Below are 60,948 nucleotides of genomic sequence, written 5' to 3' on the forward strand. Positions count from 1 at the left end.
AGTATGTTTGGTGTATTTCATGACTGCAAGTGACAATTAGCAAAACGGTGAAGATCTGATGCTTGTGAAACATTTGGAAAATCCCTACAAGCTCTTTGGCGGGTAAACATACACGCGCACAAACTCACACATACATATTCACACATGAGTATTATACTGACGTACATGTTTGTCCATGTTAACATGAAGCAAATGCTGCCATTGCAAGTTTACTTTGTGGGAAATTCCATTTTTCTTTCTTAGAGGGAGTGCCGGTGATGCTGCAGGCCCAGACATGTACCAGTCACTGGATGATCACCGAGATGGAAGGACGGAAGAAAGGCTCCATCCTTATTAACTTGTTCTTTGAACCAATGCCTTCTAATCAATGCCTGTAAGTGCTGCACGTATTGCATTTTTCCTGCTTTTACAAGGGAGTCCTTTGGTTCAAAGCCATCCTGGAGGGCTTTCTCTGCCACCAATGTTCATCCTTAAAATCACTGAGGCAGCTCAGACGTGCACTCCACTTTTTGAGGAACATGGACACAATGAAAAGATACATACTTAAAGGGAAGTACAGGCTACCACATGATGCTTGTTATGTGTGGTCAGTATCACTGTATCATGGTGCTGCTGTGATAACTAAACCTGTTAATTGTGCTGAAGAGGCAGAGAGCTGACTACATATTAATCTGAAGTTAATTAGCAGGGGTGCTCAGCACAGGCAGAGCTCATGAACATGGTTAATAAAATGTCTGTTTAATCACACACTCTCCTGCTTTGTTCAGTACAACAGGGAAAATAAAGTGCTGGTAGTTTGCTGATCAAATACAAATAATACATCTTCATGCTGCAGGCACAAAGAATTTATAATACTGCAGGCAGAGCTTATAGCATTAGGGGAACAGTTTGAGTATGAATGTAGAGACACACACATATAATCTGAGGAGCTAATGTCCTCATTATCATGCACATATTTATTAAAATTAATGTAGGGGTGCAGCAGTGATTTAGTATAGAACTGTAAGGATTAAAATTGGAGTCTAAAAGCACGCTGATGGCTGTGCATTGACAGCTCTGTGAGCTATTATTGAAAAAACTAAAGTTAGCATAAATAATGCAGTGGAGTAACGGTGCATTATTTACATCTTAAATCCTTTAAAACTCCACCAAAGCACTTGAATAAATGTAACCTCTAGTTACTATCCTGCACTGCTAAATGCAGAGGAAATAATGGGATGAGGTCTGTAGTTTTGTTTTTTTCTTTTTTTTTGCAGTTTTGGCCACAGCGGCTTTTTAAAAAAATTTTTTATCGACAGTGGAAAGAGACAGGACACGGGGGGAAAGATACAGGGGAAGACACGCGGGCAAATTGGCGCCAGGCCGGCGCGCGAACCCGGGGACCCGCGGGGTCTGTGGGGATTGATGTGGGGTTTTGTTATTTTTTGAGTGCGTTCAGTTTGTTTTGCCATGTTCTTGAATTCTGATTTTTCTCTTAATTTGAGTTTTTAGGCTTAGCATTGATTCCTCTTAGTTTCCGTGTTTATTTCAGGATATTTCCCTTTGAATGTATTGTAATGAGACTTTCTTGTTGCTGTGTTTTGTGGTTGCCACCTGTTGGTTATGTCCTGTTTTATTCTGAGAGAGTCTCTCAGGTATTGCTTTCATTGTTATTCCTTCTTTGCAACTATTCTAATTAGTTTCAGCTGTGTCTTTTTCCCCTCCTGTTTCCACGTCCCTGATTACCTCATATGTGTATATATAGTCCAGCCCTTCCCCTTAGTCTTTGCCTTAGTGACTGTTTACCTACTCTTGTGGACTTCCTGGTTCTTCTTTGTATATTTTTGCATGTTGGCCTTTGCATCAACTTAAAAGGTTTCTGCCTGCTTTTGGAGTCCTGCAGTTGAGATCTTAACCTGTAAACCCACCTTTTATATTTTAATTAGTGGAAAACCTCTAAAGCAAGTTAGGTCTGATTAGATTTGTGACACACAGGCTATAACAATGAGCAATATTTCCTAAACTAAAGCTCAAGTTTACATATGAAATATCCATGACAACAGGCTGAAAATAAAAGTTTAAACATGTTCAAGGATACCAAAATGTCACATCTGTTCCCATTTACATAACAGACCTTTTCAAATTAAGCACACAAACCACGCACAGCTCACGGTGCTGTGCGTGGTTTGTGTGTGCTTGTGTAATGTTTAGATTTAATTAGGAAGGGTCCGGTGAGTTCAAGAGTGTGGGGGTCACACTGGATTTGCAGCTTCAAATATTTGACATGAAATGAGTGAGGAGGAGAGCAAAAGATATTTAGACAAGAGTAACATTACAAACTCACATTTTAGAGTAAGAGCTCAACTGTTTGGGGTTTAGAGAAGTCACCATGTGCTTGCTTAAATGATTGAATTTACACTGTTGAGCTTGTTCAAAAATCTCTGCACACCTGAACTATCAGTGATGCTTTCTAAAAGTTTTTTTTAAATTGGTATATTATTTGCACTAGCTGGTAATATTTTTGTGTTTATTCTTGAGCAGTTTATATAGTTGCTTGTTGTTGTTTTTGACCTGTGCTGATGTTTTTGGAGAGGAAAGTTTGTATGGATGTACTTGTGACTACCTTTGTCAAAACGGATTTTTTTTTTTTTTTTTTTTTTTAAATGTGCTTAAAATTTCCGTCAGTAGCCCTGGGATTTATTGACATCATACTCATGTTTCCCATCATTATGATGCTACAATAGATGCATCATAAATGCTCAACTTAGCAAAATAAATGGGCCTGCTTAATGAGGGTCTCTCCAACAAGACCAAAGTCTGTCTACCAGTACCTCTTAAACTTATTTTGCTAAGAACAGGTCATGTCATGAGCGCGGTTGGCCAAAGTGATGCAGTCTGAGCCAGAGGTCTGAATCATCATCGTCATCATGTTTACGGGTTTTTAAATGAAAAATGCATCACTCAATGAAAGCAGTTTCAGCTGAGGAGCCGTGCTGACACGTCTCTTTTTTATATCTGTCGACAGCCTGAATGTGGAAATCTGAGTGATGAAGTTGCCATTGTTTTTCTTGAGATTCCTTCAGCTGTTGATCATCTGTTTTTGTGATCGGACCATTTATCAGATATGAATGTTTTCAGGATGTGACTCTCTACACTAAATGAAAGATGACATTTTTTAGGTATTTTATACATAACTTGGATATATTTTTGCTGATCTAGCCAAGTTTAGATCAAAGTGTGTTGTATGTGGCCAGTGTATTAACAGAAGTTTAGCAGCCCTGGCTTAATGTGTACACAAGTCCCTGTGGAAGCTTGTTTCTGCCACTGAAAAAAATGCTTTTTACCATCCATAACTCAACATTTCAAGTTATCTCAAAATTTTGACTTAATAACTCAGACTTCTGAACAAATAACTTAAAACTGAGAAAATAACTTGAAATTTTGAGTTATTAACTTAAAAGTTTAAGACAATAACACAATTTTTTTTTTTTTGAATTCATGGATAGCATTTTTTTCCCCAGCTTCCACAGCGTCCTCATGTTTAGCTTTGAACTGACTGCAGATATCAGAGTTGTGTTACTCTTTTCATTAAACTCTGCTTGTAAACTGGAGAGTCTGATTTTCCAAAAATGCCAGATGCAAACCACTGACCGTATTCCCAGCATCATTAGGAAACTAACAGATGTTTATCACTGAACTTCTAAGAGGTCAGGATTCTCTTAGCAGCAGTCTGAAATGCTTTTGGACCTTCAGTGCCTACTAGTTATATACAGATAGCAGCTTGGTACCCCCCACCAAAAAAATAAATAAATAAAAAATTACAGTATTACCTTCTGGTGATGTCTGTGTGCCTGTCCTGGTTGATGGTGGTGGGGGCTTGGATGTTGCTGCCTTCGGTCCTGGGGTGTGGGCGGGGTGCTTGGGGGGGTGGTGCCGGCCCTCGGTCGGTTGGCTGGTCTTCCCTGTGTGGCTTGGGGGCTGGGGTCTGGGGCCCCGGCACTGGGGCCGCGCCGGCTCCCGGTGGGCCCCCCCTGGCGCGGGGGGGGCCTCTGCTGTCCCGGCCGCGCCGCCGGGTGGGGTGGGTTGGCCTGACGTCGGGATGTCCGGTCTACGCTTTTGGGGCCCTGGGGTGCCTGCATTGCAGGGGGGTGGGGTGGGGGATGGGGCCGCGGTGGGGTGGTTGGGGGGGACTGGGCACTGCATTTCCATGCCCAGGCCAGTATGTCCTGTCGCCTGTTTGTGTCTATTGTTGAGTGAATGGGCATCTAGGAGGAGCGGGCCGCCCTCTGCAGTGGGGGCGAGGGCGCCAACCTCGGGTGCTGCAGTGCTCCGGGATGCTGTCACCGCGGCCCCGGGCTCACCTCCCCCTGCCCTGTGCTGGGGTGTGGGAGGTCGGGGTGCCTATTGAGCCAGCGGACAGCTGGCTCTCTTCTTCCAGGATTCTTCCTGGTCATATGCCCCCGCCCCCGCCCCCCCTCCCCCTCCCCATACACAAACACACACACACACAGAATACACATCACTCACAGATGTAGGATGGAGAGGCCACGTGGAGAGCTGCACCACCACTTGCCTCTCCGTTTTAATTGCACTTTAGTCATTATAACTCACAACACATACACACTTACAACCTGATACACATAGGACCTTTGGGGCAGGCATGTTACTCAGAGGTTGATGAGATGGGCCGCTGAGGTGGCCCCACTCGGATCCTCGTCACTGTCTGTCTCCAAATTTTATTTGCACTTTAGACATGGAGGGTTTTGGGGGGGCAGTGTGGGCAAGCGCTGACGACCAACAGTTGGCGCTTGTGGCATAACTGTCCCCTCAATTTTAACTGCACCCTATACACCTCATTCACTCACAAACATTAACACATAGACCTACAAGTTGGGGAGGAGGAGGGGTGGATGGGTCATCTTACACCCCGATTTCTTGCGTCTCGCCCGGGGTAGGGGTCGGGTGGTTCCTTGGGGACCGGGCTGGTGGCGTCCTAGGGTCGCTGTTGGCCCTGGGGAGGTTTCCACTTGCCCCGCCTTCAGAGGGTGGGTAGCTATGGATGAATGTGTGTCTTTGTGTATTTGTCACCATCTCCGTGAGTATGGGTGGGTGAGTGAATGTGTATGTATGGCATATCTGTGTGTGGGTAAGTATGTATGGGCATGTATGAGTATCTGTGTATAAATGTGTACACGGGTGTCTGGGTGTGTTTGTATGTATGGCTGGACCTGGGTCTGGGCCTTGTGCCTTGCCTCCTGGCCGCTCCTTGCTGGTTGCCTCCTCCCCCCTACCCCCCTGGGATGGGGGTGCCTCGGGGTTCCTGGGTGGGGCTGGGTGTTCTGGCGTGGGTGCTGGCCTGCCCCCCTTGGGGGTGCGGTGCGGGGCTGCGTTGGCTTCTTCGGCGTGGGGGGGGGCTCTGTGGAGGGTCGGGCGGTCCTTGGGTGCCGTGGGCCCGGGAGCCCTGCCGCCGGCCAGTGCAGGGGGCTGGCCGCTGGGGGGGGGCTGGCTTCTCATCGCCTTGGGTTCCCTGGAGCCCTCGCTCCTCGACTGGGGGGGCTCCGTCTGAGACCACCCTCTCCCGTCTGCTGGGGTAGGTGTGCGGTTGTCTTTGGACTGAGTGGCCGGGGGTCTTCCTGGCTCTTGGTGGGCTGCTGGTGGCCTGGGGTTCCGGGGGCTTTCCATACCTGCCTCTGGCTTCTGATGGGTGGAGCTGCAGCGTTTTGCCCTCATTGGTAAGTACGTTCCATGACACAGACACAAACGCCCACTCAATCACAACTCAACAAAATTGTTGGTGTGCGTAACATGCTTTGTTAGTTTTGTTTTTCACACACAAATTTATTTTTGCAAGTATTGATAGTATTTTTTTATATGTTAAAGTGATGAAGTATCTGATTAATAGACTTGTGCTCTTTCCCCTTTTTTTTTTTGCTCCCTTTCTCTCTCCCTTTTTCTTCTCTTTATTTTCCTCTTCTTCAGCCTGTCAGCTCTGGCTGTTACATAGTATGTGGAAAAATAACTCAGATAAATAAAATAAAGGGTTAAAACATCAACAAGAAGAGCCTATTGAGAACCTATAGAGCTCATCTTGAAATAGCAAATATGTTTGGCACAACAACGCATTCAGATCACAGTTCTGCTTGCAAGATCTACCAGACATGACAGGCTTTAAAAAAAAAAAAAAAAAAAAAAAAAATTACAGTATGTATCAAAAACAGAATCAAAATGTGTCCTCTTTAAAACACGATCTTTCTATCTTTGCCATTCCACTGTGTCTGAGGCATGAAATTAAAAAAAACATTGTCATGTTTGGGCAGTGTCTCAACAGGCCACATTCAGTCAGTGCTCTCCATTTATTAAATCACTGATCCTTGCCCACATACACACACACACAGAGGAAACTCAGCTGTGATGAACACGTGCATTCGCCTGCAGTTGAGTTATCTTTCTGGTTGTTGTCTAGTAGCTTTAATTTGTACTACAATCCTGCCCCGGTCTTTGTGTCTCTCAAAGTGGAGTTCAGTTTTATGGTCAGCTAAAGGAGCTCAAAAAAGGAAAGTGGAAATGAAATCCTTCACCTGTTAATGTGCAGAGAAAACAGATCATTTTTGCAGCCAGAGTGGACATAAGGCATTTCTGGGCTCCTATAGGGTGCTGCTTCGTTCTATTGAGCATCTGTTTATACAGGAGAATATATGATGACCTCTGGACTTGGTTATAAAAGCTTATGAAAGACCAATGTCCAGTGAAATAAAAGCGACAATGACCATATTTCCTGGCTCTCCAGCTGGAGGGGGAGCAGTTGAAAGTGAGCTGTGTGCACTCATGAATCCATTTCAGAGATGTGAAGTCACATTACCTGTTCCTGAGGCAGGAGTGCGCATGACGCAGGTGTTCGCTGAAGAGAAGGTATCAGCGGGGGTAAAACTCAGCCGTGAGAGCTGCGTGCCTCCGCAGACTGAAGGAGCGCGGTATCCGCTGTAGCAAGATCCGGAGCCGGCTGTTTCACCTGTCTGCGCTGTTTCTAAACATATTCATGACTTTTAAGGTGGGTCGGGAAGGATGAAGGGCTTTTTCCTTCGCTACGTTTTCCTCTGGGCGACGTTGCAGCTAATTGCTGTACCTGCCACAGGTGAGTCGATGACCTAGGACATAATAGCGATATGAAAAAACGACGGGTAGGTGTGACACCGAATGAAACATAAACAGCAGCACACAGGTATATTCTTCAAGCTAAAAGTTTGCTGCGTTATTCTAGATCCAGGTTAGAAAATCCGGTCTTAAAAGTAAACCAGGGGCGACAAGCGCGTTTTTAAACTGCCTTACCAAGGGTCAAATGTTTTATTATTAATGTGTGATGAGTGTGATCGCTGATTTAAGATCCCTGACATTTAATAGGTAATTTCCACACGCAGTCTGGTTTGAACAAGCTGTTGCAAGGACCGTGTTGTCCCGGGGAGCTTAGTGGTTTATTGCATAACAATGTTTTATTACTTTTAATTCAGAAGCCTGTGAAGAAAAACAATCCAAACAGTATAATTATCTGCTGTATTCCTAATGGCTTTAAAAGTATGTCTTCAATGTCACTGTGAAGAAAGGAGTTTTATTTCCTTTTAGGGAACATTGACTCAAATAAAACTTTTAAATACTAGTACTTGAGAAATTCAGTGTAGTGCTTACACGCTATCATATTGCGTGTCTCATCTTATCTTATTTGTGCAGCTATGGATGAGTTATAAGGCTTTCAGATAAAAATATGATCTTTATCATATTCTGATAGGCTTTTTTTTTTTTTTTTTTTTTTTTTTTTTTTTTGCATGATACCTTCTGTGTTGAGTTTTCAAATGCAGGACATGTTGTGGAGTGCTTGTGTCCTGTGTTTGTTTGTGTGGATCTGAATACTTCCATCACCACTGCAGCTGATCTCAGGGGTTTTAATATGTTTAATTTGGGGGAAAAATAATAAAAAATCTGGCCCAGGTGGCTTTAACTGGACTGAAGCTCTTTTTGTGCCTTCCTGTGGAACAAATTATTACATGAGTATATTAAATTCAACAAGCTATGGAAATGTATGACACCAGCCAAACTGGATGTCAGCCAGGGTGGAGAAACGAGCCGTGCTGAGCTGCACCGGAGTGCCTCAGACCAGCTGAAACATCTTTACTGCCCCTCTATGGATCCTTGGTGTTTTAAAATTTGATACATTTTGGAGCCTTTCCTTTCTGCTGCGTGGTGTTCATGCTGCTGGAAAGAGTTTGACTCCTTACCTGCAGCCAGTGAATCTTAACTTTTAGAGTAGACAAAGTTTTAAAATAATGTAGCTGGTAGAAGTTGTTTATATATTTAAAAATGGGTCATTTTTAGCTGGTTGCTAGATGGTTGCTAGGCATATATGATTAAAGTTTTGTGGATTAAACAAGAGATTTTAATAGCTGTGAAGTCAAATGAGTATGTTTTCCTAAGGTGTTGCAGGAGCATGAAGAGTAAAAACAGGTCATTTTAACCCATTGTTAGGTGGTTGCTAGGCAACATGAGAGCGTTGTAATATATTGTGCTTAATTTGACTTTTGTGGATATAAATCACATGTTGGGATGCTTTTGTGAGGTGTGATAGGTACATAGATATTAAGAATGGGTCATTGTAGCATGTTGCTAGGTGGTATGATAACATAACATCTGATATGGATAAAAAATCTTTGGAGGCCTAAAATTTACTTTTTGTGCCAAGTTTGGCTGCTCCACTCCTGATGGTTGAAGAGTTTACTGACAAAGAAACCAGAAACAAGCCCCTCCCATTTAAAGTAACTTCCTCCTGATTGGCTGCCCATTGCAAACAGATGTGGGTGGAGCTTCTGTGCTCAGTGGCGCTTGAGATGACGGAATATCTGGAGTCTCTGACATCACACGGAGCCAAAGGAAGAATTTGGGGTGGGGGGGGACTCTGAAAGCGAGCAGTTCGTTTGTTTCATGTGCTGCACTACTTCCTGGCCTGGCCTGGCCCAGATACCAGAGAAACACTAGAAATTCCAGGAGGTTTCTGCTCCCACTTGCTCACAATAAAAACCACAAAATCATCAACCACAAATCATCTACTTTTTGAAAACACTAGATAAAACATATTAGAACAGGGCTTTAGAGGACAGAGCCAGACTTGTCAGTGTTTGCTCTCTGCTTCAAGTGATTATAGGGGGCTAAACAAACTACAGGCTCTTATTGCAAGTTTATCCTTTAAAAGAGAACTTGTGTTGAATGTTCAGCATTACCTCAATAATGCAACTAAACTAAGAAAAATGAGGAGAAAATGTGTTTTCCTGGACTGGTTGGCAGTAGTTCCTCCAGGTTGCTGTGGCTCTTACTGTGTAAAATCAGATACACAGAAGGTGCTGCACCAAAATCCTCTTAATGATTGCTTTGATTGCAAGCAGATTGCCATGGTTGCCTGTAGTTTTACACTACTAGACCAGCAGTATTACAACTTGGGAAAAGTATGATGCTGTCCAAGTAGTAACCAGGCCTGACCCTACTTAGCTTCAGATGAGATCGGGTGTGCTCAGGGTGGTATGGCTGTAAGCCAGGTAGTTGGTGTTTGACTGAGCTCACAGCCATACCACCCTGAGCACAGTTTCACTTCAGCTTGAAGAGTAACTAATGTTTCCCTCACAACCAGTGGTTGTCAGATGGTTGCAGACTGGTCTATGGGCCTGTCTGACTGGCATCTTAAGGCCCTTTAGGAAATGATATGTGCTGCGCTACACCCTCTTCTTTTGTATTGCATTTGCTGCATAAAAAGGTTTCCCGCTGCTTTGAGCAAAGCGCAATGTAGTGCAAGCTCACCTGCCAGGACGCATTAGTGTGTGCCCACGGTGTGACACATGTTCATGTGACCAATAGAAATGCCGAAGGACAGCAGCCGCATTTAGTATACAAACAAATACAATGCACAGTCAGAGCGCAGTGGCCAGCTCACCACAAATTTTGGGATGTTCGCTCAACCTAGCAGTTAGCACAGCGTGTGCTGCTTCCTATCTAAAAGAGCCTTTGTTCATTTGATCCTACATTGTTGCCATCCAAAATGACAAGTTGGCATTAGTGCTCACTTGCCTGCTAAACTTCAAAAGCTTCATCTCAGTGTTGACACTGACATAGTCAAAGCTGTGGTCCAGGTGGCTACGGTTAATTAAAAGTAAATATTTGACCTAATTAACTGTCTTAGAGAGCCTTAAAATCCATATGGAATGAGAGGAATTTTTAATTAAATTGAGGTTCCTCATTTTCTCCAAGAAAAGCAGCAGCGCAATGAATGGCATGTGTAAAATGTTTCAGATTATCAAGAGTTTAAAAAGTAGCCTTTGTTGGTTCTTCTCTGACATGGACTGGTTACTCTGCCATCTGTTTGATTCACAGGGAGCATTAACATATCTTTCATGGATTTGTGCAGCACTGCAGTGTGGCATATGGCCCCAGCACAGCTCAAAGCCAATTAGATGACAGATAATTCGCTCAAATCTCTCACACACATTCACATACATTTCTCCTCTGAGGAATGCAAAGAGAGAGTGACTCCTGTACATCTCCACAAACAACTCGAATCTCCTCTCATCTTTCTGTCTCATATTTGGGTCGGTCACCCCCATCTCATCTTTCTGATTTCTCCCTTCTGCCACAAGTACACTTTCCACAGTTGTTTCACTTTGAAGTTTCTGTCCTGTGATCTAAAAGTTATCAGTGTTTCATTAAGATGCTACAGATATGGGGGATAATTAGGGTTAACTACACTGTTCAAATAAATTAAAAGGACACTTTGAAAACACATCAGATCTCAGTTGAAGGGAAAAAAATCATGCTTGATATCTATAGTGATATGGACTAGGTAATATGTTGGGTATGAAAGGAAGCCACATTGTTTGATGGGAATGAAAAGTATGAAACTACTGAGGGCTGAATTCAAAGACAACCTGAAAATCAAAGTGGAAAAAATGATGCAGCAGGTTAGTCCATTTTGCCTAGATTTAATTGCAGCAACACAAAGTGCTACTCAGTAGTTTTTACGGCCACGTGCGTATACAATATATGTGTGCCTAACAATGTCGGGGCATGCTCTTAATGAGACGATGGATTGTGTCCTGGGGGATCTCCTCCCATATCTGGACCAGGCCATCACTGAGCTCCTGGACAGTATGAGGTGCAACCTGGTGGCGTCAGCCGGACCGAAACATAATGTCCCAGAGGTGTTCTATTGGATTTAAGTCAGGCAAGCATGAGGGGCCAGTCAAAGGTATCAATTCCTTCATCCTCCAAGAACTGCCTGCATACTCTTGCCACATGAGGCACCAGAAGGAACCCAGGACCTACTGCACCAGCATAAAGTCTGACAATGAGTCCAAGGATTTCATCCTGATATCTAACGGCAGTCAGAGTGCTGCTGCCTATCCTGTGCATCCCTCCATGGATATGCCTTCCCAGACCATCGCTGACCCACCACCACACCGGTCGTGTTAAATGATGTTACAGGCAGAATTCTCCACAGTTTCTCCAGACCCTTTCACGTCTGTCACATGTGCTCAAGGTGAACCTGCTGTCGTGTGAAAAGCATAGATTGCCAGTGGTGGACTTGCAGTTCTGGTATTCTATGGCAAATACCACTCCGGCTCCACAGTGCCAGGCAGTGAGCACAGGACCCACTAGAGGCCATCAGGCCATCAGGCCACTCTCATGAAGTCTGTTTCCGATTGTTTGGTCAGAGAGAGTCACACCAGTGGCTGCTGGAGGCCACTCTGTAGGGCTCTGGCAGTGCTCATCCTGTTCTTCCTTGCATAAAGGAGCAGATAATGGTCCTGCTGAACGATTAAGGACCTTCTGCGGCCCTTGATTTATCCTGGAGGAGTTGCACTACCCATACAACCTCTGTAGGATCCATGTATCGCCTCATGCTACTAGTAGTGACACTGATCCTAGCCAAATACAAAACTAGTGAAAAAACAGACAAGATGTGGACGAAAAAAATGTCGGTGGCCTTGACCTGAAAAGTTATTCCTGTTTTGTTTGTTTTGGTTTTTTTTTGTTGCCCCTCCAGTGCACCTTTTTTTGTTTGTTTGTTTTGTTTTGTTTTTTGTTTTTTTTGAGCAGTATATATTTGTGTGGAATCCCTTCTGTTAATTTGATCTTCTATCCAAACTAATGGCAGCATTTGCAATAGGTGACACATAAAATGTTAGGAACTAAAGGCATGAATATATGAAAAGTCACATGCAGTCATTTTTCAGAGCAGGTTAGTGGCTCAGCAATTTACTGGACACAGATGGGATGGCACTTAGCCCCTCCCCCCCATGAAAATCTTCCCAGTAAGACAACTTTTTGATGACAAAATTGACCACAATTGCTTGACATGGATGAAACCAGTGTGTGTTCATTCAAGTGGAGAGATCCTAAAGAAATTGGATGCATGCTCCCTTTTCCCACTATACCCTCCCCCCCCTTTCTTCCTGATTTATCTGCACTCTAAACCATCTCCACTTTCATATAATCAATCACCTTCTGTTATCAATTCTCCTGGTTCCTTGCAATCATAAATCCTCTGTGATAGCTGCACCTGAAATGTTCTGTGTGAGATAATTTCTCACATGTGTTGATACGGCAGGAGCCGCAGACAAAATTGTTCTGTTATGCATAAAATAAGAGCCCTCATATGCCCGTGACTCCATGTTATTCTTTATATTAATGCCTCACTGTGGACACTAACTGCACCAGTGACAATAATAAGATCTGCTTTGCCTGGGTTACATTAAAGCAGTGTCGCCTTTTTTATGCGACATTAATATAGTCACGATGGGATTGTTCATCACTACCAATATTTTTAACCCTTCTCTGAGGAGGAAGAGTAGACTTTTTTTTTTTTTTTTTTTTTAACATTTCATATTAAAACTAATTAAAAACCTGTATGCCCATATTGTCATCCAACCTGTAAAAATTAAGATAATATAGCTTATTTTTTTTAATATAGGGTCGCTCCATGTTATTTCATCAAATGTATCTCATCTGAACATCTCTGGAAGAAAAATTTCCAGGGGAAAGACTCTCTTCTTAATAGGAATTATGCAAAATTTCAGGTCCCTTCTGTCATTGGTTTCCACAAAAAAAAAAAAATTTCAAGGGATGAAAGTAGGTTTGTTTGTGAGGGGCCATTTTAATATTCCATTATCTAGAAAACTACTTGAGCTACAGTATTGTGTAAATGTCTTGAGCTGCCCCTTTATTTCTTTATATTTTGATTCCAAGGAGCTTGACTTTGTTGTAATTTTTTAAAATAGTCTTGAGTTATACTTCTCCAGGCTTTCTGAATGTCTTTCAAAGTTTTTCTTTGGACATTGTTACCTTTTCACTCATTTTTCATCCAGACCAGAGAGATGCATTTGGCCCTTCAGTTGATCCGTACTGTTCACTGAAACCTCATCGGAAATGGTCTCAGTGGAAGGGTGGCTATCAAAAAGCCATTTTGAAGGAAGGGAAACAGGGAGAGCCAGTGGTGTTGGAGATCTTGTCAAAATTGATGGAATTATGAACACAGAAAAGTACCATCAGATTTTGATCCACCACGTAATACTATCTGGAAAGTGTCTGATTGGCAATGATCTCAAACACACTGCCAATGCAGTAAAAGCATACCTGGAAAGAAAAACACAACGGAACACTATCAGTCATTGATTGGCCTCTTTAGAGGCCGGACCTTAACATTGCTGAAGCAGTGTGGGATCATCATGACAAACAATGGAACAAAAGGCAGCCAACATCCAAAGAAGGAGTTTTGAATGTCTTTCAAGAAGCCAGAAGAACTATTCCTGAAGACTACTTAAAGAAATTACATGAAAGCTGCCTAATGGTTCAGACTGTGTTGAAGAGTAAAGGTGGTCATATCAAATATTGCCTTTCAAGCTCATTAGAATTGTACAAACTCTGGTTTTGCCTTATGTACTGTGTTTCCAGTTTGTTTGTACATGATTCAATAAATCACTGGACTCATTTCTCATTTTTCTAACAAAATATAAAAAAATTAGGTGACTCAAGACTTTTGCACTGTACTGTAGGTCATTCAAACAGTCCAAATCGGGTGACTGGGTTTAAGATATTAAATAGAAGATAAGAAGCGTATAGGTGGAAAATTTAGTGTTTTTTATCTGTGATGGGATGACAGTAATAAAAGAATCTACAAAGTGTTCTGACAGGATTTTGAATCTATTAAAGCTGTTCTGGTCAGTGTTTTAAACCACATTAGTGGACCACTGTAATCTAAAGTACCTTAACAACTACTGGAAGCATATACATAAAATATGGCAAATAATTTAATATCCCCTATCCTTGGATGTTTGGGTTGGTAATGCAGTGGTTTGCATGTATTAAAAAAAATAAATAAATAAAAAATCCCATTTTTGAGAGCAGGAGGGGAGACAAGCCCAGGATCAGTTCCATCAACAAGGGTATAAAATCTGTGCCTAATCAGCATGCCATCCCATCTGCTGTGGCAACCTTTAGGGAAATAAGAGAGCAGTGGAAAGTTTTCTTCTTTTTCTTCTTGTGTACGATGAATTCTAGGCAAAGTCTGGTCATCATCTGACTTTTTGACTAGGACCACCAAAAAATCAAATGGATACTTGGTCTGCTATTTTGGTTTTTGATCAAATTCCCCTGTCTCAGCTGCACTTAATGTTTTGAGCTAACAGTGAATTGTTGAAGTCAGCGTGCCGACATTAATAATGGGTTTAATGAAATTTGAGGTGTTGCATTTATTATCCATGTCTCAGATTGTGCTGTCTTTTTTTTTTTTTTTTTTTTTAATACAGCTCTTTACTGATTTGATTCACTCTCACTGCTGTCCTCTCTTGGGATTTACTCATGCAGCAGACACACAGTTAGCAACCAGCTGATGAACATATTGCATTCAGCAGAACCAAATACTTGGCTGGCAAAGATGAAAACTAGAGCTAAAGGATAGTGGAAATTCCACTCGCATTCACCAGATGGGCAAAAACGGAACTGTAATAGAAATGTTACACATTACTGTGGGATGTTTAATTAAGCAGTCTCCTATATTTAATGTTATCTGTAGATGTTTTCTATTGAGCTTGTTCCTATGGCATTGCTGAGTGCATTCAGAAGAGGATGCAAATGTAGACACAGGCAATTTAGTCCAAAACTTAAAAACAAGCTTTAACTATTCTACAAACAACAGTACAACCCCCCCCCCCCCCCCCCCCCCCCCCCCAAAAAAGGTCCAAACCAGGGATGCAGACGATGGCTCGAGGGACAAAGGTACTTATCTAACAAAGACTGAGTAGTGTGCACAAAAAGAATGCCCAATGAAGCAGCGAAACAAAATCAAACTGGTAAGAGTCTAAATAATTATTAAAGGAAGGGCATCAGGTTTAGTTTATGAACTGAATAACTCAATATGATAAACCTATACTGTTGCTACAGGTTTGAATGATCAGTGATTGAGGATCATTGGTACAAATTAAAACTAACCGTCCTGTTTTTCCTCCTGTTGTGTACAGTGTTGAACTGCTGTGAAGGGGACATTCTCCTTTTGCTGGACTCCTCGGGAAGTATAGCAAACTATGAATTCTCCCATCTGTTGGACTTTGCTGCCAGCCTGCTCCACCCCTTTTCATTGGGGCGTGGACATGTGAGAGTGGGGATGCTGCTGGTAGGTTCCAACCCTCATCTAGAGTTCGGCCTAGACGTCCACGACAATCAGGAGAGTCTGCAGACTGCCATGCAGAGAGTCAGACAGCTGAAGGGGGACACCAACACTGAGGCGGCACTCAGTGTAGCCCAGCAGCTCCTGACGGAGACGCAGGTGAAAGTGCCAAAGATTCTCCTGTGGCTGACTGATGGGGTGCAGCCTGGAGATGTGGACAAGCCCATGTTGGAGCTGAAGGCTCGAGGAGTGTATGTATTAGTTGTGTCTACTGTACATGGGAACTACCAGGTGTTACAACGTGTGGTGACACCTCCGATGGAGTCTCACCTGTACTCTGTGGACATAGATGACATTGCTATCATCACAGAAGAACTGAGGAAGGCCATCATAGGTGTGTGTGAGTGTGTGGTTTATATTAGAATCAGTATCTTCACAGGTGTTAATGATTTTTCAGTTCCAGAATTATTCACCCCAGTTTTATATTTAATCTCTGCCTCCCCTCTTTTGTCTTATCTGTAGAAATCATTCGTGTAGAACGGCTGCGTGTGGTTAATTTGACTTCCCACAGTGCTGTGCTGCAGTGGCGCCCTGTTCTGAGTGCAGATGGTGGTTATTATGAACTCTGGTATAAACCCAAGAGTAGAACCGGCCCTGAGATCAGACGTACCTTAACAGGAGACTCCAGCATGGCGGAGCTGAAAAATCTGCAGCCTGAAACGACCTACACAGCTTTCCTCCGCCCAGAGTTCAACCAGGAGCTGTTAAATACACTCACTGTAACATTCACCACTTTTCCTGGTAAGAACATACATGGGTTTTATAATACTGTGGAGCCTCCCTAAAACAGAAAAATAAAACTTTGGTTGAAGTAGATAGCATTTCATTCACCAATACATTACTTAAGGAGCTTTGGCTCATTTCTCACCATCCTACTTAGACAAAGTTCTCATAGTCATTGTGGAGTGGTAAATATTAAGATTTGAGGTTTCGGTAATGTTTTTTATTCAGGTTTTCATGCACTTCTAGAGCTGTTTACTGCTGGAGCGGCGCATTTCTTGCAACATTTTTGAAGTTTGCAGCTTTGAAGATGAATTTTTCTAACAAAAATAATAAATTAGATTTATATAGTGCCATTCAAGAAACTCAAGATTACTTTATACACAAGTCAAATCCAAAGACCTCAGTAGATAGGTGGCATTTGAACTGGGGGTTTTATTTTAGATGCCCAGAGACAGAGCATTGCAGATCTCAGAGGGGAGATCTCAGTTCCAGAGAGTGGGACAGCAGCACTGAAGGCTCTGTCCTCGAAAGACCGCAGTCTGGTGTGAGGAAACACAGGATTTCTGTGAAACGCAGAATCCTGGATGGGGTGTGGGGCAGGAGAAGATCAGATACATAATGGAAAACGAGCATGTAGGGATTTGTAGGTAAGGAGAAGGATTTTACAGGAGATGCAGAACTTGACTGGAAGCCAGTGGAGGCACATAAGGGTGGGTGTGATGTATTGCCAGGACATAGTGCAGGTAACAACTCTGGCAGCTGAGTTCTGAACATACTGCAGTATGTCCAGGGCTTTTATAGGCAGACCAAATACTGCAGCGTTACAGTCGCCCAGGCAGGAGGTGATGGAGGCATGAACGAGGGTTTCAGCTGCAGAATCTGCACTGGTCAAAGTCTGGATAGGTTCTTTATATGGTAGATGACAGTTTTAGGGAAAGATTATATAAGTGATGAGAATAAGAGCATGTGTCATCCAGGATGACATCCAGGTGGCAGAGCTGCGGAGATGGTGAGAGAGAGTATCCAACCACAGTAAGAGTTGCAGTGTTTTCCTTGTGTGCTTCTTGTCAATGAATAAGTTATTGCCAGTAAAATGACAAATTCCCTTCACAGGGTCTGGTTAGAATGACAGTGGACTGCAGAAGTATATTCCCATAGATGCTGATTTTTAAGACAAGGTTTATATTAGCAAAGGGAAAAGAGCCCTTGCATTTGCATATAAAAAAAGTTCACAACATGTACGCTATCAATACCACAAAGCATACAATCAACATCTTGCTACTCCACTGCCGCCCATCCATACTCCTTTTTCTCTCCCATGGTCAGGGTTGTTGTCCCCTTAAAATCTGTTGATCCATGTTCACAAATTGTTGTAACTCTGAGCTCAAGTGTGATAAATATGTTTCAAAATGCTCTTGATTTACACTTAATGATTCCATCATACTTTGGAGAGTAACACTATTCAGTCGAGGAGAAATCTAATCTAGTCTGATCACAGAGCTTGTGGGTGCAAACTGTCGACAGCTGTGCTGAGTCGTTTGTCTAAATGTGTTAATACATTTGCAACGGCTAAATAACAATCCGAAATGTTCTTTTTGTAACAGTCTTGTAATCTTGTAGATGATTTTGCATACAGTGACAATCATTAGAATAGCATGTTGTATTTATCTAGTTCCACTGTAAAGTTTACTAGGGTTTCTACAGGAAGTTCAAACTGGTAACTTTTGGTGTTTTGGCACCAAAAATCAAAATGTATCCTGCTGTGTCACTTCGTCTCGTGCCCTCCTCCAGATGTTATAAGCCCAGCAGTGGTCTCCCTGTCAGATGCTGGCCCACATCAGATCCGTGTGAGCTGGGGTCCTCTCCAGCCGGCTCAGGTTCGAAGGTACACAGTGGAGTATGGAGCTATTCCTAGCGGACGTGTCCGCACTGTTATGTTACCCAGGCAGAAAAATTCGACCTTACTGACCGGCCTGGAGCCGAACACTCAGTACCTGGTCACGGTCAGTGCTCTGCATGCAGATGGAAAAGAGAGAGCCATGTCTGTGAGGACCTGCACACTGCAAGGTACTGATTACAGTCTGTCTTATTTTCCTGTTATTCCTTCTAGATAATCCAGTTCAGTCGCATCTCTGTACTGAAAGGTGACATTTAGAAGTTGCCACTCCAGCGTTCTTTTGGTTAAATAATTGCTACTTTTGGATTCTGAATCATTTATTACCAGGCAGTTTAAATCTTTGCCTCCTTTCCCTCTTGCAGCAGCTCTGCCTGCTCTGATTGACCTTAAGCTGGAACCAGTAGAACGACAGGACTTGGAGGTGGAGGAGTGCCAATTAAAATGGCAAGCCTATCAAGAAGGGTTAAGAGGCTACTGGATCAAATGGGAAACAAGGAAATCCCACAGCTCCATCTACTTACCGCCTAGCTCTCGTTCAACGCGGTTCACCCAACTTGCACCAAACAGCCGAGTGTGTGTGTCCCCCATCTACAGCTCAGGCCGAGGAGATGGGCTATGCTGCACTGCCACGACTCAAAGAGGTTAGCTGAGCTAATTATTACCACTTATGTTTTTCCCTCATCTCTGCAATTATGTTCATGCAGAAAGTCAAAGGAAGTGCAAATTTGTTTCTGTTTCTACTCTGATAGATTCCAGCCAGTTGGGTTAACAACCAATCAAGGAGCCAAAGCAAAACACCCAAGTACTAGATAACTTGTGTGTAACTGATTCATCTTGAAATGGATTCTAGTGTCAGGAAAGTCTTTTCACATAACTCCACCGCTGGCAGAGGATGAACCGATACACATTAATTAAATCTTTTTCTCTCCTGCAGTTGTAAATATTACTGGCAGTGTGGGAAAGCAATATGCCACACATGTTCATACAGATCAGTCTCTCATATATGTACACATGCACACACCCACAAAAATTTGTGGTCTGAAGTTTACATAAACTCGTCATTTGCATAAATGTTGTGCTAATTTGGGTCTTTTGATGATTTATTTAAACTTTTCTTTTTCCAGGTTGGAATGATTGCACAGCATACATCTTTAATGACATTAAAAAAAACAAGGATTGGGTGCACAAGTTGAAATGTATTTTGGATTTTCTCTAATCCAAACAGAGTCGAGAGGATGCATACAGGTTCAAAATTATACGTATACCCCCACATATATTTGGTTAAATGTCCCTTAGCAAGTTGAACCTTGGCCAGATGCTTTTGGTAGTTTTTAGGTCTCCTCTTGTCGTTGTGGCCAAATAGCTCAATCTATGTCTTGTCTGACCATTAAACTTTTCTCCATCTGGGCAGCTGCAAATTTCAGTCGAGTTTCCAGGGTTATTTCTGAACATCCTAACCAATTTCCCCTCTGAGGGTGACTGTTTGAGTCTTCTTCCAGATCTTGGCAAAGTGGTGACACTTCCAAATAACTTGTGCTTATGTACAGTTGTGTGAACTGATGATCTTGGAATCTGCATTTGTTTAGAAATGGCTCCAAGAGCACTTCTCAGCTTGTGTAAACCTACAGTTCTCCTCCGTAGATTTTCACAGAGTTCCTTGTTCTGAGTATTGGTCAATCCAGTGAGTGCTGTTAAACACATTCTTTTTATGCCAGTAAAGAGAAACTACCAGTTGTAGTCAATCATGATCACTAATGAGAAGTTAACAGGCTTTGGCCATGTCAAGTTGAGACATTTTAGAGCCTTCAGCATACACTCACTAAAAAGATTTTAGTGAGTGTATGTATGTATTTGAGCCTGCATGTATACTTCTGACTCTGTGTGGAGAGAAATCCAAAATAAATTCAAACTTGTGCAGGTAGTTTTTGTTTTCTAAAGACATTAAAGATGTACGCTGTACAGTCATTCCACCCTGGAAAAAGAACAGTTCAAAGAAATCCATTAAAAGCCCAAAATTACGCTGACATTCATGCAAATGATGAGTGTATATAAACTTCTAACTACAGCTGTAGTGTAGACAGCTAGCATGATGGTTGCTATTTAAATCAGTGCAGATTTATTGGGAATATGATCTCATCTTCCTTAAAAATGTTCAAAGTTTCTGGGTTATTTTTAAGTAGAATTTGAATGGATCTGTGGTTATGATCAGCTGGAGAAGTCTCAGATGAAACCATACTCTCAGTGAAATGAAGAACTTAAATGGGAAGCTGAACTACAGTACCCTGATAGTCAGGCTGAGATGCATTTTGTTTTCTCTTCCTTTCTCAAAATGCGGGCATCAATTTAGAGGTCGGGAACAAGGCTGGAGTGTCTGTGAAATACAAAGTTCTCACACAGTTCCGCTAAAGCCTGAAAACTAATGTTTAATGATGGCTACTTTCACAAATCCGCTTGCTGGTTTTCACATAAATATTGTTAAATAATTCTAATAAAACTGAAGAAGCTTTGAATGAAAGTTGAAGGATTGCGGATCTTGGTGAAATGTTCTAATCTGTGAACAGGTTCTCTGGCAGATACAGTAATCAAACTCATCCCCTGAAACCTATAAAAAATGTCTAGTTTCATTACTGTAACGGGGTTGTCGCAGTATTTGTGTGAAATCACCAGTTCCTTTTTAGGATTTCACAAAGAAAACACATTAGGAGAGCCAGTGACAGACTAGTATGGTTTTTATCATCTTTCCTTATTTAGATGGTTCATTATATCAAAGCAGTTCAACATGTTCTGATTATGAATGAGTCAGAGAAAGTGTTACCTACCTGAACAGACAAGATTCATTCAATGTTTGATTTTTTTTTTTCTCTCTCTCACTGATAAACACACTATTCTCATATTCAGATGTCTGTGCATTATTCTTATGTGTATAATTTTTTTGGTATGTAAATTTGATGCTTGTAAATAATAAAGATGACTGTATTTTGTTATTGGTTCACATCTGTCTCAAAAGATATTGGTAATGCCGATCAAAAATATGTACTGAACATTCTTTTAAATGTACTGACTTTGTATGTAAAGCTAATGTATTTTACAGTTTTGCCTGTTAAATAATGCTGTACAGAGTTAATGGCATTTACTTACAATAAATAAGTGAAAACTACCCTGTACTGTGCTGTTTGGTTTAAGGGGCCATCTAGTGGCTGTTTGGTGTAATCAGCTATTTCAAACTGAAAAAACTTTCTGCTACTCCCTCATTCATTCATATATATATATATATATATATATATATATATATATATATATATATATATATATATATATATATATATATATATATAATAAATAAATTTCTCCCATCCTTTAATGAAACAGTTTTGCAGTCACAAAAGGGACAAAGATGTAAACTGGAGCACTGAAATGATAATTTAGAACCACCAATTAACCTGAAAAATATGTCTTTGGACTATAAGAGGAAGCTGGAGTACCCAGAAAAAGCCCAACATGCAAAGACCACACAGAAAAGCCTTGGTTTGGCTTTGAACCTGCACCTTTGCTATTACAGTGTGTTATTTTTATAATCTAAGTGGAAGAGCTCTCTGAGCATTTTTTGCCTATGGCCCCAACAGACATCTAGAATCACCACTGGTGATCAGTATCTGTCAGTATCGGTTAGTAGCCTTCACTTCCCCTTAGGATGATGGTAATAAAGTTGCAAGGGAAGCACCTTCATGCAAGGAAGCAGATTAATCTCCTGTGTTTCATTAACATACACCTCATGCTCCCTGAGGCTTCAAACTTCGTGGTGCTTTGTGATGTTCTGTGGCCTTAACAGTGGCTGCCTTACAGGAACATGGCACAGACCCCTCTGTTATTCTTTTTTTGGTCTGATGACAGAGGGATGATCGTTTTCTTCTACTGAGCCCATGGAAGAGTCACTTAAATGATTTTACCTACAAACACACAGAGGAACAAAATTATAAACCAAAAGCTCCAGTTGTCTGGATCCAACATGATACCAGCTTGTTGGAGGATAATTTATATTTATAGTTATTTATATTCGCTTGATATTCATCCAAAATGATGATGGAAATTTCTTCAGGACTTTTCATCAGCTGTTAAAACTTCTTTACGGATTGATATCTTTATTTGTGGAATAATGAGCAACCTCTCGGACCACAAGGAAGAGACAGCTCCTGTGAGGATGGGATTTCATGTCTCTGTGTCCCCTGCACAAATGGCTTTTTACATTATCCTGGTGATAATGGGAATTCTGGGTAATGCCACCGTGATTTGGGTCATTGGTAAGAGCATATTCTTGGAGCGTAATTGGGGACGTATCTCAGACATCATCATTCTTAACATGGCACTGTCTAACCTGCTGATATCGCTGTTGAGGAACATGCTCCTCGTCATCTCAGACATTGGACTGGAGGTATTGTTTTTAGCTTTTTAAGTTTTCAAGATTGCCCATAATTCACTCTTTTTTTCCATTACTGCGAATAGCATATTGGTTATGCTTTACCTAAGGAGTGTTTTCCACAGCAATAAAAGATTAAGTAGATATCTAAAGCAAATTATATCAAGATTTATCTTATGAGCTCTGTGTGTATACATCTTGAAACCTATCTTGTGTTTTTACAGCTAAACACAATCAAAGGGTTTTGTCAGCTGCTCATGGGTGTCTGGATGTGGCTGCGGTCAGTCAACGTGTGGTCAACACTCTTCCTCAGTGCTTTCCATCTCCAGATGTTGAAACGTGTGGCTCCTACTACTGCAAATGGGCCCCGGGGTGTTCCTAAAACCTTCCTGGTGAGCCTGGGTCTCATCTGGATTGTTAACCTTATTTACTCCATTCCTGCTTATATTTTTTCCACTAATGGAGGCAGAAATACTACAGAGGTGAGCGCAACACAGGGCAGCATTAAGCTTAAGTTTAAGGCCCTTATCAGTTGTTATGTAGAATTCACTTTGTGATCTGTGATAGTCATTTGCCAAAAAGTATCATTTTATTCTAAATATTTTAAATCCGGGCAGCACGGTGGCGCAGTGGTTAGCACTGCTGCCTCACAGTTAGAATACCATCTAGAAGGCCTGGGTTTGATTCCACCTTGGCCCAGGCCTCTCCCTCTCTCTGTGTGGAGTTTGCATGTTCTCCCCGTGCTTGTGTGGGTTTCCTCCGGGTACTCCTGTTTCCTCCCATATTCCAAAGGCATGCACCTTTTGGGGTTAGGTTAATTGGCTACTCTAAATTGCCCATAGGTGTGGATGAGTGCGTGAATGTGCGTGTGAAAGGTTGTTCGTCTCTCTGTGTTAGCCCTGTGACAGGCTGGCGACCTGTACAGGGTGTACCCTGCCTCTCGCCCTATGACAGCTGGGATAGGCTCCAGCCCCCCTGCGACCCTACAAAATACAGTTTTCTGTATTTCATTGAACTGTATTTTAAAAAAGGATCTAATATAAGTTCTGAGTAGGTTATCCTGCATTGATTGTTGGTTTCATGCCTATGAGTGCCAATACATGTCATTTTTCTGGGGAAAGTAATAGTCTCTCTAACTTACTGGCTGAGTGCATGTTCCACCCTCTCTTCTCCATCTTCTGACTCCACTCCTCTATCCTCAGACACTTATGCTGGTGAGCACTACAACACGCCCCCTGCTGGGCTGCATATGGAACTTCCCCTCCACCTACAGCGGCCTGGCCTATGCCACTACATCTCTGGTGATACATGAAGCAGTTCCTATAATGTTGATGGTTGTCACAAACCTAACCTCGCTTTACACACTCTACAGTCACGGTCGGAGTTCAGGGAAAGATGCACCTGCATTAAAGCGGGTGCCAGCCGAGAAACGAGCAGCCAAGGTGAGAAAGAAGGGGGACTGGAGGTCACTGAAGCAGTCAGTGAACTGTGTAAAATTTGATAAGTTGCATTTACTTTGGGGGGGGTGCAAATCCCTTGCCTCGAAAAATTGAAATCAACTTAAGAGGGGCCATTTGCCTAGGCCTCCAGGCAGGCAGGCAACTCCGGGTGTACATTCACACTAATATCCTTCACTTTCCTCATACTATACCAAATACAGTCTCCCAATTGCTTTATTTTAGCTGCAAATTTTCTCATATCTGTCTCTCTCTGAAACATGAGTATCACTGCTGCCCTGCATTTCTGTCACTCCAGCAACCATCTGTAGTCTCTCTGGAGGACGCTTAGCCATCACTCATATTTGCATAGAGTGATGTGCTTTGAAGCATGTGACTGGATGGTAAATGGACTGTTTCTTATATATGATTACTCAAAGCACTGTATACAACATGCCTCATTCACACATCAGTACACAGACATGCAGACTGGAGCAGCCAGGAATCAAACCACCAAACTGTCTGATTAGTAGATGACCTGCTCTACCTCCTGAGTTAAAGCCACCCCCAATGGGTGCATTTGATCATGCAGGACTTGATGGGAATTGTTTGCATTCACAGCAAATTAGAACAACAGGTTTAGCAACATCTTTATTAAACTCTGAATGTGCGATCTTCTGTTACCTGTATGATTTTTTTTTTCCAGGTGATTCTTGCCCTCGTCATGCTCTTCATCATATCTTGGGGAACCAACGTTATCTCTGTCAATTATTTCAACTACAACCGTGGCTCCTCAGTTGCATTTCTTCTGGTCATTGCACGTTTTGGCCACATTACCTTTATTGCCATGTCACCTGTCGTTCTGGCAGTTGGCCACAGGCAGCTTCGTTCATGCATCAGGTCTGCCCTTGTGCACTGACCGTACAATCTGCAGAAGCTCTGGAGGTGCAGCAAATATAAGATTGCTAATCATAAACTATTATTAGCACGATGTTTCTTTAGGTATGAATATATTTTATTTTTCTCTGTAGTCCTTCATGTACACATGCTTGAAGGAAGACTGATAGACTCAAGGCAAAGGCTATTACAGTAATAACCTAAATTAATTTTTGAAGGTTGCATGATGTATTTTTCATTTATTATAAACAAAAAGGTCAAAAGAAAAAAAATACCAAGCCAGTGGTTGTAACAAAATGTTACAACCACTAGCTTGGTAATTTCTCTCATTTTAAATTAGTGAGAAGACACAAAGCTAAAGTTGATAAATTTATGTTTGTAGCCAAGAAGAAGTTCCCAAGGAGCAGTTTTCTCTCATTTTCCATTTTAGCTATATTTTTGATGGTGGGGGTTTGTGTTATGGGGAAGCTTGTATTGGGGTTGAACTGTTGAAATGTTGCTCTTGTAGGCTATCAAACACCTGTGAGAGATTTTATATTACAGCTTCCTTTCCAAGTCCATCTGTGTTAGGTTCATTGCTGTTTCTGGATTAGCTGGGGGTGTCTTGCATAAATAAATGAATTATATTTATTCAAGTCACTATGCAGTCACACTTATCTTTCATCATTTGTTTTATTTAAGTTTCTTGCACTTTTATCATCCACTTCTATTTCTGAACAACAAAAACTGGTTCATTTCCCTTTTTTCCTGTAGCCTTTGGGGATTTAGTCCACTCTTCAGTGCCCCCACTGTGACATTTAAAAAACTGAGTCCACCCCAGTATCATACTCATGATTTTTCTCCTCAGTTTTCCGTGTCCCAGGGCCACCACCAAGGGGCTGAATCCTACAAACACTGAAGCAGAGAAATGGGAAACAGTCAGCAGCCCTTCAGCATGTCGCCCCCGGTTGTGGTTGTAGTATGTTACTGCAGCAACCTGTAGCACCCAGCAGACCACAAATAGTGACACCAGAGACACGATCACTTGAGCCGCCTTACGTTCACTGGTCAGCTGAATATAAGGCGTTTGTCCTAGTTTTTCCGGCTCCCTCTGGGTGCCTCCTGACTCTCCCCCTGAGGTAACAGCTCGGATGTGTTTGGCTAAAGCATGCAGTGTGACTAAATTGGTGCAAACCATCAGCACTAGCGGCAACACCTCATTCAGTGCCAGTGATATTGAGGCGAAGGCTGTGCCTTGTTCTTTTGACGGAAACTCCCAGATGCAGCCTAGCAGAGGCCTGGTGGTGCAGCTGATCACCATCACCTCCACTGTGGCATTGCCTTGAACCTGAGTGCTGTATACCAATGCAGGAACAGAGAAAGCCAGGTTTGCCCCCCACACCACCCCTAAGGCAATCCAGACTCGTTGCCTCTCCCTCTGAACAGCAAGCGGTCCAAAGGTCACATGATGTCGTTTCAGAGTAGAGCAGTGAAAGGCACTGAGCGTTAGAGTCACCCAACAGCCCACAGATCGCCACCACACCCACAGCAGCATGAAGATTCTGCACCAGTCAGTGGACAGAGACAGATCCAAGCCCAGGTCTGACACGAAAATAGGTACTGTGCGGAAAAGCGAGGTCAGCAGGTTAGCTAGTGACAGGTGCACCAGAATAAGGTCAGAAGGAGAGAGTCTCCTTGATGGAGTTTCAATGGCTGACTGAAACACCTGAGAATAAAAACAAGATGTGCTGAGAACAGCTCAATCCAAAACATTCAGCCCATTTTACAGTTAAAAAGCTGCGTGCTTTCTCACCACATAGATGACCAGGATGTTTCCCAAAATGCCAGAAAAGGCCAAGAGCCCAAACAAAATCGCGTCTACAGTGATGACCTCTGACATGGCATCATCCTTTACACGGCAACGTACTTCTGCTTTTCATCATGACAACAGGCTTGTATATGTGAGAGTGATGCATCAGGGAGCGTTGCAAGCTTCATTACTAATACTCCTCACAGCTCTCATTGCGTTTTATATATGCTTCCAAAGACAAACAAACACATTCATCAAGCATGAATAAATGTTTGCTGATCAGACTCAAGGCCAATTTAATCTGATCTGTAGAAGCTGTTTGAGCAGGAAGGCAGGCATTTTCCAGCTGTCCTGCGTCACAGACAGTTCAAAATGCTGACGGTCGACCTCATCAGTGAGCATACAAGCACCTGTAATGAATCAGCAATCTGACCTGGGTATGTTTGTTTCTTTTTATTGTCTTATGATGAGCTTAGCTAAACAACAATAGTAGCAGGTAACCAAATGCACCAGGAACAGTTGGCAACACAGATTTAACCACTGAAACTTTTCAGGGACAGCTGAGTTGGTTCCAGTGATTCAGCATTTAAAATTTTTTAGTCAGCCATTCATACTCTCTCCCTTGTTACTAATTATTTACTGGGTTAACCTCTTGAGAAAAATCAATTACTGCTTAGAACATTCTCATCCAAGCACAGCTTATTTACATGTACAATGGAGACCAAACATCATGATTATATCAACAGTGGAACTTTTTCCACTGTGACTGAGATTTTTTTTTTTCAAAAAAATGTTATCATCAGGAGAGTTTTCTTCACCTCAGAGAGCATAATAAAAACCCAGAGAATTAAAAAGTGCAAACTTGTTTGTTTAATATTTCTATTGCATATAACTGTGGACTTATTCAAGAGCCGTTAAAGAACATCTGCACAAACATCCTTTTCCCATATTGCAAACTGTAAGCATTAAGATGCTCACAAAGATATGACTGAATGGATTCTGCACAGCATCAGATTATAGTTGTGCATTAAAAGCGTCCAAACTCATTAATACATATAACATGCTATATGCACATGCAACAGGTGGTTAAATGAGGTGCTTAAATCTCTAGCCATACTATTTACTTAGTCCCAAATACACCACTGGCCAAATAAATTTCAACTCCATGTTATTTAAATACAAATCTAGATACAGGCAAAAGCACTCTGATGTCGATAAAGATTGGCAAGCTGTGTAAAATGTAAATAAAAACAGAATGTAACAATTTCCAAATCTCATAAATCCATATTTTATTTACAATAGAACACAGAAAACATCTAAGCTCATTTTGAATTTTGATAGCAGCAACACGTCTCAAAAAAGTTGGGTCAGAGCAATGACAGGCTAGGCAACTAAGCAGGACTGAAACAGAACAGCTGGAGGGACATTTTGCTACTTTTAGATGCTCCCTCGTCACAAGGGGGTCAGTTCCACATGTTTGATTTGGCAGAGTTTTATGCCAGCTGTCTATCCTGACACAACCCCAAAAGGATTTGTATCTCCAAGTGGGAATGAACCAGCAACCCTTTGCTTACTAAGCAAACATATAAACTTCTGCGCTATGATGGCACACTGCAACTGGTTAGGTTAATTGGCAGGTGGCCAGTAACATGAGTGACCATCTTAGAGAGGCAGTTTCTCAGAAGACGGGCAGAGATTCACCAATCAAAAACTGCACCTACAAATTGTGGAACAATTTCATAAAAATTATTGTATCGTAAAATAAATCGTTGTGAAAACTTTGAATAGCTCATCGTCTACAGTACATAATATCATCAAAAGATTCAGAGACTGGAAAAATCTGTGCAAGAGGGGCAAGGCTGAAAATCAATATGGATGCTTGTGATCTTCAGGCCTTCAGGCAGCACTGCATAAACAAGTATGATTATGTCATGGAAATCATTGCACTGGCTCCAGAACACTAGCAAAAATCACTGTCTGTCAACAAAATTCAGCGTGCCACCCACAAATACAGATTAAAGTTCTGTCATGCAAAGAAGAAGCCACATGTGAACATAACCAGAAACACTGCTTTCTTCTCCGGGCCAAAGCTCGTTTAAAATGAACTGCGGCAAAGTGGAAAACTGCTCTGTGGTCAGACATTTGAAAGTCTTTTTGGAAAACATGGACAGCGGACTAAAGAGGAAAGAGACCATCCAGCTTCTTATCAGCACTCAGTTCAAAAGGCTGCATCTCTGATGGTATGGAGGTGCATTATTGCCTATGGAATTGGCAGCTTGCACCTCTGGAAAGGTACAGTATATACAAGTTTTTGAGCAACATAATGCTCCCACTTAGATGACATCTTTTTCAGGGAAGCCCTTAAATATTTCAACAAGACAATGCCAAACTACATACTGCATCTATTGCAACAACATGGCTTCATAGTAGAAGAGTTCAGGTGCTGAACTGGCCTTCCTGCAGTCCAGACCTTTCACCAACTGAAAACATCGTAAAATGAAAAATACAGCAAAGAAGACCCAGAACTGCTGAGCAGCTAGAATCTTATATCAGACAAGAATAGGTCGACATTCAGCTCTCAAAGGTCCAGCAGCTCATCTCCTCAGTTCCCAGATGTTGCGGACTGTTGTTAAAAGAAGAGTGGATGCTACTCAGTGGAAAACACGGCCTTGTCCCAACATTTTTTGAGACATGTTGGTGCCATCAAATTCAAAATAAGCCAATTTTTTTCCTTAAAATTGCACATGTTCTCAGTTTAAACACTTGATATGTTTTCTGTGTTCTATGATTTTTATGACAGTTGCAAATCATTGTTGTTTTATTTACATTTTATACAGCATCCCAACTTTTTAGGAATTGGGGTTGTATTTATAAGTAGCATGGTTTTGAACTCATTTCGAGTTCATCTGTATATTAAGGCAATCTGACTATTTTCCACGCTGAAGGCAAAGCAGTGAGCCAAGGGACAGTATGGTTGCTGTAACGTTTAAACTCGTTTGGCTTCCTGCGACCCGGTGATAAATTTAAAACGATACACTCAGCGCAGGTGGGATGCAGGTGGGCTGACTTCAGTCCCTCCATCAGTGCTGTTTTCAGGAATCCGAACAGGTGACTTGACAACTACCTGAAGCACAGTGTGGGCTGATGACTCACAAACCGAGCGCTGATGACTAGAAATATTTTGTGCACGCACCCACGCTGCCCAGCACTCCGCGGGGCGCGCTCCTGCACGTGCACTCTAACACAGCAGGCTTCAAACCCATTTACGTCAAGCCAGACAGGAAGAAGAAAGCCAGTCTGATGGCACGAGCCTGGTTCTCTGGTCCCACCGAAATAAGCGAGTGTTTTTCAGAAATGTCTGAGAGCAGCGAGCTGCATTGAGGTTATTTTCATCACCGCTTGGGCTGCATTAACTTCATCCTGCAAGGTCATACTGGGATCTCTCACTAACTGGATTGGGCGCATGATTGAATGTTATTTCTGTCGCAGATGTGTACCCGCTCCTCTCGCCTATGGATCCTGTTTCACGCGGATTTTCGTCGCGTGCACTGAATTGAATCTTATGGCAGACATCAGCCATCGCCCATCTCATCCACTGTGAGAGAAAATAACCCGACGGGAGCTTGGTGCCATGAAAAACCAACAGCGACCATCCCTGCTCGCCTTATCGGCACTGCTGCTTTGCACGTTACCCCAGACAGCTGGGTCTCATCAGCGCAACAGCTCAGCGGCAGCAGCAGCAGCAGCATCATCAACGTCCTCATCAGAGGTGAGAGGAAGAAATAATGTGACCCACAACTGGCTCAGACAGACTAATTTTACTCCCAGCAGTCAAAGCAGGCCATCATCAAAGCTGAAAGAGGGAACAGGCTACGTGAAAAGCTCCTCGTTCAACACAAGTCGAGGCAATAATAATACTGTGATATCTGACAGTTCTGACAGGGCACCGAGATGGAGCCCGGAGGATGTGCCATCACCTGTGTGTGCCTATCGAGTGATCGAGGGAGGCATTGGGGGGCAGCTGTGCTTTCGGCACACTCTGTTTGGGTACAAGTGTCCTAAGGGAGAGTGCAGGACTGCGGTGTCTTTCGGGAACCTGGTGGCAAATATTCTCATCAACGGCAGCGTACTGTTACAGTGGACCCACGAGTCAGAATCCACAAAGACTAAAGAGCCCAGCAATCCCGGGACAAATGCAACAAAAGAGGAAACTCCGCGATCAAACTCTCTTTTCAGGGGCCGACGCCACAGACGCGGAGGCTACGAGGTAAGCTGCTGGTGGAATGGAAGCTACACTCAGTTTGAGTGCGCCGGTGTCCATCTTGGGTCGGGTTGCAGGGACTTTCTGCTGTCCGAGCTGCACGAGAACATCCCGTACCGCATCTGTCTGCGTGCCCTGGGCCGCTCCGAGCCAGCCGAGAGGGCAGAGCAGCGGGACTGCGTGGAGTTTACTCTGCCGCCGTCAGGGATGCAGGACATTGTGATCGCCATGACAACAGTGGGCGGAGCTATCTGCGTGATGCTGGTCATCATCTGCCTGCTGGTGGCGTACATCACAGAAAACATCATGAGCCCCACGGCGCAGCACACGTACTCCTACCGCACTCACTCACATCACTGATGCACTAAAATGACCTACATTAACAAGTACCATGGTCATACGTAATCTCTATGGGAGCTTGTTTCTACCACTGAAAAAAATGGCATTCATAAAGAAAAAAATTTAAGCTATTTTTCTTATAATTATGAGTTTGTTTTGAGATAATAACCCAACATTTTGACTTATGGATGGCAGAAAAATCTTTTTTTTAAGTGGCAGAAGCAACTTCCATAAATCTCACAGTCAAAGTTAATGTCTATAGTAGTTTTTTTTTTTTTCAATATGATACACTCATCCTGTATTGACCTAACTGAAGCACAATCTACTGTGGCTCTGCTAATAACATGCCTTTTGAACCTCAGCGAGGATGCACTGAACCAAAATATACAATTTGTGAATACAGCAGATTACTCTGTTATGTTTCCTTTCAAGGCTGTTCAGGCAGCATGTATACAGCAATACAAATAATGAAATGGCTTTTAGTACATCAGAAACAAGAGTTTTGCTAAATGCGCAGCCTGTAAAAGTGTCCTTAATGAGACACAGAAAAATAACACTTTACTAGTTGCCACATTTTTCCACTTGACTTTATCATAACAACACTGTTTTTGCTTTGCCATTTTCTGAAGGGCAATACAATCTAGTGTACAATCTCCAAATACTGTGCCACACATTTTCAGTTAAACGACCTTTCTGTCCTGCTGTCAGTGAATAAAGTACCATGAGGTCATTTTTAATAATTAAGAGCTGTCCTTTTTCTTCTTTTTCTGAGTGTGTGTGCGTGTGTGTGCACGTGTGTGTGTGCGTGCGCACAAGCCTGGTCATTTTAACGTCAAAAAAAAGAACTTTGTATAAACACAGTTAATCACAAGCAGTGAGATGTGGAGACAACAGTACATAAAACTATGACAAAATAAGATGATGAGTTAAAGACCACAAATGATCAGCTTTAATATTTCCATTGTAACCGGATTTTAAAGTTTAAAACATTGTATATCTTTTTTAGATAGATAGATAGATAGATAGATAGATAGATAGATAGATAGATAGATAGATAGATAGATAGATAGATAGATAGATAGATAGATAGATGACAGCATTTCAGTCAAGTTGTCTGGACGTTGAATGGGTCATTGCTGCGTCTTGATTCTTTTCTTTTTCACCCATTCTGTTGTAGATTTGCTGCTGTGCTTGGGATCATTGTTCTGTTGCATGACTCAGTTTATGCCCAGCTTAGCCTGTCAGACAGATCAGCTCACATTTGCTTCTAAAATACTTTGGTATACAGCGGAGTCTGCGATCAACTCAGTGATTGCAAGGTGCCCAAAGCCAAATCACCATCTCTCCACCGTTGTGCTTGACAGTTGGTATGAGCTGTTTGTGCTGATATGTTGTCCTTGTTTTTTTCTAAACATGGTGCTGTATTTCATAGGGCCAGGTAGGTTTGGATAACTTTTTTCCCTTAAAAAAAATTAAATCAGGATTTAAAAACTGCATTTTGTATTTAGGTTATCATTGTCTAATATTAACAATTGTTTGATGATCTGAAACATGTAAGTGTGACACATATGCAAAAAACTAGGAAATGAGGAAGGGGCAAATACTTATTCACGGTTTCGCTTTTCCAGTTTCTTAACCTTGCTGTGAATTTGCTGGCATGTCCGCTCCTGGGAAGATTGGCAGATGTCTTGGATGTTTTCCACTTGTAAATGATCTTTCTTATTGTACAATGATCGACTTCAAATTGTTTGAAAATGGCCTTGTAACATTTCCCAGATCGATGGGCATCAACAACTGCTTTTCTAAGATCACTGCTGATGTCTTTCCTCCTTGACATTATGTTTACACACACCTGAATGCTCCAGACCAGCATAGTGCCAAAGCACAGTACTGTACTGAAGGTAAAAGCTGTAAGACATGAAATATGGGTTAAGGTTCACTCTCGTTGTATGACCGCTATATGAACTGCTTCTAGGAGCTCTTTGTGTCTGTTTACTGAAGAAGTGAGTTTTTGATGACACATGCTTAGTTATTTTTCGCTAAATGCCACTTCTACCGTGGAAAAAAAACGAAAGGCATATTTTTCCGGTATATTTTGTTTACTGACGTCACGTGGCGTCACTGCATTGCCAAGCTCCACCCTTAAATGACATCACTTAAAGCCGTATTCGGGGCAAGGTGCCGCTCCGCCATTTTAACTTCCTGCTTCTATAGAAGACGAGCTTGTCGCGCTGTATTTCCACTCGAAAAGCGTTTTTGTTGATCCCAGCATCGGGCTTTTGATGGTTTATTTCTCTCGTAAGCATAAAAGTAACAGCCTCGGTTAGGTTTTGAGTTCATATCGGTTAGTTTCAGCCGGAGAGTCGCAATGCCGAGCCACCCGCTGCGTGTGGCGGTTGTGTGCTCGAGCAACCAGAACCGCAGTATGGAAGCGCACAATATCCTCAGGTAAAGATGAGTCGACTGGAAGAAGAGAGAAGGAAAGCGGCCACAAAGTGATCGGAATCTGAGCGGCTTTCTGAGCCGTGTCGTTGCGGTGACAGCCCGTCAGGCCTCGGCGCATTTTAACAATGGACTCAAACCTCAGAGTGCCACACCGAGGCTGCAGCTTATCTTAAAACCAGCTTTCTGACAGGGTTTCGGGTTTAGGGTCGCCTAAAGTGATCTTAACAAAGATTATTGCTGTCTAACTGATTTTAGGGAAGACACACCAAGGCCCAAGTCGGATAGTATTCTCTCCCCCCTCCACACACATGTTAACAAGAGCGCCCCCTGTAGGAAATACTTCGGGAGGGGGAGTCTGGAGTTTTCGCAGCACCGGGTGCTCTAAGCTGCTCCGATCAGCTGATTCATCCACCACATTTACGGAGTTTTGTGTTGGGATTGATTAGTTCTTACACAGAAGATGGTGTTGCAAAAACCTTTAAGCTCATTAGATATTTTCTCGCTAACTGCACTGGATTAGAAAAACCGGCCGAAAGTCTTGAGTTTGACAGGGGTGAAAAGAACTGTCGACCAGGGTGACAAAGCGTCACCTAAAATAAACAATTTTTATACGATTTTTTTTTCCCCCCAAATTAAAATTGTCAGCTGTTAGGTTACAGATGGGATGGAAGAAGTAGTGAATTTTGAAGTGTTTAATGGTGTGTTAGTTTTTCTTAAAGATTTTTTTCAGTCTGAGGACGCAGTTTACAGGGCTGGTATTACAGCTTACTGATGGGTGTGGAAAGACTTATGACATTGTGCTTGTGTAATGTTTCCTCGAAGTTGTTGCATAATTTACTCTCTTGTCCTTTCCTCTTTGCAGCAAACGTGGATTTGATGTGCGTTCATTTGGGACAGGGTCTCATGTGAAGCTACCCGGTCCTGCCCCGGATAAGCCAAATGTGTATGACTTCAAAACGACATATGAACAGATGTACAACGACTTGGTCCGCAAAGACAAGGAACTGTATCCCCTTCCCACACACTTTATTTTCAGACACTTAGACTCACATGAACTAGAAGCCAGATAAGTAAACATGACCTGTGTATCTGTCTTGATTAGGTATTAGTCGGGGGGGGGGCGACACTGGACAGTACAAGGAGATCAAACCACATGCAGGCATTTAAAACTATAATGGAGAAATGCTTTGTTATAAAAAAAAAAAAAAAATTTTTGGATGCAGGGGGTGGAGAAACACCTTGCAATACAGCAGCGGTGCAACAGTAAGTTTGCTTTGGTGAGGGTTATGCACAGACTGAAATGTGTCTGCAAGGAGTGGCTTAGAACTAGAAGTGTAAAAATTTTGTAATTTTTTTCCCTTTTTTTTTTTTTCTGAATTCAGTTTAGCTTCTCACTGTAGGTTCCAGTTTTTGCTTGTTTATTTTTGAAAATGTTTCATTTTAATAGGTTTAAGTCTTTTTAATTATTGTACTATTTGTCTGGGGCAAAATCTAATAAGTTCAGAGTAGGTATTAAAATACAAATTCAACACTTTGTGAACATAGTTGACTCGGTTAGGTAGACATCCCGACTCAGTAAAGGTGCAGCAAAGCCTCATCTGGCAGGTTTTGCTGACAGTTTTTGACAATATAAAATTAATTTTTGAAGTATTCTAAGTTTACAAAACTGGTTACATTTCATTTTAAATTCAGTTTTTTGTTTTTTTCCCCCCACACCTATTTCTAGTTTTAGTGAACTCTAATATCCTGCTTAGGGCCACTGTTTAATGATTAATGCAGTTTTTTTTTTTTTTGCAATACTTTTGTCAATATTAATATTTGTTCAGTTTAAGTAACACTAGCAGAAAAAAAATAATATTCTGGCTTATGTCTTTTGTGGTATAGAGAATAGTTACTGTCAATTATCAAAATTATACATATTTATAAAAAAAAATAAATAAAAGGTTGGGTTTACTTAAGAGGATGACTCTCACTGACCCAAAAAAAAAAAACCCAAAGGCTGTTTTCCCGTTTGGGATATACAAGAGCTGAAGGTAAGTTTTCAGGTCAGGTCTTCGTTGTTCCTCATTAGGATGTGTTGTGTTCATGCTGATGCTGCCAATCTGAAGCCCTGAAAAACCAGTGTGGTTGACCATAGCATAAGAATGTATTAGTCTTCAGCAGCTGCGCTGTCACTGTACATGCATAGGACTTTTTTTCTTCTTTTCAAATTTGAACTTTTTTTTTTTTTTTTTTTTTTTTTTGCTCCTGTCAGCTGACAGGCATTTTTTTAAACTTTACTGATAGAGTTCACATATTGTCTCTGTCAGTAAACAGTCTAATGCTGAACCTGCCCTGCTGCTCCTTCAGTTTAAGCCTTTGACTTTTGTTCAAGATTAAGCTGAATGCAGTGAAATCTGTCAGTGATTCCTCTGGTTATAAAGGCCTACAGGTTTAAAGGTCAGAAGCATTTCACTGAGGTATTACTTGCTGTTGTGCTGCTGCTAATGTTCCTGTATTGCAGGTGTTGTGCCAGCCTACAATAAGGTAAAGAGACACATCTGTTATCCTAAATATCAAAGATACCCTGTAACACAGATGCCCTGTATGATAAACAGAAGTCAGTCTCCTTGTAATATACATTTATTTTTAGTTACTTTGCATGGATTTATCATTGATGTTTACATTGTTGTGCACTACAATCTACTACTTTTTCATTTGTAGTGAGTGGGTCATATAGTTTATAATCAAATGTTTGACAGAATAAAAAAAATAATAATGGTGACATTGTTTGCATCAGCCTGACTGTATCAGTGTGGCTTATCATTACTACAAAAACTCTTAAGTGGATCCATTGCTGTCAAAAAGTCACAATTTATGGACCTGAGAATCCATCCTATACACTTTTGTTTTGTTTTTTTCTTTTTTAATACTGACCCCTCACTGATGAATAGGCAGCACCACTAGAGGGCGCTGCAGTTCACACTGACTACAGACGCCACTGATGAGTGCATCTGCCCCCTTGTGTAGCTTGATTGAGATGCAGTTCAGCAAATGGAAACACAATATACAAATACTGCTCAGACACGTGAGTTGTTTGTCTGGGTGCACACTAAAGTCCTGTCTCTGATTGTGTGATCAGTTTGTTATGTTACCTTTTGAGTGTTTTGCCCTCTTGGACCTCCTCTGTATTCCTTGACCACTTCACTCTTCAGATACACACAAAATGGCATCCTACACATGCTGGATCGCAACAAGCGCATCAAATCAAAGCCAGAGCGCTTCCAGAGCTGCAAGGAGAAGTTTGACCTGGTCATCACCTGTGAAGAGAGAGTCTATGACCAAGTGGTGGAGGGTGAGGACACTAAATTTTAAAAAGGTCTAATCACTGAATCATTAATTAGGGCCATTTACAAACCCACTGCTTTGCTTCTTCTGGCACACCTGTATTTTCACCCCTCCAACTGCATGCATGCAGACAAAAGTTTGACCTACCCTACCTTGTCTTTTATCTGTTGTTGCTTCCCAGATCTGAATTCACGGGAGCAGGAGACGCTGCAGCCTGTGCATGTAATCAATGTAGACATTCAGGATAACCACGAGGAAGCCACGCTGGGCGCCTTCCTCATCTGTGAGCTGTGCCAATGTGTGAGTGTCTCCTGAAGGGGTTCTCAGATGCTGTCCTGTTGGACACATTTTTACTTAATTTTTTAAAAATGATCAATAAACACACATGAAAGTGGCATGAAACATTTCACTGGCCACCTAAAAGTGAAATGATTTTTATGTGCTTGATAGAAAATGAGCTGCGTGCGTGCACAGCCGGTGGTTTAATGCAGTTCCCTCTCTGCCCCTGCAGATCCAGCACACCGACGACATGGAGAATGAAATCGACGAACTCCTGCAAGAGTTTGAGGAGAAAAGCAACCGGCCTTTTCTCCACACTGTCTGCTTCTACTGAGACTCAGCAACAACTTGCAATAAACACAGACCGAGATCACAAGCAATCAGACAAAAGTATATGGACACGCACACGTCATACTCCTCAGTCATCCATGGCTCAGTGCATACATGTTGTGTGCCTACACAGCCACATACACAAACATGCATATACATTTACATATATATAGCTTTGGGTCAGGACCTAACAAACGGCTGCTGTTGGACATATTGATGATAATGGGTTTTTTCCTCTAAGGAGAGGATGGACTCGCTGCTCCTGCTCTGCCTTTTATTCCGCCAGATTAAGGTCAGGCCAAGGTCCCTCCCCCCAAAAAAATCACAGGTCCAGTGAAATCACTCAACCATGTCTCCTCAGGGAGAACCATAACACCCACAGCCCAGATTCAGCAACTCCTCTGCAAATTGCTCTCATTTTTGTTGAATGCAGCATATTAATGCTGATGTTCCATTTTTGTTTTTTTCCATATGGTATATAATTATTTCAAACATATGCCAGATTTTGATTCCTGAGTTGGGAGGATGTGCATGTGTTTACACGCGGGAGGAGATTTAATTGAACAGTATGCTTGTTTTTGTGCGACCACGTGTTGTATATTAGTTAGAATTAAGTTTAAGTGGGTGGGCTAATTAATAATGCATAACCAAACCTAGACCTCTGAGGCTCAACAGGTGTGTTTCAGATATAATGTGTTGACTGATATTTAAACTCTGATATGCTGTATTTCTGGCCATATTTTTTTTTTTTTTCTTTTTTAAATGTTTGAAGAACTGAAGCATTGTAATTATTTTCAAACTGCGAGCTCAGCTCAGAGTGCCTGATTTTGTTTTTCCTGTATGTACATATGAATCTACTAAAGAAAGAAACATCTCTAAGAAATATTTTGCACCTCTTTATTGACTCTCATTTAATTTGTGCTGATATATCATTCTAAAATGGTTATTAGATTAAACATTAGCACTTGGTTACATTGATGCAGATACTAACAGAACTGTTAGAAGGACCTTGTTTTTTCACAGTAGATTTGGCTGTTTTAGGCATTTGTAAATAAGAAAAAAAATAGTTTCAGTGCTCAAACATGCTCTGATGACTATTGTTAGCCAAAAAAAGATTAGTAAACCAACTGATTTTAACTTTGCTTGGAGCAGCAAGCTCCAATTCTCTCCATATTGTGCTTCAATGACGGACAGCTTGTGTAAATGACTGAGTTGTGCTAAATAAGGTTTAAAAGTACACTTTTTAATCAGAGTATAGCATCAAGTCAGTTAAACTTCTGGGATATTGATCTGGTTAAGTAGCAGAGAGGGGTGTTAATCTGTTTCAGCTGTTTTGTTTTTAATGAAACTACACTAACAACAGGTGCATTAGAGGAGCAACAATGATGTAACCCCCCAAAACAGGAATGGTTTTACAGCTGGAGGCCACTCCTCATCCTTTCTGACTGATTTTTCACTACTGTTGCATTTGGCTAGGGTCAGTGTCACTACTGGTAGCATGAGGTGATATTAGGACCCTACAGAGGTTACACAGGTAGTCCAACTCCTCCAATGGCACATCAATAATTGCCATTGCCAGAAGGTTTGCTGTGTCTTCCAGCATAGTCTCAAGAGCATGGAGGAGATTCCAGAAGACAGGCAGTTACTCTAGGAGAGCTGGACAGGGCTGTAGAAGGTCTTTAACCCATCAGTAGGATCAGTATCTGCTCCTTTATGCAAGGAGGAACAGGATGAGCACTGCCAGAGCTACAAAATCACCTCCAGCAGGCCACTGGTGTGAATGTCTCTGACCAAACAATCACAAACAGACTTCATGAGCTGGTTAGGCTTTTAATTACTTACATACCTGGATAGCTTTATCGATAATAATGCAACATTAAATATTAGTATATCCATCCATCCTCTTCTACTTATCCAGTTCAAGGTTGCGGTGGGGCTGAAGTCTATCCTAAGCTGTCATAGCCATACACTCTGCAGGCTGCCAATCTATCTCAGGGATAACACAGACAGAGACAACCATTCATGCCTACAGTCACCAGTTAGCCTAGCATGCATGTTTTTGGACTGCAAGAGATAGCCAGAGAGAACCCACACAGGGGGAGAGCATGCAAATTCCACACAGAAAAGTCCCAGCTGGCTGGTGGATTCAAACCCAGGACCTTTTTGCAGTCAGGCAACAGTGCTAACCACTGCACCACTAATGTATTAGTATATAAATATACTAATATAAATACTATTATATTTATATTTTAAAACCTGCAAAATCAACATTTAAACATAAATGGAATAAAGTACAAAGTAGAAAACATGGATCCAAAATATAGTGGGGACAGAAGTAGAAAGCAGCATAACGTATGAACACTTGAAGTACAATGAAGGTTTACCTCATTAAAGCATTCTGGGAAATGTCCTAAGGTCCATCCAACCACTGTGCTTTAATCTAGCAATAATATGAGATAATACAGAAGTTGGGAAATTCCCATGGTAAAGTAGCCAAAACATAAGAGCTTACAAAAGTAATAAAATTAAAGACACTGTGACAAAATAAAGTAGCTCAGTAAGGTTTAAAAACAAACAAAAAAAAAGAACTAAAGGAATCTAAAGAACCTCAATTAAATAAAAAGACAAAATAGAATAAAGGAATTCAGTAGACCTAAAATCTAGTGAAATACAACAGAACCCTATATGAAAAATACAACCTAATGCAGGGACATGAGAAAAGAAAAAAGAAAATAATGGCTACAAATTAGCAAAACTGTGAGATCAAATGTATTATTATTTAGCGCACATCTTATCAAAGTATTACAGCCATATTTGAAAGTCTGTGAGTTATGAAACAAAACATAAATATTAAAAACCAACAAACAAACAAACAAAAAAAGCTGCATGCTGACGGTAACCACGATGAGCGAGCGATTATTCCTTAAACTTGTTTCAGCTGGTGGAAAGTAAAGTGACCTGTCGGCTACAGTCAGTGAGTCCTCATCCAGCAGTGCTGGACAGCCTGAGCAGAGGAGAGGACGGATCCACGGACACGCGTCTCACCGCAGAGCGCACGTGAGCCTGTACGTGGATTGTTGTGGTTTCCCCAGCATATGAAGGTCAGTGATGGCAACAACTGGCTGATATCTGAATTTGATCTGTATGTATGTATACATGTTATATGTGTTTGCGATATATGAGACCAATGCGGGGTTTATTTACTTCGTTCTTCTTTTGTTTGTTTTTTTTTGTTTTGTTTTGTTTTTGTTTTTTTTCAGGCTTTGCGATTTCTGGGGACATGAACGCGCTTCTCGGCCACTTTCACAACTTCTTCTTGCCGCTGTTGCGAGGGCACGAGCATGTCTGCCAGTGCGTCTGCGGGAGGTAACATCCAAACTCAACCTGTTATTTGTCATGTGTTCTGCATCATCGTGCTGCCCAAGCAAACCCATATTTCCTTATCCGTAAGTTTCATTCCGCTTTAATGAACGCTCACGAAATTCTATAACTACCGATTATGAACAGACTTTTTCTTCTTCTTTTTTTTTTTAAATCCAAGATTTTCTGCTCATTCAGGGTTGATGAATTTTCCCCATGTTTTCATCTTTCACCAACCTGTTTCTTCTTTTTTAAAGTTCATTAACAAACGCTGTTTGGAATTTTGAGTTAATAACTTGTATCTTGAGGTTTTTGGATCCATAACTTGAAATTTCAACTTAGCTCTGCCTGTCTGTTTTATTTTATTTTATTTTATTTATTTGTAGTGGCATAAACAAGCTTTCATAGATTTGCCTGAAAATATAATTATTGGACAAATATAATGATAGTTGTCTTTTACAATGTGATTTTTTTTATTATTATTATTACTAGTGTGTGCTCAAGTATTGGACTTTACACAATGAATGTATTTATTTTTAATATTTAACTAGCCAGTAACCAGGTATTTTTTTTATGCACTTGTTCCAAATTCCAGATCCCAATTCATTTTTATGATGAGAAAGCCCAGTGAAAAATTCAGGCTTTTAACTTTAATAGTCTTTGATATATTCATGTTTAAACATGGCCTTAGATGTCAAATGGGTCAACGGATCTTGAAAAGTAGATTTATGAACCTAAAATTTCACAGCAATCATTATATACGTCCAAACTTTGGACCATAAAATTTTCAAGGAAATCAGAGCTGGTCAGCGGTCAGGTTCATGTGATTTCTTCTTTGAAGATTTTCTAATACTGTGAATTTCTTATTTCTTAACCTTCCTGACATTGTTGTTTTGTTTTGTTTTTTTGTTGTCACCTCAGCAACAAAGCCTATCATGTTGTTCCATATCATGGAGCCATGTCCACAGTGGACATCAGAGACCACTACTGTGGGAGCTACATCGTGACCCAGCAGGAGATGGATCTGACAGCTGGGATACTGCTGGGCCTCTGCATCGGCTGGTTGTTGATGTGGCTGGATCGTGTGTGGCACAGGGCGCTTCCATTCTGGACGCCAAACCAACTCAGCAGTGAGTAAACTCAAACCTCGATCAAAACCTCAGTAGAATTTCACCATAATTGTTCAACTGTAGCAGATTTACGAAAACTGGGAGCAGGAGAGACAGAAGAAACACAGTTTTTAGTGTATACTGTGTGATAAGTTTTAACTACATGTGTTAACTCCTTAACAGGGCTCAGTTTGTCTGTTTTCCCCCTCAGGTGTTCATTTCTGGTCATTGATGCCAAAATTCAGAAACATAAGGAACTTGTTTAGCCATTCACATCCCGAACACTCAGAGGAATCGAGCGGGAACGTGGTGCATGTAGAGCCGCAGGTTAATGGAAACATTTGATATAAAAACTTGAATTAAATTTAACATTTTATGTCTGTGCACTTTTATTTCTATGAACAAACTGTAGTTCTGATTGAAATATAATAGACTGTGATAACAGATGTAATAATTAATGACATTTTGACAGTGACAGGAATCACCAGCATTTAAAAAAAAAGAAAAAATATTGACACTTCCTCAGGGAATTCTCGTAGAAGCAGAACTGTCATTTCTCAGTTTCAGTTGCCTTTTTTTTTCCCTATTTCTGTTATAAGGAAACATTTAAGGGGTTTTAACTACTGTATGTGCACATGTACTGTACACGGCCTCTGTAACTGTCAGTGTTTTTCTGTGCTTGTTCTTTACGAATAAAAACAAATGCCAAAAGCAAGTATCTGTGGATCTAAGGCTGTATGTCAGACCATGCAGAGAACCTTAAAATGAAATACTCCACCATCCCAGTTTTGCACAGTAACAGCGTCACAGTGATGAAAAATGATCAGAAGTATGCAGATATCACCTTTTTCCCTCCAGTGCATTCTCAGTGCTACTTGACCACAGACAGCTGTTGTTCGAGGGAATGTGTGGTAGTAGTAGTTGCTTTTTTGAGTCTTATGCAGAGGTAGAGAGGAGTCGTCGGCTTGTGTGATCCAAGTCCATTTCTTACTAATGTCAGACCACTTTTCTGGTCAGTCAGCTCTCCCAGTTTGATGCTACAAAAGGCTTTAACCATGAACTTCCCAAGATGTGTAAATCCATTTTTATGTGTAAAATTGAAATTATCCTTTGAATAATTGCTAAATATCTCATAGATCTTTACATCTATTAACTGATGGCTTTTTTTTTTTTTTTTTTTTAAATCAAGCGAAGTCAAATATGTCCCTATCTTCATTAAAAAAAAAAAAATCCCTTCACTTTCCCTGTCAGGACTGCCAGATTGATGTCTTCCTCATGCAAACCTGTACATCACAGTATATAAAAGGGACCCATAACATGTGACAGAGTGTTTAATCATGCTGCCTATTCCAAACCAAGGACAGTTTCATGCCCTTGACTTTCCTTTGTATGAGGCTTCTACAAGAACTGCGTTATTATAGTGAAATATTGAAATCCCAGATGGATTTCTATAGGTCTACCTACTCATCCAATCTTTGGCCTTCTGTTATGTATTGTGCTGCTCTACCCTCTCTGCCTTTCAGAACCATATATAAAGCTTGGCAGTGTCACAGCACAGCTGAGCTCTTTACATGTATCAGGGCTTTATTAGCCTTTCGGCTTCTGAGAGAGATTTTACGTCAACGCAAATCATCATTTGTAGTAACAATCTTTACTTTTTATGAAAACATGGATCGATTTCATTATTTCAACAGACACACTAATTAATACAACATTTATATAGTGTAATTACAGACAGCGACTGGTTTCCATGTAAAGTAAACTTTTACATTGTGTACATTACATATCACACTGAAAAAGTCTCAGGCATCATTTGCTTTTTTTGAAGTTAATTGGTTAACGTTAGGAAGTCATCTTCTGTCATAAAGACAGTCCAACAGGCTTTTAGAGTAAAACTTTCTAGCTAAAGAGGCAGAACACTAAAATCTCCTATCCAGACAGCACCACTTGAAAAATCTAACTCAAACTGGAGTTCCATCTTTAGGAGGAGAGGATCCAGTCTGGTTGTCTTCTCTCATCTTGTTCTCACTGTCATTGGAGGCACCAGGTTGGCCTAAACTCTCTGCTGTTGTCTTAGCTTCTGCTTTGGCAGCATCATTGCAATTATGTCCAGCACCTTTGCCCCCTGCCGTGAGGCTGATGCCTTCTCGTTTTACATTAACCTCAAGGACAGGAGCGATCACCTCCTGAGCCTGAGGTGCCTCGCTGAGGGGCAGATTAAAACCCATTTTTCCTCCACTGCTTTTCGCCCCAGCTGGTGGAGGTGTAAGACTCTTGGCCTCCTCCTCCCCACGCAGCCAGTCCATCTTCTGAAGGTGCTGCTTGACAGCATCGTCAACCCGAGCGTCGATCATAGCCTCCGTCAGGACACCATCTTCAGAAGAATATGCTGCCGCCTAAAGGAACACAACAGAGAACGTTTTCATTTTGCAATTAAGATCAGCTCTGCAGGTGTTGTGGAGCCAAGTTAATGATAAAGAATCGTACCTGCCAGGCCACGCCCAGCTTGGAGATCTCTCTTCCAGACATGCCCTCTGTCCGTGTCGCTATCTCAGAGCACTTTTTACCGTAGTCAAACTGTGCCAGCTTCATCCTCCTTTAAAATGAATGAGACAATGAAAAAGCAATGAAGTAAAAGATTTGCTTTACTCATCTGAATGTCAGTTATTTCTGGCTTTGATGCTCACTCCACTGTCTTCCACCTCTTTGTGGTCAATGCTGAGAATTGTTGGCATATAAAATCCTCATGCTCACTCAGCCCTTCAGACAAGGATCACTCAGTTTGTGACTGAGCAAACTCTACCACATTACTTTTTCAGTATACATTCCAAGTATAGTGCCCTATTTTTAAGTGGCAATTGACAACTTTTGAAACCCACTTTTGTGTGTCTTTGACTCAAACACTCAGACAAAGAAACTCTTTATTTGCCAGGAAGTTTCCACTGTTACTCTGGCTGTTCAGCTGTCAGCCATTATAGCTCCATGAGGAAAGCTACCCAGTGACAGACAGAACTGCATGACAGAATCAAGGCTTGTAGCAAATCAATACAACACCAGCTGTGTTGCAATTTTACAACCATCACGTTATGCAGTTAAGATCCATCCATTTTCTGCTGCTTATCCAAGTTCGGGTCATGGGGGCAGCAGTCTAAGTAGAGACACCCAGACCTCCCTCTCCCTGGTCACCTCCTCTAGCTTTTTCTTCAAAACACAGAGTCCTTCCTAAGCCACCTGAGATATATAATCTCACCACCATGTCCTGGCCTGCCCCAGGGAATCCTCCTAGTTGGATATGCCAGAAAAACTATAAGGCATTCTAATCAGATGTAAACCACCTTGATGGTTTGCATCTGATTGATGTGGAGGAGTAGCAGCTCTACTCTACTCCCCTCCCAAAAAAGGAGCCACGGCACCTTTGGAGAAAGCTCATGTCTGCTGACGTTTCTATAATCTCATTTGTTCAGTCACTACCCAAAGCTCGTGCCCATAGCTGAGGGTACAACGTAAACCAACTGGTAAATTAACAGCTTCAATTTCACGCTCAGCTCCCTCTTTGCCACAGCAGACTGGTACAACGTCCACATCACTGCAGACGCCACACCAATCTGTCACCATTCCACGGTGTATGTGAGATACCCTTAATGACAAGTTACAGGTGAGGCAAAAAAAAAAAAAAGAGAGACTTGTCTGTTGTCACTTTAACAGGTGTGTTCTTGTGTTACTTGTGCACTCACTGCCTCCCTCCAGTGGCCGGCTCCAGCACATATTTGTCAAAGTATAACCGGACCAGCCTCTCCCTCTCCTCGAGACGTGGCAGAGCAAAATTCACAATTTCATCTATACGGTCATTTATGGCCCAGTCAAACTGCTCCGGTTGGTTACTGGCCAGCACCAACATAAACCTGCATACAAGCAAAACACACACAAAAAAAAAACATTTTAAGTCAAGCAGCTTAAAGAAGGTAGGAAGTAAGTTACAGTGGTGTACAGGCAAGGTTATAAAACTGCTAATGTTTCATATTTACTTGTTGCTTTGTTCTCCAGTGCGATACAAAAAGGCATTTAGAGTCGCTCTGAGGTCTTCACTTATTTTCTCCTGTAGAAAAAAATTAAGTAATGAATGGCGACTTCTTTCATACAAGTGACAGGATTTTTTTGAGTAACGAAACACACGCGGACTTACAGTGGCTCTCTTGCGCAGGAATGCATCAGCTTCATCAACAAAAAGCAGCAGTCTGTATTTGGAAACATGGCAGATGGGACAGATTTTGCTACATTTGTTGACACAGCATTTGTCGGTGTGGACAGGAAAATTGTTTATATGTTTGCATGTGATCTTGGTGCAAAATTAATATGAAGGCTATGATAATAAAGAAAGGATTTGTGAGTGTGTTTGTTGAGTAACATACCCGCGTCGACTCGTGTTTGCCCAGTCGAACACTTTGTGCATGGCGGTGACGCCATCGCGGCCCATGGGTGCTACATCACCACCGGTCATGATGGCATAGTCCATCCCAGAATGCACTGCCAGCTTCTACTCAACACACACAGAATTCCTCCACAGTTAGACAAAGCACCAATTTGTATTTTTATACACCTGATCATCCTTTAGGCCTCTGGCATACCTTAGCAAACAACGTTTTGCCCGTCCCTGGAGGGCCGTACATGAGGATGTTCCTGTACAGGCCATTGTTCTGCCTTGTGTTCCTTGTTGCAATGGCAATGTCACGCACACGTTCCTCCAGGGAAGGCTGAGAGATGGGAAAGTGCTGTTATTTCAAGTTGTGACAAAACAACAATTATTTGGACTTTCATACATCATGTCCACTTACACTGAGGACTACTCCCTCGAGGGCATCCTGAGGTTTACTCTTCAGCCGTTTGGCCATCTAAATGATTTTAAGAGGTTATTAGTGCAGTAAAATCCACACCTTACACAATGCAAATGGATTAATTCCTCATTCGCTACCTTGACTGGATGCTTGATTGCTTCTCCCACAGTAAATCGAGAAGTTTCCCGGACTAGCGACGGCTTTCCGAGCCTGGCCTCGATGTAACGTCCAGCCACTGCTGTTGCATTTCGAGCTGAATACACTCCCACAGCCAAGAGGGTCAATCCTGCCACCTAGTGAGGAAGGAAAACAGTTACGCAACTCTCAAAAGATCAGGAGAATTCACTAAATTCAAACCCCATTATGAGCTCACCCACAATGATGGAGCATTGGGATATTCTTATTAATGCCCTCATTATCTTTACGCAACCAAACCATAAAATGTGTGCATCGTTACAGTGGTGCTTAACTTAGGTATCCTCAGTTTGAAGGTTTAACATTAGTGTCAGCTATTTACTATGAGACCAAATGTGAAACACGGTCACAATCTACCTTCATTTTTGCAAATGAAAATGGAAGAGTTGGAAAACAATGATTCCAGTCACCGGTGTCATAAAAGAAGTATCTGACATATAAAAAAAAACTGAATAAAAGAGGCCACAGTCAGTTTAAACTTTTAACACACCTGAATATCTGTGAATACATGTAGTTGTTGAGACTTTTTAACCTAACTGTATTCATTAGGCTGCCATGTTTGCTTTCACTGGACTTTTGGGACAAATTGTCCCTTACATGGAAGCAGAGTGTCTCACCGTAGCTGTTACTTTGTCCCAGTCTGACACAAAGGCCCTGAATCCTTCTCCAAACACAGCACCTGCAGTCCTAAAAGCAAACACACATTAACTGTCAGCACACCCTTAAGGGTTTGTCAAGGTGAAACATTGACAGTGTTAACCATTTACTGAACTGAAGCCATTCGCACACATGAACTCCAGAAAATGGAGGAGAATCTGCCTCTCTCTCACATTTAGCACACAGGCTGAAACATGCTGGCTGCAGAACTGAGGCACAACTTTTATTTTGAAGGCAAACGGTCCCCTTCTCCATTTCCGGTTTGCCTTGCACTCTTCAAAGTTGTACTACTGCTCAATGAGTAGTCAAAAAGGTAGATTACCCAGGATATGCACACTGGATAATGAACTGTCAGTCACAATTTGTTAGCCAATCAGCTTCCAATTTCCTCGGCTTTCAAAACCTCAAGCTGCACACAGCGCATGTGCTCAGCTGAAGTCCTCTGAGTCTAACAGCTACGTCCATCTTTTATACATCAGTGAATTCACTGAATCATTACCTGAACTATTCTCACATTGGTGCAATCCAACGTCACATGGACTTCATACACGGGAGCTGGCACATTAAAAGGCAATTTAATGTCCGATCCAGCTGCATCGGACATGTGTGCGCTCGTATGCACCTCTGTCAGGTAAAGTCTAGAAAAGCTCAGAGCTGCAGTGCAGGTGTGAAAAAGGCTATAAAAAAATATTTTATTTAAAATCTTAATTTAGGATGCCCAAGAACCACCAATCCACTACAGCTTATCATCACCATTATAAACAACACAGAGTAAAATGACTCACTTTATGGACTCCAGGACAGTCTGTCTGTGTTCTGCAGCTTTCAGACGGATCTGCTCTCGGATTATATCGGCATTTTCCCTCTCCACTTTGGCTCGAGCTTTAGACTCTGCCTCAATACGAAGAAGTTCATTCTTGTGTCTCAGCTCCATCTCGTGTTCTATGGTTGCTATATAAAGCACAAAGGAAAAAAAAAATACATAAACCTCTGCACATCATGTCATGCATTTCAAAGAATTGTGTAAATCATAGTGCTCATTTTTTTACCTTTCCGCATGGCCTCCTGCTTCTGAACAGACTCCTCCTGTTTGCGAAGGTTGTCTTCATTCATGGCTTGCTGTTAAATAAAAAGAAGATATTTGGCACTGTGCCCACTCCACAGCATTTTATAGCTACAGTTAGACCGTCTGAACTCACCTGTTGCCTTAGTTGGTCCTCATATCGCTGTCTAGCCAGCTTATCCTGGTACTGAGCTCTCTGTTATGGAACATAACCATAAAAAACACAATTACTCTACTTCGCTGCTGTAATATCCTTTCCTGCAAAGGTCTAAAGAAAACGCTTATGTTTTTTCCTCCTTACAGCTTGATGCTGCTTGGTCTCCTCATTGAGAGTTTTCCTCCTCTCTTCAGCCTGGATGCGTATCTGGTCGCCTTTGAGCTGTTCGACTGCTGCTTCATACTCCTAAAGTGTGAGGCGAGAGTACAACGAGGTCACTGGAGAACAGTGAAAAATCCACCACAGCACAGAAAACTGATGTCACAAAAGTTCTCAAGCATCAAATGAATAACAATGCATGAAGTGGAAGTGTTAGGCGAGCTTTTGAGCGTACTCAAATTGAGCATGGCTGTAAAAATGGCAGCCGACTTCAGTTCCCGACTATTTCTGCTCAAATGGGAACATCTCATCTGTCAAGTTGCGGCACGCTGCAAGCCCCCTTTGCAACCCACCTCCTTTGTTCATGCTTAATCAGCTGTTGTCAATGGCGCCTGCTCTGACCTGTGCTGGTCTCCCTGCCTTATTCCATCTATGCATGCTCAAGGAGGGCACGCAGGTTATTACAGCAGGTAGAAAATAACCACTTTTTGTTGACTGCAGTAAATATCTGAGTTAAATTCTTATACAGTACTGTGCAAAAGTCTGGAGCCACTCCTCATTTCTTTATATTTTGCTAAGAATGGGAAATTTGATTGAAATATGTGCAAACATACATGAAGATACAGTATATAAGTCAAAAACAGAGTTTGTACATGCAATGACAGAGCCTCCATCATGTTTTAAACATGCCTGCAGACACTCACTCTGATGAATGCACCTCTCTCCTGACCTCCTCCATACGTATTGATGACTTAATTACCCATAAATTAGGATTCATCACTCCATCAGACCTGTTGCCACTGATTTTCAGTCCAGTTCTAGCGTCATTTAGCATATCTCAGGCTTTTCTCCCTGTTTCCCCTTCCTTAAGAATGGCTTCTTGACAGCCAACCTTCCACTGAGACCATTTCTGATGAGGCTTCAGTGAACAGCAGGGTCCTGTGTCAGGTCTTTGCTGCATTTCTTGGTTAAACTTCAAGTGTTAAAATTTGTTAACATGAACATTAATCACAAAACTCAGGTAGAAAGCTGCCCCAGTCTCGACTGTCCATGTCACTGATGAACGACTGTGGCTTCATCTAATGTGAGTCTATAGTACACAGTAAATATGAGCAAGTATCCAGGAATTATCCAGCAGATGTGAACTGACTAAAATTACCAGTGACCTGCTGCAGATGCAGACTGTGCCAGTGCCCTGCAGTCTTTTATTATCCTGATGTGCTTTAATCTACTGGTTGTGTTGTTTCTGGGTTATTAAGTGTTGAGTAAAGGTGTTTGCTGTACCTTCATTTTACTCTGGTGCTCCAGCTGAGAGGTATGCTCCTGCATTCGAGCCAACTCCAGAGCTTCTTTGGCATGTCCTGAACACACACACACACACACACACACACACACACAAAATACAAAGGTGAAGATGCATGCAGTGGCTTCAAAGTGTTGTATTTGTGAGGCCTCCTGTCTTTGCCTCATTGAGCTCTGACAGATCTATTCATCTTTAAGCCTCAAGCATCTAACAATAGTACAAAAGCCTTGAGGATGAAGTCATTAATATAAAACCAATAAAAATATCTGTTGATGCGTCGCACGTGTGTGCCGGAGGGTGAAATTTGGATGCTCCAAGCCAGACCCGTGACCTTTGAACCCTGTCCTCTCTCTGAATGAAGGTGGATGCCGATTAGCTCATTAAGCCTAAATTCATACGAGTTAACGCTTTAGTATTTACACTGGCGTTGGCTGTTCGTGTGGGCCTCTTCAGCGACACTGAAGCGAGCACTACCACGAGCCAGAGAGCAGCCAGTAGGAGCAGGACGCTGGTGCATCAATGCTTTCTAAGTGCAGACATATTACAATTTCTACAACTCCTCTAATGAGACCCACCCTGAACCCACTGAACACTTACGGGACTTGTCGAGCTCCTTGGCCGCCTGAGCAGCCCGCTCCAGCCCGGTGGGATCAAAGTTACTCCATTTGTCCTTGGGTTTATCTCCTCCACCGCCGCCGGAGCCCCCGGCCGGTGGCGGCGGCGGTGGAGGCTGAGGCGGTAAGCCGGGAGGGACCTCGGGCTGCCCCTTGTTCAGGCCGAACAGCCACGACATTTCACAGGGAACAAATAAAGCACAATCGAGCCGGTTCTGTGTGAGCAGAAGGTAGCAGCCGCAGAGACCTGTCACTACGCTTCCTCCACACGCGTGTCACGCCGAAACCTTCTGCGCGTGCGTACAAAACAGCGCAGGGTTTAGCTGAGTAACAGCAACCAAGATTGGCTCAGGACAAGTACTTCTTCTTCTGATAGGCCGTCCACATAGTAGTTCTCAGTAGAGGTCATTCGCGTAGTCCCACCCAGCCTTGATACGGTAGCCCCGAAGGATCAAATAGAGTACAATTCATTAAAAAGGTCATGGTTGACTCCTGGTTACATCAGGCTTTTCTGGTTTTCAAAGTCATTAAAGGGACAGAGGACTGTTCGCTGGGTTTCATCTACATCAATTATATTTTGATTTATTTTTTGACTTCAAACCTGGGAGTTCATAGCAAGAAATGTACACTGAAAAATAATCACGAGTTTTCCAGCCACGTGAGAAACGAGGACTGTTGTGGAGGGTCTCACCAATAAGCTTATAAACCAGGGGTGGGCAATCCCAGGCCTGGAGGGCCGGTGTCCTGCAGGTTTTAGATGTGTCCCTGATCCAACACACCTGAATCAAATGGCTGAATTATCTCCTCAGTATGCAGTCAAGTTCTCCAGAGTCCTGCTAATGACTTCTATATTTGACTCAGGTGTGTTGGCTCAGGAACACATCTAAAACATGCAGGACACCAGCCCTCGAGGCCTGGAGTTGCCCACCCCTGTTATAAACTGATAAAATTAATATTGAGCAAAATTGATTTCAGCTTATTGGTCCGACCCTCCACAATAGTCCCAGATTTTCGTAAAATAGCCTTTATTAGTCCCACAGTTGGGAAATTCATACTGTTATTTTCATGTGGCTCCTTGTGAAAATTAAGGATCAGGGTACAAATAAATCAAATCCTTAAACTAGCAAAAACTTTCAGATAAGACAGGACACCAGAGTATATATAAAAGTGTTTAATGACCTAAACATGTAGAGGATAACCGACCCACAAGGTGGTAAACACATATTTACACAAAAAAAGCTCATCCTTCCATTAAAAAAAAAAAAAAAAAAAAATTAAGTCATAACTTAAGATTGCATATGATAAACATGCTTATGGAAATGATAACCAGATCCTGCGTGAGGATACTGAAGGCAATCAGGAGGAGGCATGTTTTAGGTAACACCACATGTTGGATGAAGCAGGTCTGGATTTGGAAACACATTCACTTTGTTGTTTAAGATCTGTGGCTCATTTTAGGACTAGTTTCAAACCACACAAAGAATTTATACAAGTACACTTGCTGCCAGGATTTCCATGGAGGAATTGATAAACACCACAGAAAGTCAGATTTTATTTTTACAGATGTATTTCTTATGGAAAACACAATCAAAGAAACTAATCTCAAAGTCCAGGAATCAAATACCGCAAAAGTAATCGTCTGTGCTGCTGTAGTGTAGTGGGCTTAACTGAGTTTACTTCAGAAATGATGAACTTTGTTTGTAGCCATTTAAAATCTCTCCAAAAACAATTCTATGAGAGACCTGTGGAAAACTTACTAACTTGAGACTCCTTACGACGATTTGTTCTGATATAATGCCAGCAAGAGGCACAGGTCTAGCAGTGTCACAGAGCTCATTATCTGGAGATCGCCCAGTAAATCTCCTCAGTTTTTCCCCAACCAGACGACCCTTGTAAAACATTATGGCCTAATTTCTATCCCTGATAGAGTGATTCTCCAGCATTCCCAAAACAAGCACAATTCTTTAAACTAATCATCCAGGAAACATTTTGATGAAACCCTAAAATGAGGCATCTGTCAGGTTGATTGTTTAATGAACACTGTTCTTTAAAGCCCCCAAAACAGATATCCATAGATGTTGCAAGTCCTTTACTTCAGCATAACGACACGAGAGAAGACGCCGGCAGGCTCCTTGCCATCACCCAACGCTGCCCTGAAGCCTTCTTGTTGCCGAGCCCTCGCCAGTTTTGCAAGTGAGAGGAATGACCGAGGCTCTGTGATGGCCAGATCACTGATGACATGACGGTTTAGCTGAACGCTCGTCTGTATGAGAAAAAGGAAGAGTGAGCCAACAGAATATTAAAAAAAAAAAAAAAAGCGCACAGTGCAGCAAAATCCAACAAAACCAACCTTAGTCAGGTTGTGCATGAGGGCGGGATACTTCATGCCGTGCTCTCGTGTTGCTGCTGCAATCCGTGTGATCCACAGCTGAAGAAATAAGACAACAGCACAATGGGTCAATTGCACTGATGCAAACTGATTTATAGTCAGACACACACACACACGCACACGCACACGCACACACACGCACAGATCTGCTGCAACATTAAAACCAGAGACGGGGGAAGTGAACAATGTTTTGTTACAGTGCAATGTTCTGCTGATCAACAGTTGGTTTTTACTTTGACATGTATTGCCCACCTAAGCACTGCTGCAGTCGGTAGACCGAGTACCTAACAAAACAGCGGTTGGAAGCACCAACTCATGTTGTTTACACCAAATTCTGACCCTTTCAAATGTCATGGCAGAATTCAAGACATCAGACCAAGCAATCTTAGCTATCAGGACCCGGTGTGTTCATAAATGCACTGAGTTGCTGCCATGTGATTGGCTGATTAGATAGTTGCATTTACAAGCAGCTGAAAAGTACCTGATGAAGTGGCCAGATAGTGTAGCTGTAATATGGACATTGCTGATGAGCTGTTCAGCCCAAGTCTCATTTTTTTTTTTTAAATTTGACATTTGATAGTACACTGATGTGGAAGTATTGGTATTTAATTAAAAGTGATCAAAAACTAAAGAAAATGTAACCTGTTACCTGAGAAACATGCTTCTCTTTAGTCATTTTGTGATCCACCTGATTTATCTTGGACTAATTTGGGTGGTCCTGTATCAGGAATCACTTGAACACTGAAACTGCTGAAAAGCAGGCTTTACGAGATATGTTTTAAAGATTTCATTAATACTGTGTTTTCCACAGACCATGGCATGACCAGGTTCTAAAGGCTATTTAGCAGACAAGATCCAAATGCCATACAGTAATATTTGAGTCTTCTCACCGTCCTCATGTTTCGCTTCTTGAGCTTCCGAGCTTTGGTGGCGTAGACGAAAGCCCTCCTGACAGCCCGCACAGCCAGGCTGTAGCAGCGGTTCTTCCTGCCTCTGAAGTGCTGTTAGAAGAACCGACAGGAAGGTGACAACAACACACATTACACGACTTTAAGCACAACGAGATACCACTAAACAAAACACTTCAGCTGCTAAAAACGGGATAAATGAGTTCCAGCAGATATCACTTCAGGAAATAGCCATTAGCCGTACCCGTGCATGCTTGAGAACCTCCTGGACCTTCCAGTATCTGTCGGGTCCTCGGCTTCTGATCCAACAAGACAGCGTCAAAAACACCATTTCAGTCCTCCCGTCACTTCACCACGGTGTCAACTTTTAAAAGAATACACACAACGTAAATAGTGACCTCCAATCAAACACTCAAGCTCAATTTCACACGCCGGGCGGACGTCGCAAGAAAGAGGCGTTCGATTTGAAAGTCAGTCAGAGGCAGTCTGCGGCGTGATTTAACAAAGACAACTTTATCCATTACAAAGGAGAGCTACGGTTCACAAAAACAACAATATATCTAAAGCCTGAAAAGAGAATGTCAATGTTAGATCACAGAACCATAAAAATACACATTTTCTTAAATGTGTGTTTGCTGAAGTACGCAATACTTCGGTGTTGAAAACAAACGCTCCCAGTGAGTTGAATGCTGGGATTGCTGGCGGTGGAGGTCAGAGAGACGATTCAAAATGTCCGTCGCTAGCTTTACGTCCTTGACCCGATGCGGTGTTTTGGCATTCCGGTCCCCCGCAGGACTGGTGGTATGTGCACATTCATTAGAAAAAGTAGATCGTTTGCGCTGGGAACCTCTGCTGTTATTAGGTGGCTTGGTGTCTGCTTTTAGAGACGTTACAGTTCGCTACAAGAGGGCTCCGTCTATGTTCTGAAGTCTGGGTTACGTAGTTTAGCTGTTAGATAAACTTATGTTGACTGTGGTTGGGCAGACTATCTATCCATAAAAGAGACTCAAACGAGTTAAAGACACATTGTTGCGCTTGTTGGCTACAGCATAACATGTCAGCTTTGAGTAGAAAAATCAATTCAAAAGAAAGAACCCGGAAAAATATGGCATTACTCTTTCAAAATCAATTTTCCTGCAGTGTGTTATGAAATAATGTGTAACTGTTGTTATCAGTGGCAGGTTATTCAGACAAGTAAGGGAAAGTTAATGAACGGAGCCTGTGATTCCTCCTGCATGTGGTTTCATAGGAACTTCAGTATCTAGTCTACACTAATAACTCAGTAATGAATAACTGTGTGCCAAAACGGGTGTTTATTTTCCCTCTGCCCCCTGTCTTCACTATGCTCAGGCGGTGCGGTATGCCCAGACAGCAGCAGCTCCAGCCGTGGAGCCCAGGATAAAGAAGTTCCAGGTGTACAGATGGGACCCGGACACTCCAGGAGACAAACCCCGCATGCAGACCTACGAGATTGACCTCAACACGTGAGTGTCATAGCTTTGGACATCAGGTATCCAAGCAGTTCCTCCAGTATTCAGGTCTAAACAAAGGGCATTATTGATGAACTGATTAGCACCTTTTGGTGGATTTAATAGCAGGTGCATATTTCCAGTCCTCTTCCTTCACATGTTCTATAATCAGATTTATTAAAGTCTCGGCTCACGTCTGTCAGCATGACGCTGCTGAACGCTGAGTAATGTTATTCATCTGACAGGGTTTCCGTTGATCAGGTAAACACATCAGAGGTGTTACTTTTATTCTTTCATGTTACAGAATTTTTTCCTCACTGTTTTGTTTTGTCCTTCATCCAGCTGTGGCCCAATGGTTCTTGATGCACTCATCAAGATCAAAAATGAGATGGACTCCACTCTGACCTTTCGCCGCTCCTGCAGAGAAGGTCAGTAAACACGGGGCTGGAGTAGCACCTTTAAAGAGTTTAGAGTCTAGCATGCTTGAGTCAAAGGCGGCTTCTTTTAGGTTCTTAAAGACTGAAGAAGCCTTTCGGGTGAGGAGTGAATCATATTCAAGAACCTAAAATACCACTGCGGTTGTGTCCATTGTGTCCGTGGAGGTGTTTGCCTACAGAGATCTTATGGAGAGTGGTTTTCTGCCATTGCAAATGTGCTTCTGTGCAGGCCTCCAAAGTTCCAGCTGCACAGCGCTTGATGTAGACGATGCTGTGCGTCAGTCGAATACCGACTGGTTGGCTGGAACGGGGGGGGGGCAGTTCTCCAGGAATGAGAGAAAGACAAAAAAAAAAAAATCTAAGAAAAAATCAAACAGACAGTGGATGCAGTGGACACCTCCCGTTGTTTTTATTACTCAGTTTCACTCTTTGAATCTTATAACTTTGCTGTTCACTGCTGCTGGTTGATGGACCAACAACAGCACAAGCAAGAGTAGCCCACAGGACCCCATCTGTGGTCTGTGCAGGCAGACAAGCAGCCCAAAGCTGCTCATGGACTATCACCACTGCTGATCCATCATTTCTTTAATAAACTTCCTGGATGTCTGAGAACCTACACAGCAATGTACAAAAAGCCGAATGCTCAGACAACAAGCAAGATAAGCGGATCAACTATATAAACTACATATAAAAATGGTGAATTTTCATTTATATCAGAAAAGAAGGCATTACAGATATCAAGCACTGAGAAGAAATACATGGGTGACTACTTCTTTTTTAAATTTTTTTTAAAGCTCTGAGTGACCTCATTACATTCAAATATTAGTAAGTTCAATTAAAATATTAATAAAGCCAACTGAAAATAATATTTACCTACCAAAAGCATTGGGCAGTTACTCAGATTTTTAGATTTTTCTCAAGTCTGTTGTTGTCTTCAGGTGTTTTGTCTCAATAGTAAAAGTTATTTTGTTTTAACCAGGTATTTGTGGATCCTGTGCAATGAACATTAATGGAGGAAACACACTCGCCTGCCTCAACAAGATCGACACCAACGTCAGCAAGCCGACTAAGATTTACCCTCTGCCACATATGTATGTTGTCAAGGACCTTGTACCTGTAAGTGAGCTGTGGAGAGGTTGTTTTTTGTTTTTTTTTTGTTGTTTTAAATATATATTTATTTTGCATGTGACAAATTTTGTGTTTAAATAAGAAACGTCAAATCATTTTTATCAGTGATAACACATTAGCATTTATGACAACTATTAAATTTTTCTTTATTGATCATATTTCTGGCCTTTTGTAAACCAAGTTTAATAAATCAAACACATGGATGGAGTATCTGTTGGTACTGTGGATTATGTGATGCGGATGCTCCTGATTCCTCATCTCCTAGTTGATTAGCCAGTTCAGTTTGGGTGGATTCATGACTGTAGCATTGTGTTTGCAGGACATGAGTAATTTCTATGCCCAGTACAAGTCCATCGAACCCTACCTGAAGAAGAAGGACGAGTCCAATGAAGGGAAGGAGCAGTACCTGCAGTCTGTGGAGGACAGGCAGAAGCTGGTACGCTGCTGTTTGGGTTTGTTTTTTGGTTGTTTGTTTCGTTTCCATTACTCTATAACAGTCACTCAAGCTTCCAGTGCACTAAAGAAAACCTCTACTTGTTTCTCTCCCATGTAGGACGGGCTGTATGAGTGTATTCTGTGTGCCTGTTGCAGTACGAGCTGTCCAAGTTACTGGTGGAATGCAGACAAATACCTTGGGCCTGCTGTGCTCATGCAGGTGTGTCTTTGTGCGCATTAACATGCAGAATGGTTGGTTATAGTCAGAATCAGCGCGGCCGTGTAGTAAATCTTTGTCGTGTCTCAGGCGTATCGCTGGATGATTGACTCCCGAGATGAGTTCACAGAGGAGCGGTTGTCCAAGCTGCAGGATCCTTTCTCCCTGTACCGCTGCCACACCATCATGAACTGCACCAGGACCTGTCCCAAGGTAACCTCTCAGCACACAGACACAGCACTGCTCAGAGTCCGAGTACATCTCAGCTCCCCTGATTCAGTTTTAATTATAAATTCTCACAAAATGCAAAGCGAAGTTCATGCAAGCACTTTTCATACGGATCCTACACAAATGCGAATAAGCTTTTATGTGTTAAATATTTCACTGTGGTCAGTAAACTCACTTGATGGTGTGTCATGAATGCCTGTCAGCTGAGGGTCTGCTAACCCTCAATACTTTCCACCTCCACAAGCCCACTAGAGTTCGCTCAGGTCTGAGTGACATAAATTTCGTTATCGGATGATGAGCGCAGCAGTCCGTGCAGACATCCATGTGCCTGCCTGTTCTTTGTGATCTGTGGTCCTGTCTATGGAGAAATTACATTACAGTGTACCAACTAGGCTTTATAATGCAGATTCTTCTGAGACCACAGTAATCAGACATGGGACAACCAGTTCATTGTTGCCATTTGAGGGCACCTGGAGCTTCAGCTTCTTTTATGTAAAGACAGGGAAAAGTGCTTGGAGAAAAGAGACGGGCGAGCTTTACCCTGGATGTCGTTCCCGATGTAACCCCAAAGGGGATTTGTGTCACCGGCTGGAATCAAACAAGCAACCTTTCACTTGTTAAGCAAATGTGTAAACCACTAACACCAATACATTATTTATTCATTTAAACCTGTTTTTATTTACGAGTTTGTAAATGTTATGTAGTAATGAGGTTTAGTGAGAGTATCTTATGCTTTGTAAAAAATGTAGCTTCCACCTAACTGGGCAGGATGGTGGTACAAAGGTTTAGGGCTGTCACCTCACAGCAAGACGGTCTTGGGTTTGAATCCACCAGATGGATGTTCTCCCTTTGCTTTTGTAGCTTTTTTTTTTTTTTTTTTTTTTTTTTCTGGGTAATCCAGTTTTCTCCCACCCTCCAAGGACATGCATATTAGGGTAACTGCTGATTCTAAATTGGCCACAGGTGTGAGTGGTTGTCTGTCTCTCTGTTAGCCCTGTGATAGACTGAAGACCTGTCCAAGGAGTACCTCACCATTTGTCCTGTGACAACTGAGCTAGGCTCCAGGTTTCCACGAGCCTGAATCAGACAAGCGTACAAGAGGATGGATCGGAGCTAATGCTGACATATAATGTATAATGTGTTTATTGCTGGAGGACAACAGTCTCCCTTCTGCCCTGGTATAATGTAATAAAAAGTACAGTGTAATTCAAAGAAATCAAATCTTCAGTAAAAGCTGTAATATTTATGATACAGAAGATAACATAAGTTTCTATTATGGAGCTCCAAAAATGGGAGTGTTAATTGGGCAAAAAGACTCCCATGAAGGCTGCGCTTGTATTTCCTGGCTCTCTCAAATAGAAGTGGGATCACTGTATCTTTTGCAGAATTATCAAATAAGGGAATTAGGATGTGCATATGTAATTTGTTCTCCATAAAACCCACTCACCAAGTATTTACAATAATTCCCTGTGCTCTTCCTCTCAGGGGCTGAATCCAGGAAAGGCGATTGCTGAGATCAAGAAGATGATGGCCACATACAAGGAGAAGAAGGCAGCTGCTGTCTGAAACCTCATTTGTCCTCTTGAACTTTTTATCCCTCCATGATTAAATTATATGATCATTAAAAAAAAAAAAAAATGCTTTCTGAGGTCTGATGGGCCAGTGCACCAGGCGTTTCCACTGCAGCCACATCCTGCTGTCAGGTGTAGCAGAAGTGTTTGTGTGGTTGCAGTTGGAGAAGTTGGTGTTCCATAAACGCACATGTACAGTATAAATGAAGGCGAGAGAGAGTGTGTGACTGATTCTTACATGTACCATAGCAGAGGTGATTACCTCCAGCTCTACTGTGTGTTTGTGTACTTGATGCTGCAAAGTAAAAACAAGGCATCTATATGTAAACAATCTTTTAGCTTGTTGCTTTTCATGTGATCAGCTGGTTCACAGACACGTTCCTTTAGATCTTCCCACATACTGACAGTAGTCTTTGTTTTGATGGAAAATAAATGGTTCAAATTCAGGTAGCTGTCTTTCCCCTGGTGATTATTTCTCCTGCCGTCCTCCTGCTACGTTAACTTTTGGTGTCCTCCAGGTGTCACTGTTGTGCAGAGCCAAATGAGTTGAACTATCAGAAGCTTTTCAAAGCTTTAAAACCATTAAAACTCTTGGTGAGTGTCAGTCCTGATTAAAGAGGCACTAAAGTCCTGCTTTATATTGTAAAATGCAGGTTGTCTTTTATACAACAGACTATGAAGTGAAAAATCTTTGAATCCTTTTGTCATTTCTTAAAATCAGATTACATAAAATAAGTGTCTATTTGGCTATTATGGTTTTTTTAATAGTCGAGACACTTGAAATCCTATTACCAGCCTAACAATTTATTTAAGCATACATGAATCAGGTCAGGATTGTAAGAGGACAGTA

The 60,948-nt window shown here is 41.9% G+C and overlaps 9 protein-coding genes across 9 annotated transcripts; 6 read left to right on the top strand and 3 right to left on the bottom strand.

Annotated features, from left to right (window-relative positions):
* The first annotated feature begins 6,903 nt into the window (after positions 1-6,903).
* On the top strand, positions 6,904-20,263 carry LOC115780778 (von Willebrand factor A domain-containing protein 1). Its single transcript, XM_030730180.1, has 6 exons — positions 6,904-7,111; positions 15,525-16,064; positions 16,193-16,471; positions 18,245-18,520; positions 18,713-18,991; positions 19,100-20,263. The coding sequence occupies exons 1-6, from the start codon at positions 7,042-7,044 to the stop codon at positions 19,117-19,119; spliced, it is 1,464 nt and encodes a 487-aa protein (XP_030586040.1). The 5' UTR covers positions 6,904-7,041; the 3' UTR covers positions 19,120-20,263.
* A 2,240-nt stretch (positions 20,264-22,503) lies between these two features.
* ora3.1 (olfactory receptor class A related 3, tandem duplicate 1) lies at positions 22,504-25,119 on the top strand. Its single transcript, XM_030730176.1, has 4 exons — positions 22,504-22,779; positions 22,989-23,246; positions 23,967-24,206; positions 24,907-25,119. The coding sequence occupies exons 1-4, from the start codon at positions 22,504-22,506 to the stop codon at positions 25,117-25,119; spliced, it is 987 nt and encodes a 328-aa protein (XP_030586036.1).
* A 684-nt stretch (positions 25,120-25,803) lies between these two features.
* ora4 (olfactory receptor class A related 4) lies at positions 25,804-26,993 on the bottom strand. The gene is made up of 2 exons (XM_030728852.1): positions 26,890-26,993; positions 25,804-26,802 (listed from the first exon to the last, which is right to left on the bottom strand). Exons 1-2 carry the CDS (start codon positions 26,974-26,976, stop codon positions 25,804-25,806), a joined length of 1,086 nt encoding a protein of 361 aa, XP_030584712.1. The 5' UTR covers positions 26,977-26,993.
* Positions 26,994-30,187: 3,194 nt separating this feature from the next.
* fndc10 (fibronectin type III domain containing 10) lies at positions 30,188-32,202 on the top strand. The gene has a single exon (XM_030729894.1). It carries the CDS (start codon positions 30,518-30,520, stop codon positions 31,505-31,507), a length of 990 nt encoding a protein of 329 aa, XP_030585754.1. The 5' UTR covers positions 30,188-30,517; the 3' UTR covers positions 31,508-32,202.
* A 1,452-nt stretch (positions 32,203-33,654) lies between these two features.
* ssu72 (SSU72 homolog, RNA polymerase II CTD phosphatase) lies at positions 33,655-38,746 on the top strand. The gene is made up of 5 exons (XM_030728975.1): positions 33,655-33,934; positions 34,794-34,937; positions 37,126-37,265; positions 37,440-37,558; positions 37,770-38,746. The coding sequence occupies exons 1-5, from the start codon at positions 33,855-33,857 to the stop codon at positions 37,869-37,871; spliced, it is 585 nt and encodes a 194-aa protein (XP_030584835.1). The 5' UTR covers positions 33,655-33,854; the 3' UTR covers positions 37,872-38,746.
* Positions 38,747-40,846: 2,100 nt separating this feature from the next.
* On the top strand, positions 40,847-42,681 carry LOC115779946 (transmembrane protein 240). The gene is made up of 4 exons (XM_030728853.1): positions 40,847-40,968; positions 41,128-41,233; positions 42,149-42,357; positions 42,548-42,681. Exons 2-4 carry the CDS (start codon positions 41,148-41,150, stop codon positions 42,679-42,681), a joined length of 429 nt encoding a protein of 142 aa, XP_030584713.1. The 5' UTR covers positions 40,847-40,968; positions 41,128-41,147.
* Positions 42,682-44,012: 1,331 nt separating this feature from the next.
* On the bottom strand, positions 44,013-51,601 carry atad3 (ATPase family AAA domain containing 3). The gene is made up of 16 exons (XM_030728974.1): positions 51,300-51,601; positions 50,684-50,760; positions 49,385-49,486; positions 49,220-49,279; positions 49,070-49,139; positions 48,806-48,971; positions 47,981-48,050; positions 47,306-47,461; positions 47,169-47,225; positions 46,962-47,087; positions 46,746-46,870; positions 46,520-46,571; positions 46,362-46,432; positions 46,071-46,238; positions 44,824-44,932; positions 44,013-44,732 (listed from the first exon to the last, which is right to left on the bottom strand). The coding sequence occupies exons 1-16, from the start codon at positions 51,493-51,495 to the stop codon at positions 44,298-44,300; spliced, it is 2,040 nt and encodes a 679-aa protein (XP_030584834.1). The 5' UTR covers positions 51,496-51,601; the 3' UTR covers positions 44,013-44,297.
* Positions 51,602-52,472: 871 nt separating this feature from the next.
* Positions 52,473-55,075, bottom strand: mrpl20 (mitochondrial ribosomal protein L20). The gene is made up of 4 exons (XM_030729440.1): positions 54,858-55,075; positions 54,596-54,706; positions 53,667-53,744; positions 52,473-53,579 (listed from the first exon to the last, which is right to left on the bottom strand). Exons 1-4 carry the CDS (start codon positions 54,942-54,944, stop codon positions 53,406-53,408), a joined length of 450 nt encoding a protein of 149 aa, XP_030585300.1. The 5' UTR covers positions 54,945-55,075; the 3' UTR covers positions 52,473-53,405.
* Positions 55,076-55,270: 195 nt separating this feature from the next.
* sdhb (succinate dehydrogenase complex, subunit B, iron sulfur (Ip)) lies at positions 55,271-60,544 on the top strand. Its single transcript, XM_030729439.1, has 8 exons — positions 55,271-55,414; positions 55,964-56,097; positions 56,425-56,510; positions 57,499-57,635; positions 57,967-58,083; positions 58,201-58,302; positions 58,390-58,512; positions 60,013-60,544. Exons 1-8 carry the CDS (start codon positions 55,343-55,345, stop codon positions 60,091-60,093), a joined length of 852 nt encoding a protein of 283 aa, XP_030585299.1. The 5' UTR covers positions 55,271-55,342; the 3' UTR covers positions 60,094-60,544.
* Positions 60,545-60,948: the final 404 nt, after the last annotated feature.

This window comes from Archocentrus centrarchus, chromosome 5 (genome assembly GCF_007364275.1).
Source record: "Archocentrus centrarchus isolate MPI-CPG fArcCen1 chromosome 5, fArcCen1, whole genome shotgun sequence".
NCBI classification, from domain to species: domain Eukaryota; kingdom Metazoa; phylum Chordata; class Actinopteri; order Cichliformes; family Cichlidae; genus Archocentrus; species Archocentrus centrarchus.

Bases quoted from the DNA above. Each gene is read 5' to 3' on its own strand.
- LOC115780778 (XM_030730180.1), top strand. From the start codon at position 7,042: ATGAAGGGCTTTTTCCTTCGCTACGTTTTCCTCTGGGCGACGTTGCAG. The intron at 7,112-15,524 runs GTGAGTCGATGA...TGTTGTGTACAG, and splicing joins AATTGCTGTACCTGCCACAG to TGTTGAACTGCTGTGAAGGG. The intron at 16,472-18,244 runs GTAAGAACATAC...GCCCTCCTCCAG, and splicing joins AACATTCACCACTTTTCCTG to ATGTTATAAGCCCAGCAGTG.
- ora3.1 (XM_030730176.1), top strand. From the start codon at position 22,504: ATGAGCAACCTCTCGGACCACAAGGAAGAGACAGCTCCTGTGAGGATG. The intron at 22,780-22,988 runs GTATTGTTTTTA...GTGTTTTTACAG, and splicing joins TCTCAGACATTGGACTGGAG to CTAAACACAATCAAAGGGTT. The intron at 24,207-24,906 runs GTGAGAAAGAAG...TTTTTTTTCCAG, and splicing joins CCGAGAAACGAGCAGCCAAG to GTGATTCTTGCCCTCGTCAT.
- ora4 (XM_030728852.1), bottom strand. From the start codon at position 26,976: ATGTCAGAGGTCATCACTGTAGACGCGATTTTGTTTGGGCTCTTGGCC. The intron at 26,803-26,889 runs GTGAGAAAGCAC...TTTTATTCTCAG, and splicing joins ACATCCTGGTCATCTATGTG to GTGTTTCAGTCAGCCATTGA.
- fndc10 (XM_030729894.1), top strand. From the start codon at position 30,518: ATGAAAAACCAACAGCGACCATCCCTGCTCGCCTTATCGGCACTGCTG.
- ssu72 (XM_030728975.1), top strand. From the start codon at position 33,855: ATGCCGAGCCACCCGCTGCGTGTGGCGGTTGTGTGCTCGAGCAACCAG. The intron at 37,266-37,439 runs GTGAGGACACTA...GTTGCTTCCCAG, and splicing joins CTATGACCAAGTGGTGGAGG to ATCTGAATTCACGGGAGCAG. The intron at 37,559-37,769 runs GTGAGTGTCTCC...CTGCCCCTGCAG, and splicing joins TCTGTGAGCTGTGCCAATGT to ATCCAGCACACCGACGACAT.
- LOC115779946 (XM_030728853.1), top strand. From the start codon at position 41,148: ATGAACGCGCTTCTCGGCCACTTTCACAACTTCTTCTTGCCGCTGTTG. The intron at 41,234-42,148 runs GTAACATCCAAA...TTGTCACCTCAG, and splicing joins TGCCAGTGCGTCTGCGGGAG to CAACAAAGCCTATCATGTTG. The intron at 42,358-42,547 runs GTGAGTAAACTC...TTTCCCCCTCAG, and splicing joins GACGCCAAACCAACTCAGCA to GTGTTCATTTCTGGTCATTG.
- atad3 (XM_030728974.1), bottom strand. From the start codon at position 51,495: ATGTCGTGGCTGTTCGGCCTGAACAAGGGGCAGCCCGAGGTCCCTCCC. The intron at 48,051-48,805 runs GTGAGTCATTTT...GTTTGCTTTTAG, and splicing joins ACTGTCCTGGAGTCCATAAA to GACTGCAGGTGCTGTGTTTG. The intron at 47,088-47,168 runs GTAAGTGGACAT...CCCATCTCTCAG, and splicing joins TCGAGGGAGTAGTCCTCAGT to CCTTCCCTGGAGGAACGTGT.
- mrpl20 (XM_030729440.1), bottom strand. From the start codon at position 54,944: ATGGTGTTTTTGACGCTGTCTTGTTGGATCAGAAGCCGAGGACCCGAC. The intron at 54,707-54,857 runs GTACGGCTAATG...TTCTTCTAACAG, and splicing joins AGGTTCTCAAGCATGCACGG to CACTTCAGAGGCAGGAAGAA. The intron at 53,580-53,666 runs GTTGGTTTTGTT...TTTCTCATACAG, and splicing joins TCATGCACAACCTGACTAAG to ACGAGCGTTCAGCTAAACCG.
- sdhb (XM_030729439.1), top strand. From the start codon at position 55,343: ATGTCCGTCGCTAGCTTTACGTCCTTGACCCGATGCGGTGTTTTGGCA. The intron at 57,636-57,966 runs GTAAGTGAGCTG...TTGTGTTTGCAG, and splicing joins TTGTCAAGGACCTTGTACCT to GACATGAGTAATTTCTATGC. The intron at 58,303-58,389 runs GTGTGTCTTTGT...GTCGTGTCTCAG, and splicing joins GGCCTGCTGTGCTCATGCAG to GCGTATCGCTGGATGATTGA.